General features: G+C 31.7%; 3 protein-coding genes across 5 annotated transcripts; 2 read left to right on the forward strand and 1 right to left on the reverse strand.

The window, feature by feature from the left end:
• The first annotated feature begins 15,117 nt into the window (after positions 1 to 15,117).
• LOC130956241 (rhamnogalacturonan I rhamnosyltransferase 1-like) lies at positions 15,118 to 18,814 on the forward strand. Its single transcript, XM_057883288.1, has 8 exons — positions 15,118 to 16,080; positions 16,168 to 16,235; positions 16,339 to 16,427; positions 16,531 to 16,696; positions 16,796 to 17,085; positions 17,305 to 17,509; positions 17,752 to 17,909; positions 18,343 to 18,814. The coding sequence occupies exons 1-8, from the start codon at positions 15,729 to 15,731 to the stop codon at positions 18,590 to 18,592; spliced, it is 1,578 nt and encodes a 525-aa protein (XP_057739271.1). The 5' UTR covers positions 15,118 to 15,728; the 3' UTR covers positions 18,593 to 18,814.
• A 6,765-nt stretch (positions 18,815 to 25,579) lies between these two features.
• On the reverse strand, positions 25,580 to 30,604 carry LOC130956479 (calcium/calmodulin-regulated receptor-like kinase 2). Of its 3 annotated transcripts, none has more exons than XM_057883530.1 (8): positions 30,325 to 30,604; positions 29,171 to 29,535; positions 28,675 to 28,828; positions 28,168 to 28,294; positions 27,094 to 27,176; positions 26,945 to 27,016; positions 26,511 to 26,714; positions 25,580 to 26,410 (listed from the first exon to the last, which is right to left on the reverse strand). In XM_057883530.1, exons 2-8 carry the CDS (start codon positions 29,494 to 29,496, stop codon positions 26,093 to 26,095), a joined length of 1,284 nt encoding a protein of 427 aa, XP_057739513.1. In that variant the 5' UTR covers positions 29,497 to 29,535; positions 30,325 to 30,604; the 3' UTR covers positions 25,580 to 26,092. The 3 variants fall into 3 exon arrangements, with proteins under 3 accessions (XP_057739513.1, XP_057739514.1, XP_057739512.1); XM_057883531.1 differs by having other exon boundaries at positions 29,171 to 29,557; XM_057883529.1 differs by having other exon boundaries at positions 25,581 to 26,410; positions 29,171 to 29,544.
• A 24,623-nt stretch (positions 30,605 to 55,227) lies between these two features.
• LOC130957691 (GDSL esterase/lipase 7-like) lies at positions 55,228 to 59,165 on the forward strand. The gene is made up of 5 exons (XM_057884535.1): positions 55,228 to 55,471; positions 55,754 to 55,875; positions 56,883 to 57,131; positions 58,130 to 58,379; positions 58,951 to 59,165. The coding sequence occupies exons 1-5, from the start codon at positions 55,228 to 55,230 to the stop codon at positions 59,163 to 59,165; spliced, it is 1,080 nt and encodes a 359-aa protein (XP_057740518.1).
• The last annotated feature ends 3,477 nt before the right edge of the window (positions 59,166 to 62,642 follow it).

Consider the following 62,642-nt stretch of genomic DNA (forward strand, 5'->3'; position numbering starts at 1 on the left):
CCACTCACAAACTGGTCGGCCACCCTCCATGAATTTCTCAAACTCCCCAAGGCAACCACTCACGGCCTCCCCATCGACAGACAACCATAGCTGAAACGCCACATCTTGCAATGTCACTGTGTACTCTCTGAAAGGCATGTGAAATGTGTGCATCTCAGGATGCCACCTCTCAACGAACGCACTGACCAAGGGGCTCATCCAACCAGAACCAGTGTCTGTTTAACCTGACCAAATGGTACAATTCAGCCCTCTCTAAATATGGGATGATCCTTTCATGCATGAACATAACCGTTACTGATAATAGCAGTTTATGACCAACTCCAATCAAGCAGAAACTGCGGCAGGCTACAACAATTTTCATGCTGCCACATTTCAACTTCAACGTAATCTGCGGCTGGTAGAAGCGAATTCTGTGTTTATGTAAACCGCTACTGCCAGTAGCGATTTCTATAAATACATAAAATAATATATTTACGTCTTCATTTTGAAAATAATATATTTACATCATTTTAAAGGTGTAATAATTTATTGCCCTAAAAAATACACAACTAAATATAATTAGGATGCTGAAAATAACCCTATAAGTGCGAATGCATTTCACCTCACCTTAGTACCGAAAGCAAGATATCAATTCTTTAGGTAAATGGTGTGCTCAATTACTAAAATGTTGTTATTCAATCCATCCTTATCAATTTTAATATCAACATATAAACAAGTGGATTATGAATAGCTAAACCCCCAATTATTTCAACTAATAGAGTTTGATCATCATAATTAAGATTTAAGACCTTATCTCAGCTAGTGGTAGTAGTCCACTAGTGGATCACTGTAAAATCTTGTTGGACCATGTATTGATAACTCATTTGATTTTCTTTTTCCGTCAATTTTGTTTTGTTCTGTTTTTATTTATACTTCTTTCATGATAAATCCCATGATTAAAAAAATATAAATTCTTAGAGAGAAAATAAATGTGTTAGACATTAAATTTAAAATGTTACCCCAAATCAGGTCCAAAAAAGTATTAGTCAAATACTTTAATTTTTAATAAATCTTAGTTACTAAATTAACCCCTAACATACAGTTTATTTCATTAGAAAAATTAATTCTTATGTCAACTTTTTGTGTTAGAAACTAATATGTTTAACCAAATTAATCTTATTGTCATTTAAAAATGATATCAAAGTCCTTAAATTTTTTTTTACCATTTTCCTTGTGTATAATGAAGAATTTTGTGTGGAAATTGATTTATCTAATGAAATAAAAAATAAAAAATACTTTAATAATTAAAATTTATTAAAAATTAAAATGTTCGACTAAAAATTTTTTAGAAATTGATTTGGGAATTACTCTTTAATACATATACAGGATTAACATAGTCAAATCAAATTAAATCTAAAGCAACTATTTCAACCAAAGAAAGAAAAAGTGCTACCAAAGAGTGAGCAACTAACATTAAAAGACATAGACTAGTGACTACCTTAATTACAGAATTACTAAGTCAAAGAATTTATAAATTTACAGAAAAACATGAAGAAAGAATAACAACATCAAATTCTATAAGAATATGAAAAAACAATTCAAAACATTTAGGCTGCATTTGTTCGTACGGATGGGATACTGAAACACAAAATCGTATTTGACAGATGAAATATCAATAGAGATTTTATGTTTAAAGATACTAAATTAGTATATTTTGTATTCATCATGACAAGAAAGACATAGAGACACTAACAAAAGACACAACTTATTTTTTAATTTTTTATTATTCTTATTAATTAATTTTTTATAATTATTTTTTATTATTATATTTTTTCTCAAATTTTTTATTAAAAAATAAAATAAATTAAATTTTTATAATTTATTTTATTTTATTATTAAATAGAATATAAAAATACTAAATTTTATATTTTTATTTTTTATGTCTTATTTTTAGTATTTTATTTTATCCTATTTTAAAAAATAAATACAATCTTAAAGATTAAATTAACGATTGTGAACTAATAGGAGAATTCTTGTATGTATTAATAGTATAATACTTAATGTATCCAGAAGTATATACAATTATTTATTTTTATTTCTAATAATTATAAATTATATAAAAAATAAGAAGAAATAATTACCTTTTCTTATTCAAAATGACTGTCTCTAATGACGCATCAAAGTTATCAAAATTAAAGTGTATTTTAAGAATTAAGACTCAATAAACACTTACAAAATACTTGTTATATTATTTATCAAAAGTGCTCTTACAAGTCACAATGAAGAGTTTTTATTTGAATAAATTAAAAATACATTCATTTCCGAAATGCACCCTTGATAAAAATCTTCTAGAAGTACATTTATGCTATTTCACATGGGAGACACAGTGAATAAATTTCAGCTTATTTGTCTAATATTCTAAAAGATCGGGAATTGATTGTCAAAATTTCTTGTTAAAAAGCAATATATCTAATATAAAAATGATCATGAACAAAAATTGAAATTTCATGTGATTTTTATAAGATATTGTTTCAGATATTTACTACCTGTAGTGATTTTTGTTCATATTAAAATTAACATGCGGATACTATAGTCTATGATATAAAAATATAAAAATATAAAAATAGAAAACATACATAGACAAAGAAGCAAACACAAATATTTTGTAGAGTAAATACCTTTTTCGCCTCCTGTCTATTATGAAAATTGACTACACGCCCCCTAACATTTATAAATTATCAAATCAGCCCTTATCCATGAACTCCGTGATACCAATTAGCCCTTGAGTTGGTTTTTCCGTTCAAAGTCGACGGAAAATGCTGAGGTGTAACGTGCAGCCAGTGACGTGGCGTTGGATCACCAAACGTGGATTGCTCTATAGGCATGTGGACAAATAAGCCCCTGCACACTCATCAAAGCGCCGTCGTTTTAAAAAGAAGTCCTTTTGCTCGTTGAAGGTGAAATCTCAGTCTCCCCATTTCTGAACCCTAATTCTAGTGCTTGAAGCATGAGCGATCTAGAGCAATCTTCAACCTCTAACACTCGCCGTGTCTGGAGGAAGAATATGGTGGGTTCGAGTAGCAATGCAAGTGAGGGTAAGAAGGCCAAGTTTCAGCACCCTAAATGCAAGTGTGGCACCTATGCAGTCATGCAACAGTCTGGGACAGCCAAGAACCCCAACAGAATCTTCCTGGGTTGTTCCTACTATGGCGTAAGTGTGCACCTATCTTCAGTTTATGTAATCAACTTCCTACGTTGTTTAACAAGTTGTATTCACTATAATGACGATTGCAGATGGAGCAACGTCACTGCAATTTTTTTGTTTGGCTGGACGAAGTGATTGCTAAACGTTTTGGGCATAAATATGACAATGATGTTCACGGAACAATGATGATGATGGAGAAAAGGTTGGAGCAACTGGAATTCAAGATTGAAGATGAATATGAAGAAAAATAAAAAATGTAGTAATAGCCATGCTGTGTTTGTTATGCTGGCAATGTTAATTGTGTTAACAGCAATTGTGTTTGTAGTGTTTTAGGGTATATTGTGTTGCTTTAAGTGATGCATGGACAAGGTTAAATTTGGGTTAATTTGCTCTGTAATTGTAGATTCTAAATGAATTGAATGTGAATTTTGCTTTGTAATAATGTAAAGGCTGAACCCAAGATAATCTGCACAATGCTGTATAAACTAAAAGCATAATATTTATATTCATACTGCTAAGCACAAAGGCATTTACATATTTAGCCAAAATCATCAGCACAAGTCTGAATTCACAAAACAAAAAATATGTTCCAGTAGTTTAAAGTGTAATACTCCTTAAAACTTAAAATCCAAAAAACTTTACACCAAAATATTCATAACTATAACTACGATTATGTCATTTCTAAAGTCTTGGTGGCCTAAACCCATATGTTGGCTTGAAGTTGTGGGGTGCAGTTAGGCCTGGAGTGGGGATAAACATGAGGGGAGTTGTGGCAGTCCCTAAGTCAGTTGCTCCTTCAGTTGGCAGTTGTTGCTGAGTTGATGGATGTGAGATTGGGGTTGTTGCTTGCTGTAGAGGTGGCTGAACTGTTGGGGCTGTGGCCTGTTGTTGAGAATGGTGCACTGGCTGAACTGTTGGGGCTGTGGCCTGCTGTTGAGGGTGGTGCACTGTAGGTGTTGGAGGTCTAGTTATAGCTTGCTTGGGTCTGAAATTTGGCCTGTGGTTGAGTGTAGTTGGGGTAGCAGGATTTGAGGGCTCAGTGTTGTAGTCCACACCCTAAACCACATGAAAACAATTCATATGATTGTATATGCTCTTGGGCCAATTAATTTTATAGTTACAGGGCATGAATATATAAAATAACATTACCTCTACTGGTGGTTGGGCAGAGGGTGAAGATTAAGTGTCAACTCTTGTCTCTTGTTGGACTGAATGAGTGTTAGGTCTTTGGAACTTTTTTCTTTTGCCTTTTTGCTTTACCCTATGAAAGACACATAAGAAGCAAAGTTAGCACAGCCATGATAGGAAAAAAAAAACTTAAATTTAGGATCTCAGACAAAAAATTACCACTAGATCAATAGAGGTGGCAGTAACATTTTGGGGAATATTGCTTCCAACTCCTTTCTCGGCCTGTGGAAACCCAAAAATAATATCTCAACTATTATACTGCTCAATTGAATAGAGAAAATTACAACTACTACAATGGAGAAGAAAAATATGTAGAACTACTTTAACCTGTGCTTCTTGCTGATCTGGAGGTGGCTGTGATGATTGTTTTCCAGTTTGTTGTTGTTTTGCCTTCTTTCGTTTTGGCTGCCAATTCGGATTTGCTGGAGGGCCTTTGCAAGTCATGTGGTAGTGTCCCTTTTGCCCACATTTACTGCACGTGACTTGGAATGACTTCCTCACCTTGTGACCTTGCTGCTGCATTTGTGACTCAACCACCACATCAACAGCCCTTTTTTTGGTTGGTCTCCCAGGGGGTCTCCTAATGATTGGTGCCTCTGGACGCAGCTGACAAACCCCAATTTGACGGTTTGTTTTGTGTTGAATTTAGAGTATTTTGATAACCTTTTGTCACATTTAGCCTATGAATTAGCATGATTTTGTTATCTCTCCCGTATTTGTGCTTAAGTGTAAAAACATGCTTTTTAAGCCTTATTTTGATGAATTCTAGTTTCTCTTTGATTCCATAAGATGCCTTGATGTGTTTGCTAGTAATCTCAGGTTGAAATAGGCTAGGCATGGATCAAAGGAAGCAAGGAAGAAAGCATGCAAGTGGAGAGAAGCACAAAAAGCCAAAGAATTGATCTAGGCCATGCACGCGCACGCGCACAAGGCGCTCGCGCGCACATTGCGAAACAGGCCAAGGATGCGCACGCGTACTGTGCGCGCACGCGTCGATGACGGCACATGACCTCACTAATGCAACATGTGCCTGGCGATTTGAGAGGGTTTCTGAACCCATTTTTGGCGCCAATTGCTAAGGAAAAGGAATAAAAGGATGAAGGATTAAGGGGAAGGCACCACTTTAATCATGATTCATCACTTGAGTCATGAGGGGGGGGAACATTAGGATTAGTTTAGAGTTAGTTTCTAGAGAGAGAAGCTCTCACTTCTCTCTAGAATTAGGATTAGGATTAGGTTTAGTTCTTAGATTTAGATTTAGATTCATCTTCTTCTACTTCTATCTTCTCAATTCCTTGTTGTTACATTCATTCTTCTTCCATTCTTTTATTGCAATTTCCTTTATGTTGTTCTTATATTTTGTTGTAGATCTAGTATTGTTCCTTCTACTTTCTTCCAACTCAATAAAAGGTAATTCATAATAAATGTGTTTCTTTTGATTGTTGTTGTTAATTCCTTTCAATAAATGTTGTTAGATTCTATTCTTGTTGTCAATTTGCTTTGCTTTTCTTTTGTGCCTTCCAAGTGTTTGATGAAATGCTTGGTTGGATTTTAGTGTAGGTTTTGTTCCTCTTGGCCTAGGTAGAGTAATTAGTGACTCTTGAGTTATCTAATTCCTTTGTTGATTGATAATTAGAAGTTGCTAATTGATTTGAATGCCTCTAAAGCTAGTCTTTCCTTTAGGAGTTGATTAGGACTTGAGGAATCAAATTGATTCATCCACTTGACTTTCCTCCATGGTTAGAGGTTAACTAAGTGGGAGCAATACACAATTCTCATCATAATTGAGAAGGATAACTAAGATAGAACTTCTAGTTCTCATATCTTGCCAAGAGTTTTATTAGTTGTTAGTTTATTTTCTTTGCCATTTATATTTCTTGTCTAAAATCTCAAAAACCCCAAAACAACTCACAACCAATAACAAGACACTTTATTGTAAATCCTAGGGAGAACGACCCGAGGTTTAAATACTTCGGTTTATAGATTTTAGGGGTTTGTACTTGTGACAAACAAATTTTTGTATGAGAGGATTATTGTTGGTTTAGAGACTATACTTCAACGAGAATTCATTTGTGAATTCTAAACCGTCAAAAATCTAATCATCAAAATGGCGCCATTGCCGGGGAATTGCAATGGTGTTATGTTATTGGTTATTGTATATATGTGAATATTGTGAATAACTTACTTTTTAGATTGCTTGTTAGTTTTTGCTAGTCTTAGTATTTTGTTTCATTATTTCTTATTAGTTTTTTTGTTTCTTATTTTCTCTTGCTACCATGAATTCTCATTTTGGCTATGAGTGTGATTACAACTATGTTGTAGGTAATGAGAACTTCAATGAGAATGTGTATCAAGGATGGGACAATCAAAGGTGGGAGGAGCCATATGCATATGATCAATCTTCTTGGCAACAACCTCCACCAATGAACTATGAAGAAGAGTCATTCCATGATGCATACCAATCAAATGGCTATGGTGAATCTCCTTGTGACTTTCAAGAACCACCACCATATGCCTATGAACCATATCCTCAATATAACTCTCAACCATACTCACAAGCCTATTTTCACCAACCACCTTCATATGACCCTAATCCATATCCATCCTACCAATAACCATATGAGCCATATGAACCACACATAGAGCCACCATCATTCCAACATCAATATTTTCAAGAGCCACCCCCTCCATATTATTACCAAGATGAACCACCTCCAATATATGAAAATTTTCAACCACAAGATGAATTCTACCTTCCACCACAACCTCACATGGAAGAATATTCATGTCCATCGATCCAAGAGCTACATGATCATAATCATATTATCCAAGAGGAACAAGAGTCAAGGGATCATCTCAAGAAAGTATTGGATCAATTTCAAGCAACCATGGAGTGTGTTGTGCAACAAGTGGAAAGAATGGAAAACATTGAACCACCACAACTCTACCAAGAAGAACCACCTTCCTACTATGAACCATTCCCCCAAAATGATGAATCCTTCCAACCACCCCAATCTCTAATGGATGAAACCCTTGGTGTTCTTGTTCAAGGGCAAGAAGAGATGCAAAGGGATGTGCAAAATTTCATGGCCGCCTTGGATGCGGTAACAAATCAATTAGCCTCCCAATGCTTGAACACTCAAGGAACTCCCACGGCTACATGTGGAGAATCAAATGAAGAACATAGCATGAAGGAGATATTGGAAACTCCGGTGGGAAATGAGGAAAGTTGCTTTGTATTGGAACAATTGGAGGAAGCTTTAATCGTTGAAGACAAGGAAGAAGTGGTAGAAGACTTAGGAGATGCGGAGCCTCCATGGGAACATAGAGTTGAAGAAAACCCCTCCAAGATGATTGAAATTGATGCTAGGGAGGAAAGTGCACACCTTCCAAGGCATACTCCATATGAAGACTTGGATGGGATAGAGCAAGGATTGAGTTCCCTTGGTGATGAAGATCAAGCATCAAGTCTTAGTGGTGAAGAATCCTTTGAGCATGAAGAACCTTCTCCCGTTGGATTTGAAAGCGTTGAGGAGGTAAATTTTTCTCACCCTCCCTATTATGATTTGAGTAAAGGAAAATGTTTAGATAAAATTGTTGAACAAAGGATTGAGATCAAGAGATCTTGTGAAGAGGTGGAAGTCCCTAGAAATGGAAGAACGAGGGTTGGTTATGCTTTGTCAAGATCTTTGGAAGCATCTTTGCCTAGGTTGCCATCTACACCTTCATTTGAGTGGGTGAAATTCATTTCTATTAGTTTTATTATCCCTCTTGAATATGGTTTGCTTGAAACAGATGGTCAACTTAGGGAAGTTTGCGGGATGAAGCGTAAGCGGAAAAAGTTTTGTGGTGGGCGTTGCAAATCAAAGCTCATTATGGTTGATGCATCAAACATGAGATATAAAGGATGGAGTAGTGCTCAAATAGATGGGTCTAGAAGGATTGTTGGGCACTTTATAGAGAATTCACCTTACTCACCACCCGGTTGGACTAATAATGATGATCAACCTCAAGACGGGTGTGAAAACAAAGTGTGGGACCCCGAATCACAAGAAGAGGATCAACTTTGGGAGCCCCAAGCTTGTGAAGAACTCCATCAACACTTGGCTCAATCCATGAGAAATCTTGGGGCACAATGGAGAACCAAGTATTGGTGGGAGTTCCAAGATGAATACAAGCACAAGCCACCTTGATAAGAAGCTCCCCATAAATCCAACTTAAGGACAATAAATAAAAGTGCTTGGTGGGAGACACCCCACCATGGTAAACTCTTTCCATACTCTTTTAGTTTGTTAATAAGTGAATTGAGTTGCCATTATAGGTAGATTCTCATTTTCATTTTTATCTTTTGTAAATATTGGTAGAATTAGTTTAATTTCTTGTTTTTATTGTTTTATCAAGTTTAGTTAGTAGTATAGTATGTTGAATAAGGTTCTAGGGCGTTTTGGTAGCTGTTTGGAGGATTGAAAGGCTTGGATTGGTGTAAGAACTTAGAAAAATATTTTTTGAAAAACAGAACACCATCCACGCGTGCGCGCACATGACGCGTACGCGCACCGGAGCATTTTTCGACCACCCACGCGGAAGCGCACTGTACGCGTACGCGTGGATGCAAAAATTTGACCCCAACAAAAAACCCGAGAGTTAGGCCTGCACTGTGCGAACATTGGGCCTAAGGCACAAGTCTATGCACGCGTGCGCGCACCTGGCGCGTACGCGCACATGATCTTAAATTGGCAAAGGCACGCGCACGCACACTGTGCGCGCGCACGTCGATTGCACGATCCACACTCCTGGTACTTTTACCCGAGAGTTGTGCCAGACTTGGGCCGACATTATGCCTCCGGCCTAACCCGATGCACGCGTGCGCGCACCTGGCGCGTACGCGCCCTTCAACCAATATGCACATCGACGCATAAGCACGCATGACACGCACGCGTCGGTAAAAAAAAAAAGAGTTTTTTTTTTCTCATCTTCCATTTTCTTTTGTTCACTGCATTCGCATACTTCTACTCTTTCCATTTTCATTTTGTTTCTATAGCATGTTTTCAGTTTTTTTTTCTAAGTGTCATTTCAATAATGGTGTTGGATTCTTACACTCAATTGTTGAGAAATTCTTACATTATTTTGGAGCTTCTTGACTTGTTTGATATTGTTGGGTGATGAAACTTTTAAATCAATGCTTCATCTTGAATGACTCTTGTGTCTTTGTGCATTGATATGACCTCATATTGTCTTTCATGACCCACTTCTTCTCATTTGAACTTGATGCTCAATACACTCTTCATGCTTTAACTTTACTCTTGCATCGAGCTTAATGATATGCCCTAGCTTACATTGTTTTCTCACTTACATGCCTAGCTAACATGTAGTAGGGAATCATACTCTTATTTGGCATTAGCCCCCGCCTATGTTCTAATTGCCTTGATTTCTTTGTTATCGGCTTAATTTTCTTTCTTTCTTTCCTTTTGGGTTGGCCACAAATACGGAGGAAAAAGGAAAAGCTCTTAAATGGGGCAACAAACAAGTCATCCGCACAACCTTTTGAAGGAGCTCATCAATTATAGCAACCCATCCACAGTGCTCTTCTTTGCATGCACCGAGGACGGTGCAATCTTCAAGTGTGGGGAGGGCACCGGTAGCATTATTTGGGAACCGGTGAACTTTTCGGCCTAGTTATCTTATTTTGCACATCTTTGTATATATTTTGATGCACTTCTAGTTTGCTTTGGATACTTTTATTGCTTATTTTGGATTTTAGATATTTTGATGCTTTTGGATATTTTTAGATGTTTTGGATGATAGATTCCGTACTTTTAGTTGGATTCTTCTTTATACATTTTGTTTATCTTTGTTTTTTAGTTTGTAGTTGTGATTAGAAATCATACTTTGGATTGCAAATATTTAGTCACACTTTTTGCATAATATATTGGTTTTAAGTGAAAAAGGGAAGGGTAAACTAAGAGAATCTTTGAATTTTTCAATCACAACAATGCTTAGTCAAACATTGAGATTTTTCAAGAAGTTTAAATATAGGGCATTAACCCAATTGATTGAAAGAGAATTTTTGAAACTTGCTTGAATTTCATACCTTGTGAAGCATGTATTGAATTGAGAACACAAGCTTGTGAGACTTGAGCCTATTGATGTGGTTACATTTTATAACCACTTATTTTTCATTCTTATGTGAAATTGTTCTCTTTTTATGATTGTGATCCTTGATTTGCTTGATTCTATATATCCATTTATTTCTTGTATTTATGCATTTATATGATTGAGGCCATTATTGCATTAGCCACTTACCCAAATAGCCAACCTTCTACTCCCCATTGTAGCCAATTTTAAGCCTATGTTTAACCAACTCATTCTCAATTTAGCTCATTACAAGCCCAAGGCGGAAGACCAATGAAAAGTCCTTGTTTGGATCTTTGATTAGCCTAGGCTAGTGAGAGTGTTTATTATTCAAGTTGGTGAGGCTTGGGAACATTGGATGGGATAAAAGGGGTAGTACACTTTCATGTTTAGGAATTGGGTACATATTCATGTATTGATTAAATGTATAGACCTTATGCATTGATGTTCTTGTACATAGTTTGAAAAAAAAATGATGAAAAGAAAAGGAAATAAAAGTGAAAGAAAGAAAAAAAAAAGAGAAAAGAAAAAAAAAATATTGTATATAGAAAAAAAGAAAGAAAATAATAAAAAGGGGACAAAATGCCCCAAAGTGAAGTCAATAAAAAGGAATCAATGCATAGGTGTTATGAATCAAATAAGTATGCATGAGTATGTAAGAAAAAGTGAAGAATGGGTGGTTAGAATAGTTTGAATTTGTATAGGTCATTATGTAGGTTAGTGGGAAAGTCTATGCTAATCAAAGATTCAAATCTTAGTCCACTTAACCATAAATGATCCTACCTTGACCCTAACCCCATTACAACCTAAATGAAAGACCTCATGATGAATGTATGCATGCATTGAATAAGTGTTGATTGTTAGAAGAAAATCAAATTTTGGAAAACATGGTTAGAAGAGAATTGAGTGAATTAACCCTTAAACACTTGAGTGAATAGAGCGGATACACATCTGGTGAGGGTTCAAAAGTTCAATCACATGTGTTCACCTATATTATCTATATTCTTGCAAGTTTGAACTCTTTATGACAATTCAATACAATTGTGGTTTGGACTTAGTTCCTATATGCCTAGCTCTTGTGCTCATGCATGTCTCTTGGGAATTGATTTGTTTGAACTAAGCATTTCCAATTGCTTTAGATAGTTGCCTTTAGATAGGACTCATATAGTTTAGTTGCATTTAATAAATGTCATAACCCTTAGTTCCTTCTTATTTTAGCATGAGGACATGCTAAGGTTTAAGTGTGGGGAGGTTGACAAACCCCAATTTGACGGTTTGTTTTGTGTTGAATTTAGAGTATTTTGATAACCTTTTGTCACATTTAGCCTATGAATTAGCATGGTTTTGTTATCTCTCCCGTATTTGTGCTTAAGTGTAAAAACATGCTTTTTAAGCCTTATTTTGATGAATTCTAGTTTCTCTTTGATTCCATAAGATGCCTTGATGTGTTTGTTAGTAATCTCAGGTTGAAATAGGCTAGGCATGGATCAAAGGAAGCAAGGAAGAAAGCATGCAAGTGGAGAGAAGCACAAAAAGCCAAAGAATTGATCTAGGCCATGCACGCGCACGCGCACAAGGCGCTCGCGCGCACATTGCGAAACAGGCCAAGGACGCGCACGCGTACCGTGCGCGCACGCGTCGATGACGGCACATGACCTCACTAATGCAACACGTGCCTGGCGATTTGAGAGGGTTTCTGAACCCATTTTTGGCGCCAATTGCTAAGGAAAAGGAATAAAAGGATGAAGGATTAAGGGGAAGGCACCACTTTAATCATGATTCATCACTTGAGTCATGAGGGGGGGAACATTAGGATTAGTTTAGAGTTAGTTTCTAGAGAGAGAAGCTCTCACTTCTCTCTAGAATTAGGATTAGAATTAGGTTTAGTTCTTAGATTTAGATTTAGATTCATCTTCTTCTACTTCTATCTTCTCAATTCCTTGTTGTTACATTCATTCTTCTTCCATTCTTTTATTGCAATTTCCTTTATGTTGTTCTTATATTTTGTTGTAGATCTAGTATTGTTCCTTCTACTTTCTTCCAATTCAATAAAAGGTAATTCATAATAAATGTGTTTCTTTTGATTGTTGTTGTTAATTCCTTTCAATAAATATTGTTAGATTCTATTCTTGTTGTCAATTTGCTTTGCTTTTCTTTTGTGCCTTCCAAGTGTTTGATGAAATGCTTGGTTGGATTTTAGTGTAGGTTTTGTTCCTCTTGGCCTAGGTAGAGTAATTAGTGACTCTTGAGTTATCTAATTCCTTTGTTGATTGATAATTAGAAGTTGCTAATTGATTTGAATGCCTCTAAAGCTAGTCTTTCCTTTAGGAGTTGATTAGGACTTGAGGAATCAAATTGATTCATCCACTTGACTTTCCTCCATGGTTAGAGGTTAACTAAGTGGGAGCAATACACAATTCTCATCATAATTGAGAAGGATAACTAAGATAGAACTTCTAGTTCTCATATCTTGCCAAGAGTTTTATTAGTTGTTAGTTTATTTTCTTTGCCATTTATATTTCTTGTCTAAAATCTCAAAAACCCCAAAACAACTCACAACCAATAACAAGACACTTTATTGTAAATCCTAGGGAGAACGACCCGAGGTTTAAATACTTCCGTTTATAGATTTTAGGGGTTTGTACTTGTGACAAACAAATTTTTGTATGAGAGGATTATTGTTGGTTTAGAGACTATACTTCAACGAGAATTCATTTGTGAATTCTAAACCGTCAAAAATCTAATCATCAAAAGCCTGTTTGTTTCTTCCCAAAACTCCTCAGAATTCACAGGTTTAATAAAGTCCCCATAAGTAGCCTGAACAGCTTCCATTGTGAGCTATTTATGTGCAAAATCCTCTGGCCTCAGTCCTTGTTTCCTTAACCTTGAGATAGCAGCCACCGTATGCTTGCATGGCAGCCCTGGTAGGATAAATACATGAATGACTTATATCTATTTCAATATTTACTTAAAGCATTGCCAAGAAATGAGTTGATGAATAAACCTGTTAGTTGCCAAACGTTGCAAGCACATGTTTGTCTTTGCAAATTAACAGCCACTCTGGTCTGTAACCTCTGGACTTCAAACAATACCCTTGCCTCATCCCTAGCCCACTCTGCTGTCCACTTATTGCTCTCAGGAATGATGTACTCATCCAGCCTTAGTTGTTGAACTGGAGCCAATTTACCCTTGCATTTGCTTCAACGAGTAAAAGGACTTCTTTTTAAAACGACGTCGCTTTGCTGAGTGTGCAGGGGCTTATTTGTCCACATGCCTACAGAGCAATCCACGTTTGATGATCCAACGCCACGTCACTGGCTGCACGTTACACCTCAGCGTTTTCTGTCGACTTTGAACGGAGAAACCAACTCAAGGGCTAATTGGTATCACGGAGTTCATGGATAAGGGCCGATTTGATAATTTATAAAGGTTAGGGGGCGTGTAGTCAATTCTCAAAATGGACAGGGGCCGGAAAGGGTATTTACTCTATTTTGTATTTCTACTTTAAAAATATATAAGATTCGTATCTTTGCAATCTATGAAGAACGACACGGACACAGGATATGATATAACATAAGATAAATTGACATACAAATTTTAAAATTTTATAAGACATAAAAATATACATATATATAAAATATAAAATATTTTTTAAATAAATCGTAATGATATTTTGATATTTTATTAATATTAAAAAATAAATTAATTTTTTAATTATTTTTAATGTCTTATTTTAATTGTATTTAAAATATTGTTTATTTAATAAATAATAATATATAATATTTTTAAATTTATTTTAAGAATACATGTTAAGAATAAGACTGAACACACGCTAAACACGTGATTGTATTTAATTATGTCCAAACATATCCTGAGAAAAATTCTTTATTTTTTGTTAAGACATAGTAAAACATAATAAAGATATATGTCGGATAAATGTCAATAAATATTATATCCAAAATGTATCTAACACTTAAACACAGTAACTCAGCAAAATATCTATACTTCCTACTTCATAATATGCAACTAAACCAATTTCTCTATCCCCTATCTCTATAATTTTGTTTCATAATCAGCATTCAAACGTAACTTAAAATTAACCAATTTGAATTAATTACTTAATTTAGTGGTTAGTTTATTGATAAAAAAATTAATTTTTAATTTAATATAATAATTTTTATGTAAAGTTAATAGTTAATAAAAAGTTAAATAATAATTTAGTCAAATTATAATTATTCTTGTCTATCAATTTTACATAAAAATAAGTGTAGGTGAATTTTTATCTTATTAAAATAAGAAATAATATGAAAATAAAAAAATATTTAAAAAGCCAAGGGTAAATAAAATAAAATAGTAAAATGGAGTAGAAATTCAATAAATAAAAATAAAGTTGGGTTTGTTACACTGTTGTTACAGTTAAAAAGTGGGTCCTGTGGACCCATCTTTGTCACTCACTCACTCTCTCTTAAGAAAGGAAAAAAAAAAAATTGCAGCCTTTGCTACCGCCTTGATTATATACCCTTTTCATTTTTTCTTATTATTTTCTTTTCATTTTCTTACATATATATATATTAACTCTCTCTTTCTTTCTTTCTGCTTCTATTCTCTATTCTCACCATTGCCGCCGTCAACAACCTTCTCCGGCAACTCTCACCGGGATCTCATCGGAAAATTCTCACCGGAGAAAAACAAAAAAACACTTCCCACCGCCATTGCTGTTGCTGTTTCAAGCAGAATTTGCTAACAAACACTACGTTTCTTGTTTCCTTTCTCTCTAATTGAGTTCAACACAATGCCATTGAAAACTCTTGAGAGTTAGTCTCAATCTCCAATTCTCCATGCTTATGCAGTTGCATTGCTCCTTCACTGCAACTAATGAAAGCTACATTGCCAACATAGTTTAGCGTTTCACGAGCATTGAAAACTTCATCTAGTGTTTTTATGGTTCCAAGGTGTTACCTGCATATGTGAATTTCATGATATGATAGGAGGTCAAAGATTTTTTTTTAATTAGCATTTATTTTTTCTATGTTGTAAGATCCAAACTTTCCTCAGTATTGGTTTTGGTGTTTATTCTGGGAATTTATTATGCATCACTAAGTCCAAGGTTCTTATTTATTATATATAAATAGTATATTAGTATAGTATTTCATAATTCATAGTTCTAATTTCTTAAGGCTTTGATTGAATTGAAGAGTTAATTAACCAATTAGAGAGAATTTGAATGATGCTGAGGTGGGGAAAGGAGCATGATCATGAGAGTGAGGAAATGGAGGTGATAGGGTTCAATGTTTTGGGTTCTGGAGATGAAGGTGTAATCAAATCCAATAATAATAAGAGGTTGGTTATAAGGTCTAGTAGGATTAAGGTGTGGATGGCTCGTGCCATAACCACTGTGTTAATTTGGACCAGTGTGGTTCAGATTATGTCAATTGGTGAATTATGGGGTCCAAGATTCTTGAAGGGTATGCCTTATTATTGTTTCAATCACCATCCTTCAGATTCATCTTCTCAGGCCATAGTAGAAAAGCCTTTTGTTCTTCCACATAATAGGGCTATTGTTCTCCCACCCAAAAGTAAGTTCTTCAACTTTGTCATATGATGGTTATTGGTATTAACAATTTTCTTAATTTACTAATTGGTTGGTACATTGTTGATATCAGGGATTTATAAGAACAATGGTTATCTTGTGGTTTCTTGCAATGGAGGGCTCAATCAAATGAGAGCAGCAGTGAGTAATGCCAATGTTAAATTACATTAACATTTGTTGGAAATTATTGATTTATTATTAGTATTATATTAAAAGAGTTTGGTTATATATCTTTCTTGTGCAGATATGTGACATGGTTGCTATTGCTAGACATTTGAATGCAACTCTTATAGTTCCAGAACTGGATAAAACATCTTTCTGGGCTGATCCAAGGTTTGCACATTTATCATTCTTACAAAAGAAAAAAAATTTTATTTTATTTTATGTTATTAATTATTGAAGTTTCATCATCAACTCTGTTCCCTTGATGTGGCAGTGAGTTCCAAGACATATTTGATGTAGATAATTTCATTGCATCATTGAGAGATGAGGTTAGAATATTGAAGCAACTACCACCTAGACTCGAGAGAAGGGTAAAATTGGGATTATTTCATTCATTGCCACCAGTCAGTTGGTCTGGTATATCTTACTATGAAAAACAGGTATTCACATGGTTCACATGATTTTTCTTTTTTAAATTTAATTTATTTTTCTCATTCATCAGTTAATTCAACCAATTCTCCTAATTGCTTTGATCACAGATCCTTCCTCTCTTGAGGAACCACAAGGTTTTGCACCTAAATCGGACCGATGCCCGGCTCGCGAATAATGGACTACCACCAGAGATTCAGAGGCTTCGTTGCAGGGTAAATTTCCAGGCATTGAGGTTTACTTCCCAGATAGAGGAACTTGGTAGAAGAATTGTTAGCATTTTGAGGTCAAGAGGGCCATTTCTTGTGCTTCATCTTAGATATGAGATGGACATGTTAGCCTTTTCTGGATGCACTCATGGATGTGACTCCAAAGAGGTGGAGGAACTCACAAGAATGAGGTAATCTCAAATCTCACTCTCCGTTCTATACTGATAGTCGTTTTGATAACTTTTGATATATTCATAAATTACTATATCTAAAAGAGTCAAAACGACTATCACTACAGAACGAAAATGATGTATAAATGTGGCAAAGGATCTATTTTCCATTTTTTGTTGGAATCATTGAATGTTTTTTTTTTTTTTGTTTCTTCTAATGCAAAATTGTTTTGTTATTAGATATGCTTATCCATGGTGGAAGGAAAAAGTGATTAATTCTGAGCTTAAGAGACAAGATGGTTTATGCCCTTTGACACCAGAGGAAATAGCTCTGATATTGACAGCACTAGGCATAGATCAAACTTATCAAGTTTATATTGCTGCTGGAGAAATATATGGTGGAAGGAGAAGGATGCAAAATTTGCTTTCAGCTTTTCCTAATGTGGTAAGTACAAAGAACCAAAATGAAATCAATGGACAAGGTTGTTTTCAAGATTTTAAAATAACAACTTCATGTGTTTTGTAATTCAAAAAGAGTGACAGATTAGTCTTTTCTAAAGATAAATTTGTTACTTTCAAATATTGAGAAACTGGTTTATTTCTTATGATTTTGGTCAAATGGTCATTTTGTATATTCATATGTAAATTTGTGATTTATATATTTGTGTTGAAATGCAAAACAAACAGGTAAGGAAGGAAACTCTGTTGGAACCTTCAGATTTGATGTATTTCCAAAACCACTCATCACAAATGGCTGCATTGGATTATCTTGTGTCACTGGAGAGTGACATATTTATTCCAACATATGATGGTAACATGGCTAAAGTTGTTGAAGGCCATAGAAGGTATTATTAATTTATTATTATCATTATTATTATTATATATTATTATTCACCACATCAATGTTTGGATTTCATTTGTCTCTAAAACTATATAAATGATCTTAATTATTCTTAAGTGTGACAGCAAGGTTTTCACTTTTGAAGAATCTTATTAGATATTATATATAAATGGAATTCATGATTGAACAGCTTAACAAGTAATCAAGCATTTCAATTTTTGTGTATTATTGCAGTATTATGATGAGTGCATTTTACTAATGAAATAAACATAATACAACTACTCTCTAATAAACTCTTGTCCAGTGCTTTTGTTTTTTTATAATTTTTCATATTAGTGTCAAAATAATTATATTTTGTTGGAACCATGATGGCACATATTATAATATTTAAAACTTTTATAATAATATATTATTTTACTTGGTGCTTTTAATTTCAGATTCCTAGGTTTCAAAAAGACTATACAACTAGATAGGAAGATTTTGGTGCGGCTGATAGATCAATACAACAATGGCTCATTAAGCTGGGATGAATTTTCAGATGTTGTTAAGAAAGTTCATGCTAATAGAATGGGAAGCCAGAAAAGAAGAGTTGTAATCCCAGAAAGACCAAAAGAAGAAGATTATTTTTATTCTAATCCTCAGGAATGTTTACAATTGCAAGATGAACCACTGATGAGAAGCACATGATTATTGCCACTTGATTTTTGTTCATAGTCCTCCAACTAAATGAAAATTGCAAATTTGTACCATGTTATGTTATTCAAGGTGGCTTATTGGCTATGCTTTTCACAAGAATCATGAAGATAAATAATTACATAAGTTTCAACATTTTGAGGGACAGGTTCTTGTGTAAAGCAATAGCAAAGTGTTGTTGAGTCTTATACACTGTACAAATTAAATGAGCAAAAAGATAGAGTAATTTTTGTTTATTTTATTTTAAAGAAAAAATTTTCCTCCTAATTTCATAGAATGTATTTTCATGGGTTATTTCCAATAGAATTTACACACAAACAAAAACAAAAACAAAAAAGGCTTTATTTTAATTATTTTTGTTAGATGATGTACCAACTTATTACTTTATCTTGGTTAAATGAATAAATATTTTGTATTAATTTTTAATTTTATCATTTTTAACATAATCCAAATAATGAGTACTAGATCTTATAAGTTGATGTAATATTAGGTCAAAGAAAAAATGCAAACACCAAGCTTCTAACCTTCTTGTGTATTAAGGATTTTTTTTTTCTTGATTGCACACGGTATCTTCCAATCCGACAGGCAAAGGATCAATTCGTCGCGGATCGAAACTTTATTTAAAGGTCTGCCGCTGGCTAATGGGTTACTGCATACACAAGGCGGGGTTCAAACCTCTAATACTTGTTTAAGCGGACAAGTGAGCTGACTACTCGACTAACCCAAATTGTTTATGCATTAAGGAATTGTAATTGCATATTAATGCTACTTAGTTTCCTTTGATAATGTTTGCGGACCAAATTAAGAATAAGTGGGAAGACTAAAAAAAAAAGTGTACTAGTTGGAATGGTTATTGGAGGACCAAGGGTCATGAAATCATGATTAGCATAGTAGTGTTTTTTTATGGACCAATGTAGGAAAAAACAACTTCATTATTTGTGGTTTTGGAAGGACTAGAATCACTAACTCAAAGCAAATCTTAATTGAGAATCTTGGTGGTGTTGGTGGAGTAGTGCCAAAAACATCATATGCTAGAGCTAAATCTCTATTTGAATGTGTCATATGCCATGTTCCACTTTCTTCCTCTCTAAGTGCTATGTTGTTGTTGGTTGACTTTTACATTATTCCATAGACTTATTTTTGTGCAGCTCCCAAGACCATTGTCTCTCCTTGTCATCCTTTATTTATTTTTTATTTTACAATTAATATTTGTGTGTTATTATTAATTAATGTAAATAATATAATAAGGAAAATTCTTATGTATTCTTAGATTAAACTTAACATATATTCTAAAAAAAATTATAATTACTCCTTTTTATTCATAATAGTTAAAAATCATAATTAAAAAAGAATATTACTATTAAAACACATTAAATTTGTTATATACAAATGTTTCTCATCATATAATAATCAAAAGTCCAATCTGTGTATTCACCAATGTTTATGATCCCCAAAAGATTGCTTACATTTTAGTTTAAGGAATTAATTAAGGACAAATTCATGTGTTTAATTTAATTATCACAGATCCCCGCATATAAACAAACAAATTAAAAATGAAGGGTAGAATTGGAGTTAGCGACCCAAGATGGGTTACCATTTTCTATCATAAGGAGTCACCTTCTAAGAATTTACATTTTATGAGTGCATCAAATCAAATAATTAAATATTTGATAATTTTAATTGGCCCCTCGTGTGGTCCTCTATATTATAATTATAATTATTTCTTTTTTTTTGTAGCAGGTCCAACTCACGTACCCTGATCAATGATGATAACAATAATAACAATACATAGCAAGATGTCATTGAACATATAGTACAATAAGAAACAGCTATGAGAGACTGCAATCTTTGATAAGATTTCTTCCTTTTAATAGCGTGGGATCTGAATTTAGTATTTGTCCAATTGTCCTAAAGGACCAGCACAACCTCTGTGAAGTTTAGGTTTATGATATTTATTTTTTCAAATATATAATATTAAATTTAATTTGTGTTAGGTATAAAACTACTTATATTTATCTAAATTTGATGAGTCAACTGACTTCACTTGTATATTATTTAAAATATTAGGGTGAAATGTACTTTAACCTTCCTGGTCTGTCTTTTTGCACTTAATGTGCTGACCATCTGTTTAGTTAACCACATTATTATATTTGGTTTAAGGATTTTATTACACGCTAAGCTTTTTTTATTTTTTAAAAAATATATTTTGTTTTTAAAAACAATTGTTGTGCTAATTATTAGATATATGAGTTTTTGGGATAAGTAATTTTACGATATAATATCTAATTTTTTATGATAAAAATTTTAAAATTTGATCTTTGTTAATTTTCGGAAAAAGAATAATTTTAATATATATATATATAACATTTATACAAATTAAAAAAAGTGAGAAAATAACAAATCGATTCCTAATTTTTTGGTCCACAGACATTTAAATCCTTGAAGATTTAAAAATACATTTAAGTCTTTGACTTCTTTAAAATCTGGATATATCGATTCCTGAGTCTAATTAGTCCAATTTTAAAAACTCTCACACGTGTGTATCCGTAGTATCAACTAGGTTAGTATAGAAATCATATTTGATTTTTTCGTTGAATTTGACAGATCCAAGTGAACATGAGAAATTAATATGTCTAAATTTTAAAAAGTCAAAATTTAAATGTATTTTTAAATTATCAAAGAATTAAATGTCTGCGACTCAAAAAGTTAAAGTATGTCCTTTTTTAAAAAAGAGCCTTTGTGAAAGAAAATATTATGTGTATAATTTATTCATGTTGTTTTCACGCATTTTAATTTTCTAACAAAAAATAATTTAACTTTTCATTAATACAAAAAATTAGTCATGCTTTTATTTATATTTGGATTATAAATATAAACCTAATTTAATTATATTATCTATATGTCAGATTATATCAATTATAAAATCTCATTTTTCATATATGAAGTCTCTAATAATAATCTCTCAAGTTAACGTGTTTCTTGTTTAACTAATAAGTGACAAATAACTATTTTTATTGCAAAATGGCATTTGAAGTTGCCAATAATGAATTTGCTTGAAATCCGAAGTGCCATAAAATGATAAAATTTTAGATAATTTCATTTATCAAATGAAAGAAATATATAGGTATTTATATATGGGACAAATAAAAAAAATAGAGAACTTTTAACGCTCTATTATAGTGATAACATTATATAATAATTTAATAATAAGAGAGATAAAAAAAAATAAAATACTTATCAATTAGGGAGCGTGAATTTGTTGAATTGTTGAAACTCTTTCAGCAACTTCAAAGACGATGCCATTATCTCTTCCACACTAGTTGATACATTATCAAAGATGAATATATTCCTAATCTTTCATAAGGAGCAGTTCAAAATTACCATCATCATTCTCTGAGAGGAGCTATTGGGTTAGATACGCAAGACTCTCATTCTCAAGTTGTACTCAACATAAAAATCAGAATCTTCGGTGCTCCTTCTAGTAGCTGGTAAGCCTATTTTTTATCAAATTTCCTTTGATTTTACATAAGGAAAGATGCAATGATTGATTGTTTCTGAAAATTGTAGGTATTTTCGGCAGATAGGTTGAATCGATGGGATGCGATGATGAAGCTTTTGCAGCACTGGAAGCTTTTCATGGAAGTCCCTCAAGAGAAAAATCTTAATCTTCCCTGAGATTTTCAACTTCCACAGTTCTCGCCATAAATTTCGTTGTCTCATAATTTCTGGACAAAATTCAATGAGAGGATGCGAGAACCCATAAGCCACACGGTACCCAGTACTCACTTCATACAAATCACTTTTATTAAGAGTCCAATAAATTTTATCTTTTCCACCCCCAATTGTTGTTGCTAGTACACGCTAACTAGTGTCCTCAGAAAAAATACTTCTAATTAGAGTTTGATTCCACTTACCATTAGAAAGTATTAAGTTTTTGACCATTAATAGTGGTTGATTTTGTAGATTGGAAGTTTCAGATGAAAAAATAACATAAGGATGTGGAGGAGTAAGCCAAGGATCACTGAAGATTTGGAAACTGAATCCATCACCAACTCGCCAAATCAGCCCATTTTCAACAACCTTACGCCTTTCCAATATGTTACGCCACCCCATGAAGTTACTGTTCCGATCTCTGCATTCATTATAGAACTGTATCGAAAATATTTACCTTTGAAGAGTCTAGATAGGAGTGATTGTGGTTGAGAGATAATTTTCTAACATTGTTTTGCTAATAGTGTCAAATTCTAATCTCCTAGGTCCTTAAAACCTAGTCCACCTTCCAATTTCGGTCTTGTCATAATATCCCAACTAACTCATGCTATTTTTCTTTCTGTACCTTTTTTATCCCACCAAAATTGGGAGAGTATGTTGTGAATCTCCCTAATTAAAGTGTCAGGAAGACGGAAATATGATAATGAATAAATTGGGATAGCTTCCTCAATAACTTTGATTAGAACATACCTGCCTGCAGAGGAGAGAAGTTTTCTTTTCCACCCTTGAACTCGCTTCCTCACCTTGTCCTTGATTTCTCCGAAGGTAGCCTTTTTTATTTTTGGACTGTAGATAGAAGACTCAAATATTTATCCTGTGCAACAATATGATCAATTTTCAATTTTCGAGCCAGTAGTAATCGAGCAACGGGAGGAGTATTATTACTAAATAATAGAGCTAATTTATGCAAATTAACTTTTTGGCTACTGAACCCCTCGTATGACTGAAGAAGATTGAGAATATTTTCACAACTGTTTTCTAACGCTTTGCAAAAAAGGATTGAGTCATCTGCAAACAATAAATGATTAACAGTAGGATATCTTCGGTTAATATGAATACCTTCAATGAGACCGTTTTACTTTGCATTGTTTAGCAAAAAGGATAATTCTTTTGGACAGAAAAAAAAGGTATGGAGATAAAGGGTCTCCTTGACGGATACCTCTATTTGGTTTAAAAAAACCAAAAGGTTGACCTTCAACAACGACAGAATAAAAAACTGTAGTCACCATCTCCTGTATCCAAACAATCCACCTAGATTCAAATCCCAACTTATCTAAAATGAACCAAAGAAAATGCCACTCAACATGATCATAGGCTTTGCTTATTTCCAATTTAACAGCCATTTCACTCGATAGGCCCCTCTTCTTTGTCTTTAGATACATTCATAAGCGACTAGGACATTGTCTGAAATTAATCTACCCTTAATGAAGGCACTTTGATTAGAGCTGATCAGCGAAATCATAAATTTCTGTAGCCAATGGACTAGTACTTTAGAAATAATCTTATACACAACTGAGGAAAGGCTGATGGGTCTAACCTGTGTCATATCTTTTGCATCAGAAATCTTAAGAATGAGATAAATTTGTGTATAATTGAAGTTCTTTAATAATCTACCACTAACAAAAAAACTGCAGACAACCTTAAAAATATCCTCCCCTACTAAATTCCAATAAAATTAAAAAAATTTAACTATAAATCTATCATCATCAAAAATATTTCTAAAAGTGAATATTAAAGACCGCACGTTTCACCTCATCAAAACTTACCGGTCTCATGTATATTACTAGCGTGTATCTCATGTTTTTTATTAAGTAAACTGTAACATAGTTGATAGCATTTTGAAAAAGTAATGTAATTGCTCTTACCAAAATGTCTTTTCATCAATTACATAAAAATCATGTTTATAATAAAATTATATATGAAATTTTCAAAATTAAAGTATTAAAAATTGAATTCGGTTTATAATAAATCTATATTATATTTTGTTTTCGTTTTGTTGTAATTTTTTCTCAATAATATTATATAGGGTTTATGTTTTATTATATCTTAATATTTATTTATTTAATTATGTATTAAGAATTTTAAAACTATAATTAGTTTTTAATTTAATATATAAATATTAAATAATTACACTCTTGCAAAACATCATTTGGTCAACCTGTACCCAACCTTTTAATTAAAAAAAATCAAAATACGGTAATTGTATAACTCAAACTCTTACCAAAAAATTAATGCACAATTAGTTGAAATATAGAAGTATTAATATTTAGCATTTTTGTTTTTGATGGGCCAAACCTAAGCCCAAAAATGGAAGGTGCTGTGTTAGAGCAAATTAGATTATCTTAACAGTTAACTGAAGTACAATCTATGCAAAAAGAGAATTAAGCCCAACTGCATGGCTGCATGCACACTTCAAGAAATGGGAATCAGGTGGAAAAGAAAATGTTTATTTTAGAATGTAGATAAGATATTCTTTGAAACAGGGTTACCATAACCATTACTGGTTAGAGGGTTTATCCTCATTGTAACTAGCTGAACAAAATGAACTTAAATCTTGTTTTTACACTCAAAATTAAGGGAGTAGTTGCAGCTTATCTCAAAATGTTAGCACTCACATGCCCTTTTAATATTCCGATTTCCAATTCTCATAACAAATTGTGTATTCAAAAACTCAGCACTGATTGTGTTGAATCTTTCGAGAAAATCTTCAAAAACTAATCATATGTCTGTGTGCGTATTTTTACGGATGCCCATGGGGATTGTATCTTATCTCATGAGAATGTTTTTTTTTTTTATGTGAGAGATTAAATTAAAGTAAACGGTTGAGATTAAATTCATCAACATCTTAAAAATCTATATCCTGTTAAAGCAATTTGTCCTTAATTCTACATTGCTTTTATGAGTGCTTTCATTCCTGTATCTCCTTGGGTTAGTTCCTCTTTTAACACCATGTATGTCGTTTTAATTGTCGAACTGATTAGTGCTTGCTTTTACTTTCAATGTTTTTGTTCCAGACCTCTTGAACAACACAACAAAATTGTAACATGTCAGTTGAAAAGTAGAATTATTTGCTGACACTTTAATTAGAGAGAGGAATAATTACAGAACCATAACTTTAGTCTGAATTATAAGGACTCACTTTGAATTAAAATGACGGACAAGGAATAACAAATGCAATTTCTAATTAGACATTTTTTCTTTTGTCAAATGGATTAGACAGTCTGCAATAATAGGTATAATTACATCACAAAGTCACCCACACTACATACTCAAATATCCACAATTTTAAAGGTTCCTATTCACCATTTGGCTTTGTCAAAGTTCAAACTCGAGGGCAGTATTTTTTCCGAGTGCAGCATTTTAGAAAGCATGGTAATGTGCCATCTCAACTAGACCACAACTGCAATTAACCGTTAAACAAGGATTTCCTCACAAAGGAAATAAATTAGAAGACCATTGTCAAATTACGGAGGAGTGGGGAAGGAAGAAGGTTGTAACACGGAGGAGCAATCATAGTGGCAGGAAAACCAGGTAGCGGGTGGTGAGTGGATTGGTGTTCAGATATATAACAATGGTTAATTTGGCCCTCTTCTCATTTAAATCAGCCAAGAATGCACCACAATTAGCCTTAAACTTTTGATTATACTTTGATTCTTTTTTTAACTCCATATTTTTGCATATACTAGTTGTTACATTAAATTAGTTGTTCCACAAAGGTCTTTTTCATCCAGTTTCTCCTATGCTAATGGTGGTTCTGGGGGTTATTCTACTCAACTCAAGTTGTTGATCTTCCAATCTACTAACGGCTCTCGAAAAGTTGTTGCTGGCAAATGACATGGAAGCTTCCATCATATGGCGCAGCCGCCTTTGCTTTATCCTCGATATGCCCTGTGAAACCTCGCTTATCGAAGGGCGTTTCTTAGGTGATTTATGCAAGCATTTGTGCGCAATCTTAGCAAGCTGCCTCACTTCTCCAAGGTTGCATTTTCCAACGAGTTGCTTGTCAAGAATTTCATCTACACCATTGTGATCCATAGCAGCCTTGCAATAAAAGAAAACTTAGCAAATCAGAAAGAAATCTCTAACATCTAGGAGGGATAATAACAAGAATGATACCGTGATTCATGATGAAGTATCTTACAAGGTTAATGTACTCCATCAAGTTTTGATGTGGGTGGATGGCAGTGATGAGCTCAAATATTATGACACCGAAACTGTAGATGTCACTCTTCATTGTTAACTTGCTTGTCGAAATATATGCGGGGTCCATGTAACCATAAGTACCTTTCAGACCAGAATTCCGGCCATCAAATACCTCTTCCTTTGACAGCCCGAAGTCAGCAACCTATACAGACAAATTTTGACGATAATTGATAAGACAAAAAATAAGACAATGAATATAGAAATCTCAAGTCTCACTATTTTCTGGACAAGACAAGAAATATTGTTTCATTGTAATGTAACAAAGATTTGCTGCATAAATTCCAACGTCAATGTTATGATCCAATTACTAATTCCAAACGGGAAATTAGCTTCACAATCTGTATTAAAATGCACTTGCTAGAACAAAATTACCTTAGCTCTCATTGAGTGATCTAGTAATATGTTGGCAGACTTCAAGTCACGATGTATGACAGGTGGAACTGCCTGTTACATCCATGTTTATATTAGCCAAATTCATCTTCAAGGAATATAAGAGAGCACTTATCAGTAATCGTACGTACCCCTTCGTGAAGGTACTCTATTCCATGTGAAATATCAAGAGCAACTTGTAGCCGATCATCCCAACTCAATTGTTTTTCTTCACCTAGGTGCATTTGCAGACTATTGTTAGATAATATAATGACTGTGTGGTAACTAAACAAAGTATAATCTGCTTGCTAATTTGATAACATAAACATGCTACCATCAATATAGGCTAATTTGAATCAGAACACATTGCAGTTTTCTGCCAAACCATAATTGTATTTAAAGCATTTATATTCAAATTTCTTGTACTAATTTCATCTATAGACTATAATCTTTCTAGATCTTTCTCTACCTCAACTTATTTGATTATACTCCATCTGGTCCACTTCTCCTTACTAGGGCCTCTATATAGATCTTCTTCACACTTGCAGATGCCCAACTCACCTAAGAGGAGATTCCCCTAACTTCTCAACAATGAGTACAATCCCAACTTCCTTTCTAATACACTCATTCCTAATCCTATCTCGGTTTCTAGTGTGTACACACATCCAACAAAATATCCCACAGTAACATTTAGGCTATGTTTGGATTGATGAAATCTTAAGGAGTTGAGTGGAACAGGGTTTAAGGGAGTAGAAGCTCAATGACACAGTTATTATTTTGTTCCATTGTTTGGATAAACGGTCACTGTATGAAGAAAATAGGATGTTTCAATAGAATAGCATAGAATCTAGTACATCACAAATAAGTCCACTCATTAAATCAAACAATCGAAGCCCATTAGAATCCCTCAGGCTCTATTTCGCTCCAGCTTAAATCACCAAACCAAACTCTCAACAACGGAGATGTCACGTCAAAAATGCTTTTAACATAATAATAGGAAAGATCATCCTCTATCAATATAAAAAATTAGCTAAACTTTCATCACTTATGAATTGATAAACAAGTATGTTATCAAGAAAGACTACAATGATGGTGTGGCTACTAAACAAATGAAAAAAGTAAATTTGGCTATTTATTTGATGACAACGACATGATCATGAAACTGTCCACATAGGCTGTCACATTAAAATATCTCAAGGTCATATAAAAAAAGACCATCCTCTTACCATATAAAAGATTAGCTAAACTTCCATTACTCATGAACTGATAGACAAGTATGCGCTGTCCTTTATCTACACAATATCCAATCAAATTCACAAGATTTCGATGATGCAGTCTTCCAAGCAGAAGCACCTGAACCAACAACCTTGTATAATTCATATATGTTCCAACAACTTTAGATGGTTACTGACATTAGACTTACAATATTCCGTTGGGTTGCTTAGTTTAGAACTAATGTCTCCAATTATTTAAAGCACATTTTAACTGTTGAAGTAAGTGATCTTTCGCTTCTAAATTATATATATATATATATATATATATATATATATATATATATATGTCTTGCAAAATACAGGAACTCATTTCCTTTCAAACCATTAACATAAATACAGTCAACAGTAATCCTTATCCATAGCATTAGCTTATAAATCAACAGGTATTTTATTTATTTATTGCCTTTTCTTTTTCCCCTGAATTCTGAAACCTATCTTAAAATGGTTATTGGCTTATACCTCTGTTTGGAATTCTTTCTCCCCTTGTTTGGAATTAGGCGCAAGAACCTTCACAGCTACCACCTCCCCTGTAGCCATTGTGGCTTTATAAACTGTGCCAAATGATCCTTGCCCCAAGGAAGTTGTGAAATTTTGTGTTGCCTTTTGAATTTCTCTGTAACATGTGATGGCTCAGTTACACCATTATAAATTTGTAATGCCTCTCTAATAGCATTTCATTTTCATATATGAATGCATGACCATGTCCTACTTTGTCCTTTGCTTTTTACTATTGAACAAATGATACTATGTAAATAAGAATTTGCAGGGACATTATCTAACATATAAAGTAACTTTATTATCAATGGACCAAAAAAATTTCCCAATTCTACAAGCTAATCATCAACACATTTTGATGTTAATAGTTATATGTTTGTGACCTAGTAGTATTAATCAATAGAAATATTTGACAAAAAAAAACAGGTAAACCTCATGCTCAATAGAGAAATAAACACACCTATACGAGTACTTTAAAATGCCTGATGCTGAAGCAAAACGATCTTTGCTTTGATTACTCCACCAGCTGAAATGAGAATTTTTCTGTACATTATCATATCTTGAAGGAGCTATGGAACTAGTTATAGAAGCACTGATGTCAGTGCTTGTTCCCAATCCATTTGTTCGTATTGGAAGAGTTGTTACACTATTCTCATTTGCAGATCGTCCAGTATTCGCACGTTTCTTGTACCACCTTATGCCAAAAAATATGGCACAAGATATCAGAATTCCAAGGGCCAAACCAACAGAGACACCAAGAATTACTAAATCAGCTTGACGAACCATTCTTTGATCCCTCTTCAAACAATGACATCATCTTGCAGACTGCAAGTACTACAGAGGTTCACTGTCAAAACATTTATGTTAACTAAACACCTCATCTAGCTAAACCTGACATCAATCGAACTCTCAATACAGTGAGTAATACAATTTCTTTTTCTTCCCTCCCTTCCCATCTAAGATCCCAACTCACAAATACGGGGAGGTGCAGTCATGAAGAAAACAAAATGCCTACTTGTAGAAAAGGATCCGCATTAATGCATCAATGATCAAAATAATTATAAATACACTATGTTGATAAGATTTGCTAGTTTAAAACAGGTAACACATATAGATAAGTGTTATAACCTCACAACAATAGAAAATTAAAAAAAAAATTAAGAATTAAGTTAAATCTTAGCAAAAGTGCATACCAATTATCAATACTGAAATTCTCGATAAGTAGTGTAAATATTTAAAATGATTACATAAGTAAGGAACAAAACAAACCATAGACATCCTAATTATGACAATAATGACCATTTTTCTTTTAAAATTAAAATTATTGCTTTTAGCGAAACCAAAATGACTGTGCCACATTACTAGTGTTCCTTAAGATAGATCATACATCCTTACTCCTAAAAGATTGCCCAAAGTCAACAAAAACAAGGAACAAAATTACATATGCTTTAATCAATTTTATGATTTAGATTTTAGATAACAGTATTTGATCGTATCAGGTTTTTAAAAGGACGAGAGCAAAAACAAATAAAAGCACTCCAGCATAAATAAACAAATCGCAAAATAAAGAACAATTTGAAACAAGGAGAGCTTGGATGAAAAAAATCCACATACCAAATCAGCAGAAGAGCCTCCTCATAATGCAAAAATCAGAAGCTTAACTCTGTTGTGGTTCAGTGAAGCTTGAAATTGAGGGTGTTAATGGTAATTTGCAATTGTGGATGAGTTTTAGGTCAATAGTCAATGGAGGTTTTTGTACTTGTGCGCGACAAAGATAAGAGAGAGCAAAGTTAGAGTTGAAGAACGAAACTGCAGAGAGAGAGAGAGAGAGAGTAACTGATTTTGATTGAAAGGGTGAATTGGAATGAATGGAAAATAAAGAGAGAATTTGGCGTGTAAGTGCAGTTCCAATAGAAACTGAGTGGGATTTAAGGTTTAAAATACTTGAAGAAAAGTGAACCCCCCAAACAAAAATAAAAGAGAAAATGGTAAATAACAGAGATAAAAGAGATTTACAGACTATAACTCTAATGACATAATCTCCTTATTTTCATTTTAAGATCTCGAATTTGAGTCTATTCTTAACTTTAAAAAAAAAATAAAAATTCAAGTGAAATTGACTTTACACATAAAATTAATACTTAAAAATTATTAAATAAAAATTTAGTCAAATCAATTAAATCATCTAATAATTATTACATATCAATTTCACATGAAATTGATTTCATACGAGTTTCTATAGTAAAAAATAGAGATAAAAGGGCATTCGTCTGGAAATGGGAATGTTTATTAATGAAACACCACATTACCGATACAGGAAATCTTGACCGCATATATTTCCTTAAACTATTCCATTTTGAGCTGCTCAAGAAAATTCTTTTTTTTAAAAAAATATAAAATAAGTTATTAAATTAATTATTATAAATTTTAAAATAAAATATTAAAATTATTAAACATTTTACAGTAGAATAATCAAATTTATCATAACAACATAGTCCAATATTTTTATACAATAACTAATATTTTGTATCTGTATAACATTATTGCATAAAATTTACTAATGTAACTAATTTCGTGATGAAATTTTGTACTTGGTATACATGAGCTTTTAAATGCAAATCTCAATATTGTCCTGTAACTGAAAAAATCAAAAGAAGAACTCCACATGAAAACACAGTTTAATAATAGGGAAAGTTTCTATTTTTCAACAACCATGTTATATCAACATTAAAAGTTGCTAACCAATCATTCACCCAAATATGAATATAATATATATATAATGATTATATTTATAGTCAATTTTATAAGTAATATAATCAATTATGCTTTACATTTATAATCAAAATAAAGTGGGTGCCGTTGGTTTCATTTTAAGATTATTTATTTAAATAAATAAATATTTATTTTTCTTAGTAACCAAGATATATAATAATCATTCTTACTGATTTAATAGTAATTGAAACTGACTTATAAATATTTTTGTACAAACCATCTTTATATTAATTATATTGTACATACAACTTTTTTAGAATTTTTACAACAATGTTGTTAACTTTTCATGATATTCGCTAGCGTATTTTTTTCTAGAAATTATTCTTTCTAAATAATAATAAAAATATTTCGATAATGACATGCTTTGTTGACAAAAGTGTTTGTTAATTGACACAAAAAAAGTGTTTGTTAATTGTCTAGGAGTATATAAAGCATTACTTTTAAAAGTATTATCGTTATAAATTACTGTACTCCTAATTTTTAGTTATATCATTTATGTTTAATTTCTATGTACTAATATATAAAATTAAAAAAAAATTATACATATAAAGTTAGCTACTTGTTATACAATGGTTATTTCTCAATTTTTCTATTATTTAGCTAAAAGTTAATGTAGAAAGCTTTAATTTTATATTGAACGATTAAAAAATTAACTCTATCTCTAAACAATTTATTATATAAATAATCATAAAATTTTTTATTTATAGATAATATCTAAACAAGAGTTTAATTTTGATATACTGACAGAAACATTGTAAAACGTTTTATACAATCATGCAATCACATCCGTTCTTCATGCAATCACATCCACTTTTTTTATGGCCATTCACGCCGTCAATATAAAAGATTGTTATTTTTTCTGATGTGCTATTACGTAATTAAATGCACGTGTAAAACTAGTTTACACTGCTAGTGCATTAAAATTAAATTTTCTAAATAAATAAGAGTTTAATTTTGAGATACAGACAATACAAAATATTTTGGGCAAAACACTAAAATAAGCCAATGGGAAGAAATTTTTACGTAAATCCGCCAAACCAAAATTTAGTTCATGAATCAACCAATGCATGTTTATATGTAGTTCGAATCAATTAGATTCGAACTCAATCTACACATAATTCGAATCATATTGATTCGAATTATACACAAAACTCACACGCACACTAATTCGAATCAACTTGATTCGAATTACACACATAAAATAATTCGAATCAAGTTGATTCGAATTACACCCTGATTTATTAAAAAAATTAATAATTTATTAAAAAATTTATTAAAAAATAATAATTTAAAATTAAAAATATATATTTTATTTCATGCATTAAAAAAATCTAACAAATATTTAATTACGAGACTTTTTTAAATATTAATGAGCTATCAATTCAAATTTCATAAATACTCTTTTGTCCATTTTTAATAGCTCATGAATATTTTTAATAAATTTTTTTAAATTATATGGTGAGATATTACATGATTCGAATTACGCATGTCTGATTCGAATTATACGGTGAGCAATTCGAATTCTATACAATACTCTTCTGCCCATTCTTGATAGCTCATGAATATTTTTTAATAAATTTATTTTAATTATATAAACCACAAAAAAATAATGCAAAATAATTTAAAAATGACTTAAAAATATTAGGAATACTATAAAATTTGTAATGTTATAATGATTTAGGTAAATACATGCATGTACAAATTTTAAATAAAATACTCTAGATAGTCAATATAATTTAAAAATTAAGAAAATATTTATTCCATCCAAAATAATTAAAAAATATATTTTATTCTATATAATAATTTAAAAAATTTTCTTTAATTTCTAAATTATTAATGTCCTAAGTCATTGCAAATTTTTATAGTACTCCTAACATTTTTTAAGCCATTTTTAAATTATTTTGCATAGAATAAAAATTTTTTGTGGTATAATTAAAATAAATTTATTAAAAGTATTCATGAGCTATCAAGAATGGACAGAAGAGTATTGTATAGAATTCGAATTGTTCACCATATAATTCGAATCAACTTTCCATGCGTAATTCGAATCATGTAATATCTCACCATATAATTTAAAAAAATTTATTAAAAAATATTCATGAGCTATTAAAATGGACAAAAGAGTATTGTATGGAATTTGAATTGATAGCTCATTAATATTTAAAAAAAGTCTCGTAATTAATATTTTGTTAGATTTTTTTTAATACATGAAATAAAATATATTTTTTTAATTTTAAATTATTATTTTTAATAAATTTTTTAATAAATTATTAATTTTTTTAATAAATCAGGGTGTAATTCGAATCAACTTGATTCGAATTATTGTATGTGTGTAATTCGAATCAAGTTGATTCGAATTAGTGTGTGTGAGTTTTGTGTATAATTCGAAGCAATATGATTCGAATTATGTGTAGATTGAGTTCGAATCTAATTGATTCGAACTACATATAAACATGCATTGGTTGATTCATGAACTAAATTTTGGTTTGGCGGATTTACGTAAAAATTTCTTTCCCTTGGCTTATTTTAGTGTTTTGCCCAAATATTTTATAGTCGTCCAATCACATCTAATTTTTTAGATAATCATACATATAGTCTATATATATAAAATAATTATTTTTAAAACGTATTATTATAATAATAATACACTTATAAAATACTCACAATATTTTAAAATCAAATTCAACAAATAATTTGAAGCAGCGTTAAGCTGAGGAAGAGGCAGAAATAGAATCAGTGAAAACAAAGATAAAATAAATAAAATCGGACAATTTGACTATTGTTCTACCAATTTTGGAAATTTTGGTGGCATTATTTTTACATACTTTTAGCAATATATATATATATATATATATATATATATATATATATATATATATATATATATATATATATATATATAAGAATAGCTCTAGGGTAAATTTGTTGTAGTACGTAGTGCAACTATTATTTATTTGTATTTTGCTATGATCTCTTTGACCAAACATATATGTTTTTATGTTTTTTATCTTTATATTACTAAGACACAAAATATGGATTTTTTTAAATAAAATAAAAAATTAAATAATTTTTCAAATAAGATATTAAAAAAATTATATTCTAAATAATAAAATTAAAATATTTTATTTGAAAAATTATTTAATTATTTTTATTTTATTTAAGAAAAAAATTCCCACAAAACATACACCCCCTTTAGCACTATTAGCAATATTTAGTTGTTTTGTATTTTTTGAAATATAGCAAAATATATATGGTATATTCTGTAGTGTCTTTGTTTGCGTTTGTGACGCTAAACTTAGTCATTTCCGCCATTTCTTGTTGTTTTGCCTCTTCACGCCTGCATCTCCATGTTGTTTTTGTATATATTTTTTCAAAGATTATGTTATGTGTACATTAAAATTAGTTACTAATACAATATATATTAGACTATAAATATATATTAAAAATAAATTAAATTATATTTATATTTATATAAAAAATATTAGTAATTAATTTTAGTATACAAATAATATTTTTATTTTTTCAAATATATGTATATTTCGTCTTTCTAATATTTGGTGTTTAATATTCAACGCATAGTGGCAGCTCAATTAAGTTTTTAATTTTTGGTATATGTTATATTTTTTAAATATTACTTTCTTCTCATTTTGCACTGACAAGTGTTGAGAAAGAAAAAGAACATGAACCTATAATCATATATATAATGTTGATGAGTCTGTTTTTTTATTGTTTTTATAATACATTCAAAAAAAATCTAAAACAATTCAATTTTTTTTGGGTGTCTTGGTATTTAAATGGTAGAATGCAAGGTATTATAGTGCAAGCATATTCTAGAAAATATATATATATATGCTCCTTATTACTATTTAATAATTCTTAAATTATACAAATAAAAAAGTAAACATCTTGGATTAATAGTTAAATTGATCTCCAAAAAATAATTTGATTGTCATTTTTATCTTTGAATAAATTTTTTAATCAAATTAATTTCCAAAAAATTTAACATCAATCTCGTTTGTCCTTCTATTTTTGGACTAACAATTTTCGTCAACGACAATACACATGAAGCATTAACTGATACGTCTGTTGACAGCTGTTACCCAAATGGAAACTGATAAAATATGTTCACTATATTATGTTAAAATAGTCCTTAGTCCCATTTTATAAACCCTAATCCCCAAAATCTATGAAAATATTAATCCATCTTACTAAGTGGTGTTGCAGTGGTGCAGAGCCATTACCCAGGTTTAGAAGCCACGATGTGGAGCGCTGGTGGAAGACGAAGTGGTGGGTTGTCACCGCAATCATTGGGTAGCTTCGGTTCTAGCTCCTTCATATGAAGAAGAAGGATGAACATGAATAGAACCTATTTTTGTGGGCTGAAAATTATGATTAAGAAATCTGAAAAATTAGATAATTCAGGATGGTTGTTCACACTTGTCTAAGATATCGGGTGAATTTAAATTGGTATGAACTATTTCTTCTTGAATTTCCTTCACCATTAATGTGAAATTCACTTTTTTTGCTTGACATATGCAGAAAGACAACCACTGTAGTTAGAGTAGTTAAAATATTGATTATTTTCATGTTTGTCCTAATAATAGTGTTTATGTTAATGGTTGGAGCACTTTGTATGTTATCTGTGAGAAAATAAAAAAATTATAAAAGTATTAGTGATCTTGTTATTTTGTTGGATCTTGTTAATTGTATTGATGAAATTTAGTAAATGAAATTGGACATTTTTTTTCCATTAACAAAGTAGCAACATGTGTTTTTTGATATTACTTTAACCAATGTTTACACAACTCTAGAAACAAGTAAATAAAAATAAACACTTAATTAATCATAAGATAAATTAAGTCCAATCATATATATTAAAATCGAAGCATTTGCATGTCTATATAAGCATTCTAACATAGTCTTCATAATAATACCAATCATATTAACCAAGTCTTCATAATATCAAGCATAAGTTATCTAATTTTGGACTATACCAAATGATAAATAAGATTTGATGGTTATCAGTGGCTAATAGAATGAGGGTTGAATTTTGGTCCATTTTTCTTTCTCGTGTAAACTAGCTTTCTATTATGTAAATATAGGAGATATTTTGGTTTCGTCTCTTAATTCAGTAGGAGATATTTTTGTTTTGTCTCCTATAGTATAGAATCAAAAATAGATATGAGAGTAGAGATTGACACACAGATATATCCTGATTCAGCTACCTAGTGCAATGTAGCCTACATCTAGTCTCCATTACAACAGTGACAGAATTTCACTATCTTTTCAATAGATTACAATCACCAATTCTTCCTAAAATTCTACCCAATCCTATTTGGGACAAGTCCAGTTTCTAACCCAAACCGAACTTGACTAGGACTCCAACCTAACTTTCAACAGCAAAGTGCTAACCCAACTTGCAAGAGAATCCCCACACGATCATGACACAAAATAGAAAAACATACAAAGAATTTTTGAGATAACTATGACTTTTTCTACAAGTCTAGCTCACTGCCTTTTTTCACTCATTGACTTTTTCTAACCTCACTATGTTTGCTTTTTTCAATGAGACTCAGACAGACTAAACTTAGAAAAAGAAATACAAAATAGTAACCAGGAAGGAGAAGAACTTAGAATAGCTTAGAAAGCTATGAGAATCGAACCAAGTGCTCTATTATACTCTCTTGCTCAATCCTTGGCTGTTCACCCTTATTATAGAAGAGTGAATCCTCCAAGGTTTGAACCAAATTCTACACTTGGGTTGTCTTCTTTCTCCTTCATCAGAATTTGCAGTGGCTTGATCAGTGGAGAGAGAGAAGGCCGAATCTTTGACATGCAACATACCTTTCTCTTTCATCCTTTTTCTTCAAGTTCCTTTGATCTTGACCATGAATCTTTTCTTTGGCTCCAAGTTTGGTTTTGGATAGTGGATTCAGGACAGAGCACCATTGACTTCTTCTTTTCCATGGTTGCTTGATTAGTGCTTGAAGCTCAGCAGATTTCTTCACGGTTTGTTGTTGAAGCACGAACGGGGAAAGTAACTTTTGAAGATGCTCTGTTCGAATGGAATTTGCTTCTTTGTTGTAGTCCTTCTTCTTGCTTGAAATTGGAAACAAGCTTTTGGTTCCTCACCGAGCCCTAGCTTCAAATCTTTCCTCTTTCTTCTTTCTTAGTTCAATAACTTGATGTGATAAGAAAAGAAAAGAAGAGAGAGAAGAGAGAGATTGTGTTCGGTGGAAGTGAAACAAAATTCAATTAAATTTTAAGTTGATTACCCGGTTAGATACTAGGTTGAAGAGAAATGAGTTTGGATGTCACCACCGAATTGGGCTTGAATTTCTATTTGGGCTAAGTTGATTTCCTTCTTCCCTATGGTTCAGCTTGTCCCATCCTTCATAGATCAAAATTTGAGTGACTGGAGTGATATGGTTGAAATATGTGTTGGCCAATATGTTTATCTTTGTGGGCTTGATCTTCTGTTTCTTGAGCCGGCTTTGATTAAATTATTTTTCTGCAGACTTAAACAAAAATATCACACAACCAATTGATAAAAACCAATAATGTTTGATAATCACTTTAATCAAGTTTTAGTTTTTCAAACTCAACAATCTCTCCCTTGATGACAAACATTATTAAAATAAAGAATTAAAAGAGATTGAGAGTAAGAAACTTCCCTTTGATAATTTATTTAATATGAAGCATCTCCTTTTCTTTGATCACTAAACTCCCCCTGAATATTTGCTTTTATCAACCTGTGAAAACAATTTCCAAAAAGCCAAAAGATTTGCAAACATTTCTAAAACATTACATCCTGTAAGGCTTTTTCAAAAGATCATCAATCAGCTTAGGCAGCCATGAGACAAAAACATGAATTTTCATAAGTTCAAAACAGAGGCAAACATTTTATCAGCCCATTTTGCAGTTCATTTTTCTTTGTTCCTTTTCTCATGTTCAAAACATTCAAAACAGAGGCATCTATTTTCACAGCCCATTTTTTAGCTCATTTTCTCCCTCCCCCCTCTTTTGTCATCAAGGAGGGAACCTGCAAAAAATTGTCACTAAGCAATCCAAAACAGCAAGTTAAACAAGCAGATTACTAACAAAGTTAATAAACTAATTCTATTACAGTCATCTAGAAAATAGTATTTAAAGTAGTATCCAAAGTACCAAGAAACACAGTGCCATCAAATAGAGTTCATAATTCATAATCAACAAAATGTCAAACTTCCAAGGGCAACATGGGACACAATTAAGTATCAGATTCCTCTTTTTTAGTCTCCAAGATGTCTTCTTCTTTTTCGGACATTACCTGGTCCTCATCAAGTGAATCAACGTGCTTCAAAAGGACTTTAATTCTGTCATGAGATTTCATCAAAGATTTCTCAGTTTGAATTGCAATCTTCCGGGTTTGCTTGCTTGATTGGACCATCTGTTTGGTCATATATACAAACTCTTGAAGGACATCTTTGGCTACCCCAGTAATTAAGTACTTGTGGGAGTCAGAAGTGTCAGCCACTAAAAGTGAGGGAAGACTTTCATCTTCACTTTCATCCAAGACTGGATCCTTAGTTGTCTTGGTGCCCTTTCTTTTGGCTTGTTTCATTGCACCACCGCCCTTTAGAGATGAAACTTTATTTTTGACAGACTCGTTACTAAGACCAATTGAAAAATATTCAAAGATGCAAGTCAAAAACATCCCATAAGAAAGAGAAATATTTTTCTCACTTCTAACACAGTCTAGCATATGATCGATCATGAGGTAGGCAAATAAAATAGGAGTAAGATTCAGAATGACATATAACACCAAAATCACATATGGTAAATCGCTGGTATGATCCACTTTGGGAAAGAATTATGTGAGTGATGATTCGGTGTAGTTGGGTTCTAACAGGACCTAGAGCCTTATGGCTGGAAATCATACCATCCATAAGTGAAAAAATTTCACAAATGCTAGCCAAGGCATCCTGATGAGAGATACCTAGATGGTCATCCCATTTTTCAGACATGTATGTTCTCACTCTGATGTCTTTATAACCGAGGGCATCACTAATGGTCTCCTTATTCAAAACAATTTGACAACCCTTTACATAAGAGTGGATTTCTCCCTTATGAAAGAGCAAGTTAGCATAAAATTCTCTGACCAAATTCGGATATACTGATTTTCGAATCTTGAAAAAGTTTTCCCATTTCAAAAGATCAAAGTTAACTTTAAAATCAATTTCTTTTTCAGTCAGAGCCTCAAGGTCAACAACAAAGGTAGAACAGAAAAAACATTTTAAAAGCACTTGTTTGTGAAATTCATAATCCATACAGGAAGAAAAGTGAAGAGGATCATAGTGAGAATGAGAAGGTTTACCAAATTTGATTTTGTAGTCAAGGGAGTCAATGTTAGGAGGTTCCCTGCTAGGTTTGAGAACTGGCCTTCTAGAGGCTTTTGAAGGGCGGCTAGAAGGGGCAAATCGTCCTGAAGGATGAGGTATAGAGCGAGGAGGTGGAGATGGTGCATGATCTTCTTTATGCATGGGACCCTTTCCTTTTCCTCCCTTTGCTCAATATGACTCGGCCCCCTTTTGTGCTGAGGAAGCCTTAGGATGAATGGTCTTTCTTGCCATGGATTTCGTCTGTTGAGGTGATTGAGATGAAGATGAGTGAGAATGAATGTGTATGTAAGTGTATGATTGAGGTTACTGTGAGTGAGAAGGGTTGCGAGGAGGTATATAGGTGCCAATGTCTCTTCTAGTAGCAACCTTCTTTCTCATAATGAAGAAGAGAAGAGTGAGTAGAGGGAAGAGAGAATGGCGTAGTGGAGTAGTGAAAAGAGAGAGATTTTCTTAATTAATAAACCATCTTTAATGCACAATGAAAACTTATCTTAAAAACATAAATGTATTCAATAAAATGGGTTTTAAAGAGAATTTTAAATTAAAAAAATTATGTAGTTTTTGAAATAACATAACAAGATGAATTTGAAAGATAACTGAAAGATATGACTTGAAATAGAGAAGAAAGAGAAAGAGAAACAAAATTTTAATTTTTAATGATCAAGGTAAGTATGAGGCCTATTTCATTTAACAAAGTTTATCTCACTTAGGCCCAACGGTGATGAAAAATCACTGGAGACCACTTTGAGTTTTACTTCAAGCTCATATCTCAGAAGATTTCTGGGCCTTGTTCAAGCCTTATAGAGGAGTTCATCATTTGCCCAATTTTGTTTTCCTGTGACCTGTGAGACAAAAACAACTAGAAAAATATTAGACACAGTTATTCCATAGATTTGATATCAATCATTCCCAGGGCAGTTCTTAGTTTACATAACCTATCTTCACACAAAAGTTTTGTGAAGATGTCAGCCAATTGATCCTCCGATTTTACAAATTGAATATCAATAATTTTTTTGTGCACATGTTTTTTTATAGAATAAAATCTAACATCAATGTGCTTAGTTCTTAAGTGCAACACAGAATTTTTAGAGATATTTATGGCACTCATGTTGTCACAAAGTAAAGGAATACTATTAATTTTTAGTTTATAATCGGAAAGCTGAGTTTTGAGCCAAATTAATTGTGAATAGCATGAGGAGGTTGATATGTATTCGGCTTCAACAGTGGATAAAGCAACAATAGCTTATTTTTTACTTGACCAAACATTTAAGGATTGACCAAGAAAATAACACATCCCCAAAGTGCTTCTTTTATCCACACGGTCACCCGTAAAATATGCATCACAGCACCCAACTACACAAAAATTATTAGTTCTAGGATACCATAAACTAAGGTAAGATGTGCCTTTTATGTATCTAATTATCCATTTTACAGCTGAAACATGTGATTCCTTAGGGTGAGATTGAAAACGAGAACACACACCCACACTTTGTACAATATCTGGCTTAGAGGATGTTAGATACATAAGTGATCCAATCATACCTCTATACCGAGTCTCATCAATATTTTTTCCATTTTCATCATTGTCAATTTTAATATTAGGATGCATTGGTGTACTCATGGGCTTGGAAATTCCTAAATCAAATTTCTTTACCTATTCATTAGCATATTTACCTTGGTGCACAAAAATGGCACTAGGAGTTTGTTTGATTTGCAAACCAAGGAAGAATGTGAGTTCTCCCATCATGCTCATATCAAACTCACTAGTCATTAGTTTTTCAAATTCTTTATATAAGGATTCATTTGTCGATCCGAACACAATATCATCCACATACACTTGAACAAGTATGAAATGATCATTAGATTATTTTATGAAGAGAGTAGTATCTGTAGTATCCCTTTGAAAATCATTGGTTGGAGCACTTTGTATGTTATCTGTGAGAAAATAAAAGAGTTATAAAAGTATTAATGATCTTGTTATTTTGTTGGATCTTGTCAAGAGTATTGATGAAATTTAGTAAATGAAGTTGGACATTTTTTTCTTTCCATTAACAAAGTAGCAACCTGTATGTTTTGACATTACTTTAACCAATGTTTACACAACTCTAGAAACAAGTAAATAAAAATAAACACTTAATTACTCATAAGATAAATTAAGTCCAATCATATATATTAAAATTGAAGCATTTGCATGTCTATTAAGCATGCTAACATAGTCTTCATAATAATACCAATCATATTAACCAAGTCTTCATAATATCAAGCATAAGTTACCTAATTTTGGACTATACCAAATGATAAACAAGGTTTGATGGTTATCAGTGGCTAAAAGAAAGGGAGACGTTGAATCTTGGCCCATTTTTCTTTCTCGTGTAAACTAGCTTTCTGTTATGTAAATAAAGGAGATATTTCGGTTTCGCCTCTTAACTTGGTAGGAGATACTTTTTTTTTTGTCTCCTATAGTACAGAATCAAAAATAGATATGAGAGTAGAGATTGACACACAGATATATCCTGGTTCAGCTACCTAGTGCAATGTAGCCTACATGCAGTCTCTATTACAACAATGACATAATTTCACTATCTTTTCAATATATTACAATCACCAATTCTCCTTAGGATTCTACCCAATCCTATCTAGGACAAGTCCAATTTCTAACCTAAACCAAACTTGACTAGGACTCCAACCTAGCTTTCAACAGCAAAGTACTAACCCAACTTGTAAGGGAATTCCCACAGGATCATTACACAAAATAGATAAACATACAAAGAACTTTTGAGATAACTATGGCTTTTTCTCTAAGTCTAGCTCACTATCTTTTTTCACTCATTGGCTTTTTCTTACAAATCTCACTATGTTTGCCTTTTTCAATGAAACTCAGACAGACTAAACTTAGAAAAAGAAATACAAAATAGTAACCATGAAGGAGAAAAATTTAGAACAGCTTAGGAAGCTATGAGAATCGAACCAAGTGCTCTATTCTACTCTCTTGCTCAACCCTTAGTTGTTCACCCTTGTTATAGAAGAGTGAAGCCTCTAAGGTTTGAACCAAGTTCTACACTTGGGTTGTCTTCTTCCTCCTTCATCAGAACTTGCAGCGGCTTGGTCAATAGAGAAAGAGAGAGATAAGGCCAAATCTTTGACATGCAACATATCTTTCTCTTTCATCTTTTTTATTCAAGTTCCTTTGATCTTGACCGTGAATCTTTTCTTTGGCTCCAAGTCTGGTTTTGGACCATGGATTGAAAGCAGAAGCACCATTGACTTCTTCTTTTCCATGGTTGCTTGATTTGTGCTTGAAGCTCAGCAGATTTCTTCACGGTTTGTTGTTGAAGCATGAATGGGGAAAGTAACTTTTGAAGATGCTCTATTCGAATGGGATTTACTTCTTTGTTGTAGCCCTTCTTCTTACTTGAAATTGAAAATAAGCTTTTGGTTCGTCGCTAAGCCCTAGCTTCAGATATTTTCTCTTTCTTCTTTCTTGGTTCAATTGAATTTTGAGTTGATTACTCAGTTAGATACTAGGTTGAAGAGAGATGGATTTGGATGTCACCACAAAATTGGGCTTGGATCTCTATTTGGGCTAAGTTGATTTCCTTCTTCCTTATGGTTCATCTTGTCCCATCCTTCATGGATCAAGATTTGAGTGAATGGAGTGATATGGTTGAAATATGTATTGGCCAATATGTTTGTATTTGTGGGCTTCATCTTCTACTTCTTGGGCCGGATTTGATTAAATTATTTTCTGCACACTTAAACAAAAACATCACACAACCAATTGATAAAACCAATAATGTTTGATCATCACTGTAATCAAGTTTTAGTTTTCCAAACTCAACAAGGTTGTACAAAATACTTAGTAATATATCTATAATGTATAAAGATTCTAATTCTTAGCCCTTTACAAAATACATAAGTCAGCCCCTAATACCCAACACATATCACACATCTTTGTCTTTCTTCCTCGGGCGTTTGAACTCCAGAGTTGGCATAAAAAGGATTAAGCTAGCTAGTTTCTTCGCAGTAGTAGAATTGGTACTCTTGATTGTTTCGGCCAAAACTGGAATTGTTGCAACTGCATCCAATTGTGGTTAAGTTGGGATTGTTGCTTTTCCTTTAGCAACGTGAAACTTTAGAGGCCTTGATCTTACTTTATCCTATATTTTATGCTTGATTCATGTCTTCTGAGTGCTAGGACCCACAATCAGATGCACCATCAGACTCTACATTACTTTCTGATCCTGAAAAATTGATAACAAAGGCATTTACTAATCAAATTCATAAATAAATTTTTACATAATGCCATAAACAATATAAAAAATTCATTGCATATCACCTAAATTTGATACACCTAAATTCGATATCTCATCATCTTCAATATCCTCATAACTAGAGTCATCGTTATCAATTGTCTTATCAGTGGTTTTGCTAGATGCAGGTCTAAACCTCTCTTTGATTTTAGATTTATTTAAACCTAAATTCTTGGTAGCAACAACCCCACAGTCACTATCATTAGAACTCTCATATCCATTTTCCAAGATCTTTATAGGCTTATAGAAACTATCTTTAATACTCTCGTATGAATCATGAGAGTCATTGTCCTCCTAAAGTGGAGCTAAATAACAACTCTACCAATCTTTGTCACATTGGTGCCTTTCACTGGTTCTTGTTTTTGTCTCCAACAACATACTTCTTAAAAGACTGAGCAATGGGCAATCGAACAAGTTTGGGTTGCTGGGAAGAAGCCTTCAAGTGTTGGCTATGAATGTTGGAGGGTTGGAAATGAGATTTTAAGGATTGGCTGTGAGTCTTGGGTGGTTGGAAATGGGCTTTCAAGGGTTAGCTAGAAGACTTTGATGGCTGAGATAAGGAATTCAGGGGCTAGTTGTGAATAATTAATTGTGTTTCAGGCTATAATTTGGACTGAGAAATGAGCTGTGATTTTGGTTGTGATTTGGGCTGACACATGGGCTATGATTTAGGCTGGGACATTGGTTGTGATGGTGTATTGTTGGGCCTAGACATAGGTTGTGGTTTGAGATGGGACAGTTGATGTGATTTGGGTCTTAAACAGTATCTCTTATTCAATCGGGGGTATTTGAGGCCTAGGTTTTACAGGTGCTGTTAGTCTCTAATATAGCTAACTCATCATTATCCTCATTCATACACTCCAACATGTGTGGCTCTGAGACTCTATACACAAAGTAAATGTTGATTGAATTGTGATTCCTTCTACAATCCTTCACCATTTACAATAAATTAGCATATACTTCTTCTAATTTCCTTAACCCAACTTCAAGTGACATTTTGGGTACTTTCCAGCAACAACTATTCACCTATGAATATCCTAATTCCTTATAATATTCTTATATGAAAAAAACATCTAGAGTATCTCCTTTAACTCCCGTTAACCCCTCTGTATTGTCTGGTTCATACATTTTTTATCCATTTTTATCATTCTTAAACTTTTCACCATGATAAAAAACAAATGTCATTGGATGATTTTTTATCTACAAATTTAAAATAGCAACAGTAAATCACACAATGCACTCTATTTTCTATTATTTTTATTTTTGTATAAAATTTATTTATGTTTCAACAATAAAACTCCAATCACTACTTTAGTCTAAAAAGAACACCATATTACCAAACCTTACCTATTACATGAACTAAACAAAACAAAAAATTTCATCTATCCACACACATTGCATTAAGTCATATGAAAACAGAGCATCCAAATTTTTTAACATTCAAAATGTGTGAACCATTGCAAAACTTTAGCAGCAACTACCCCCAGCACAAAAATTCTAACCTAAAATCAATCAACATTCAAAATCAATGAATATCATACCACACATTCATACCAAAAGAAAAAAAGGGAGAAAGAACTAGCGGTGCAAGGGTTCTTACCTTTCACCCAAGACGGCATCTACCACCGCAGAAGAATGGTGGTCTTCAGACTGCGACGAGAAGGAGCAGTCGCACTACGAACGGTGTCGTCAATTATTGCTTCCATGGCCAATCAGAGTAGCTTTGTCTTCTCACTCTGTTTTGGGTGACTTCTGTTAGTTTTGGGTGAAAAGGAAAAAAGTTGTAGTGAAAAAGAGAAGAGTGGTAGATTAATGGAAGAGTTACTTCAGTAATAGAGTATTTGTACAAAACGGCGAAATTTTGGTCACTGTTGAGTTGTCAGTTAATGCCGACGTGGACATCCAGTGACGAAAACTGTTAGCCCAGAAATGGAATGACAAACGAAATTGATATTAAATCTTTTGGAGACTAATTTGATTAAAAAAACTTATTCGAAAAATCTTTTGGTGACTGGAAAGAAAACAAATTACAACCAAGAAAGAAAAAACAAACAAGAAACTGCTTAGGAAAGGCAGTCCCGCTGAATACTACTCTTAAACTCCTTCCAAGGCAACGGAAGCTCCACTTGGGGAGAAAGGATCCTCATTGTAGTCTTTGCCATGATACCTTCTACTGTGTTTGTATCTCTCAAGATCAATTAGAGATCAGCACGTTATTTCTTAGACATGATATCTCGGATTTTCAACACCAAAGAATCAATTAAACCAGAGTAATCCTGTAAATTATTGACAATAATAAAGGCCTCCACAGTCTGTCTCACATATAATATCTCTTTGTCTCTCAGGTTTCAGGCTAAAATAAAGCCTCTCCAAATAGTAAACAACTCTCCTTGCAGGATACTATGACTCTCAATTGTTCTCAGACAGCCTCGTTGCCACCTTTCCTTCCAATCTCTGCTAACACAGACAAAACTAACCCGAGCACCATTGCCAGGATAGCTAGCATCACAATTAATCTTAAAGGTACCCACCAAGGGGGAAATTCAAGAGCCACTAATGGTGGAGGGGATAGACACTCGTTGCAACTCAAAAATATTTCGGAGCTCCTTTTCCAAGGACAAAGCCATACCAATCACCTTATCCGTGGTCCAAGGCTCGTGGGGATGAAAGATCTCGTTATTCTTCGAACGCCAAATCCACCAGAGACCAGAAAAGAATCTAAAGGAGCGCTATTCGCTATTATATAAGAACCAACTCATCAAATCCAGTGGTTGACCGGAGATCACCAAAGCTTGCCAAACTAGCTGGAATTTTGGACAATCTCGAATGCAATGTAAAACCAATTCTAGACCTGAGAAACATCGTGGATAGTTATCCGTGTGCAAAATATCCCTTCTAAAATGAAATGCAGCAGTAGGAAGAGCCTCACGAAGACATTGCCAGGCCAAGAATTTGTACTTTTCTGAAATATGTTGATGCCAAAGCCAAAGCCAATTTCCCATATCCTCCCAACTAAACATCTTTTTACTGAGCCATAAAAAACCACTACTAGCGTCATAAACCTTTGATGCCGCACCAATCCAACACCAACCGACCTCTGTACAAGCTTGAACATTTGGGTTGTAAGAGTTAATGTTGCTCTGTAGAGACTGATTCAGAAGAGAATAGATATTCTCAAGATTCCACTGTCCAGATGACCAAATGTCTAAGATCCGGAGATCTGAATCAGAAATGTGAATATAGTCCATCTCATGACACAGTCGCCTCTCTCTTCTCCATTTAAAAAACTAAAAGTTCTGTTCCAAATCTCCAATGCACCAAATAAAACCTTCTTTTAAGATATCCCAAACTCGACATATACTCTTCCAAACATAAGATCCCCTGCCTCGAGACCGACTGAAGCAATCATCCTTAGAGGAATGGTATTTTTCCATCAATAGTTGAACCCATAGTTTGTCAGGATGGTGAACAAGTTATCAAACTAGCTTCCCAAGAAGAGCAATATTAGCACAAAAGGATCTCTAATTTTCAGACCCCAAAACTTCTTAGGGGTGACCAACACCTTCCAGTTAACTAGATTCAGGCCTCTACCATCAGTTTGACCCTTCCTTAGAAAATTCTACATCATGGATTCTATCTTATAGTTACCCCTTTAGGGAAGAGAGATACATACATGCAGTAAGTAGGAATCGCAGTCACTATCGAATTGAGCAAACAGAGTCTGCCCGCCTTATTAAGCAATCTCCCTTTTCAGTTGGCTAGTGACGATTGGATTTTTGATGGTTTAGAATTTCTCAAATAAAATCTCGTTGTAAAGTATAGTTTCTAAACCAAGCAATAATCCTTTCATACAAAAATTTGTTTGTCACAAGTAACAAACCCCTAAAATTAATAACCGAAGTATTCAAACCTCGGGTCGTTCTCCCTAGGAATTACAATAAAGTGTCTTGTTATTGGTTAGAAATGTATTTTGGGGTTTTGGATAAGAAGCATGAAAGTAAATGGTAAGAAAGTAAACTAATGGCTAAAAAGGTCTTGGCAAGGGTTGGTGGTCAAGGATCTCTATCCTAATCACTAACCACAATATGAGAATTGGCAAGGATTAATCTCATTAAATCATCCTCTAACTAGTAGTAAAGGAAAGTCAAATGAGCTATATCAATCCTAGTCCATAAGTCCTAACTCTCCACTAATTCAATTAGTGAGAACTAGAGTCAATGGCTCCCAATCCATCAATTACTTGGATATTAGTAACTCAAGAGGTCCTAAGTTACCTTTCCAAGCCAAGAGTATAAAATTCTACTCTAAAATCCAACCAAGCATTTCATCAAACACTTGGAAGGCATAAAAGGAAAGGATGGTAAAATTGCAAGAAAAGTAAATCTACACTACTCAATTGCAAAGAATTAAACAACAACAAATCAAATGAACACAATTATTATGAATTACCTCTAATTGAATTGAAAGAGAATATGAGGAACAAAAGTAGATCCACAACAAAGCATAAGAACAACATAAAGGAAATTACAACAAAAGAATAGAGGAAGATGAATGTAACAACAAAGAATTGAAAGGTAGAAGTAGAAGAAAGCAAAGATTAAAACCTAGATCTAAGAACTAATCCTAATCCTAATCCTAATTCTAGAGAGAAGTGAGAGCTTCTCTCTCTAGAAACTAACTCTAACTACTAAACTAAACTAATGGTAACTAACTTCTAAAGTATGTGAAGTATGAAAGTATCTTGATTCCCCTTCAATCCTTGGCTTAAATAGCATCAGAAATGAGTTGGATTGGGCCCACAAGGCTTCTAAAATCGCTGGCCACATGTTGCTTTAAGTGAACTAGGTGGCAGCAACGGCGCGTGCACGTACTTTGCGCGTGCGCGCCACCATACGTGTAGCAACTATGGCAAATCTTATATCGTTTCGAAGCCCCGGATGTTACCTTTCTAACCCAACTGGAACCGCATCATTTGGACCTCTGTAGCTCAAGTTATGGTCGTTTAAGTGCGAAGAGGTCGGCTTGACAGCTTTCCGGTTCTTTCATTTCTTCATGAGTTCTCCAACTTTTCATGCTTCTTTCTTCATTCCCTTGATCCAATCTTTGCCTTCTAAATCTGAAATCACTTAGCAAACATATCAAGGCATCTAATGGAATCAAGGTGAATTAAATTTATTCATTTTAAGACCTAAAAAGCATGTTTTCACATCTAAGCACAAATAAGGGAGAATATACAAAACCATGCTATTTCATTGAATAAATGTGGATAAAAGGTGATAAAATCCCCTAAATTCAATACAAGATAAACCGTCAAAATGGGGTTTGTTAGCTAGCCTTCCCCGAATCTTGTCCAGAACATTGTTGAAAGTTGCGCGTGTCACCCGAGAGTGATTAAGGTTCACCCCTAAATACTTGCCTAATAAGTTCTAGACGAATCTAATAGAGGACACTCCGGTAAAAATCTCTTTTTTCTTGTCGCTGAAACTTTCTTGGAGCATAACGCTTTAGATTTCTCCACATTAACTTTCATCCCAAAAACTTTGCAGAAATTTTAAGTTTTCCAAAATTACCATTACAATTTGACTATTAACCCACACATCTTAACATAAACATAAAAAATAATTTTTTTATTTTATTTTTTCATTATAACTTTCTAATGAATAATTCTTTTAGAAATAATTCGAAGTAGAAAACGAAAACAAATAAATAGTAGACTTTAATTTTCTCATTCAATCCGTTGCTTATTGGTGTTTTAATTTTAGTATGAGTGAGAAGATTAATTCAAATTTGTAAATAAATACCTATGCAAACAAGTACTCTAATTAGTCCTTTTATAATCCAATAATGCTATATGAATATATAATCGTTTTTTTTTACAACTATTATATAACCAATGCTATATGAAAACTTTTTAAATATTAATTTTTCAATAATGATCGTTCAAATGAAAAGGACCGTTCATTATTATTGTTTATAATCTGTATAGATAGATGCATGTATGCATAGATTAGTAGAAATCAAGAACACAGCTATACCAACTCGAATAATATAATATCATAAGAATGATTATAATAATTAAGTTGGGATGATTGAGTGATCAGCTCATTCGTCCGCTTAAATAAGTGTCAAAAATTCGAATCTCTCCTTATGTATGCAATAGCCCATTGGCCAACGACAAACTCTTAAATAGAACTGTTTGGTTGGGGGATATACCGCATGAAAAACCATAAAAAAAATATGTAAACATTTTTTTTGTCATAAAATCATTTTTTTAAAATTTAACTTAATTGAAGGACACATAAATAGTTATAATATATCTGCAATAGTGAAATTTGAATATAATCAAATCTGTAAATAATTCTTTTTACGTCATTAAATAAGACGTTAGTAAGATTAAAAATAATAATTGCAAAAAAACCTAAAATGTGCCCAATAATATTGGCACAAGTAATAAAGGTTCTAAATATATTTTTAAAAACATATAATTAATTTTAAAAATTACTTCTTAAAAAAATTAAATACATAAATATAATTGGACGAGACTAAAATATTTTAAATCGTGCATATATCAAAATTAAATGACTATATATGTGTGCAGAAATATTATGAGTAAGGATGGCGTAAAAGTTTTGAAGGCATATTGTTTTATGTGCATTGCTTGTTCTTGGTTTTCCCTCTTGCCACTTTTTGTATTCTGCAAAACTCCATAACTTGAGGTTCAATAAATTACAGTAAAAGTGACATTATTCTCTGTATATATATGTTTTTGGACATGTCTCTTCTAAGTTGCAATGAAAACTTAGGTAAAAATCCTGCAATTCTGATGAAAACACTCTTCTCTAACTTCCCTTTAAAGTGAGAATGGCGAATAAAATTCTCAAACTCATCAAATGCCTGCGAAGAAATTAATTAATCATGAGGAGCTGAAACTTAGCCTTTCAATATGTCTTAATTAGCCAATTTGGCTTGTCCCTTCCAACTCACCCACATGGTGGTTGTTTTTTTTTTTTTAAGAAATTCTTGATCATCAGTATTTTTTAGTAATTTTGGTCAGAATTTGACGGACCAATACTAATTTGTTTTTAACAAATAAATTTATTAATTTAGGTCAATAAATTTTAAAAAATATAGAAGTAAATTGTATTAATTTATGTGTGCAAACTTTAATAAATATAGATATAAATATGGGTGATAATGGGTAGGGTAGGGTATGGTTTGGATCCAACTCTAATCCTATTCGCGGGTTGAGATTTTTATATAAACTCAATCCTATCCTATTCGCAGGTTGAAAATATCTCGATGCTAACCCTACTTGCTCTTAATCCGCAGATGCCCGATCCTACCTGCGGGTTACAAAAACTATACAACATTATTATATAACTTGATGATAATTTAAAATAGAATTAATTTTTATGTTAAAAAATATTAAATTATCAATTAATGATTTTCTTTTAGTGGCTAAGAATCTTTTGCATTTAGTAAGACGTCTTTAGTTCAACATTCACTTAAAATATATATTTATATAAGTATATAATATATACATATATATATATATATAGAGTGCGGGTTGGTCAGATAGGGTTGAAGTTCAACCCGTACCCTACCTGACCTGCACGAAAACCCTACCCGCATCCTACCTTACCTGCTATGGATCAGGTTGAAAACTCATCCGATCGGATAGGGTTGGGTTGGATACTCGTTGGTAAGGTATATATTGCCACCCCTAAATACAAATTATGTGTTTTTTATATGTAAATTCTTGTTAATATGAATATAAATTATTATTGACAAAATATTAATCTAAAATAATAATATTTAGTGGTGAGGTAGTATTTTTTTTTTTAATGCATGGTTATTGTACTACAAGAAACACGCGAATAACCTAAAGCCAAATCGACCAAATTGGTTTTGAAACATTTCATTATTTAAAAAAATATATGAAAAATAATTAAGACAAATTTCGATGTTTGTTAGATCTCTTTTTTATTTTTTTAAAAGAGTTCGATCATCCATACAACAAATAATTGCACATAATTCATTTGTTGTAAAAATCATTAAATTTTAATGATAAAAATAACTTATTTTTTAATTTCATTTATAGAAAACTTTATCAAAATTTCTATCTAATAATATTTAGCTATTTTTTTTTAACTAATACTATATATCATTTTTTCAAGAAAGTTAAATAATATTAATTAAATTTTTATTAATAATCCTGTTAAATGAACGTGAGATAATAAGTATAAGAAATAAATAGTTTTTTGGTGACTATAAGAAATAAATCATTTAAGAAGGGTACTTTTTTACGATAAATTTAATAATGTATCTGAAATTAGGGGTTCATTTGTTTTAAAAAAATATTATTTATTTTTATTTTCAATTTTTTTAGGATTTAAAAAATAAACAATAATATATAGAATTATATTTTTTCTTTTACAAAATTTTAAGAAAATTATTGAAAATAGGAAAAATTTAAAATTATTCTCAAATTTTAAAATTATAGAATATAGTTTTTTCGAAATTTAAATAGATATTTTAAAATAGAAAGAGTATAGTATGTTAAATTAAAATTTTCTTTAAAGCAAGGAAAACATAGATATATATTTTATTATACTGTGAACTATACTAAAGAGTATTCGAAAAAAAAAAACTAGACAAAAGAATAGATTAAAAAATATTCTAAGCCCCTACAATCTACAATATTAAATAATACGGTACGGTCTATTTACAAAAAGGAATTTCTTGAATTTGAACTTCCAACAAGCTGATCACTCATCATCTGATAAAATTTATCCATCCAATTTTCACTTAGCTAATTCTCCCTCCACATATCTGAGACTAATTTATCTAAATTAGTCTTTAAAATTTTTAAATTAAATATTTTAATTTTTTAAATTTTAAAATACATAAAATAATTTTTAATATTTATTTTTATCAAATAATATAATTTTTTAACTTAATGTATTATTAGTTACTAACAATAATTCTGATATAAAACATTAATTTATACATATAATCATTAAATGTCTATATATATAGATTGAACAAATTATTTTTCAGAATAAAATATAAAATAATTTTTAAAAATTTAAAAATCTAAAAATAGTCTCTCAAAAATTTTAAAATAATTTTTTTAAATATTTTTAATTTTTTTAAAATCAACATCTTATAATGATTTTATTAACCAGAACAATAAAATACTCCTGAAAGATATATAATAAATAAAGAATACAAATAACAATAAAAATATATACTAAAAGATAATTTTATTTATTAATAATAATAAACTATGATAGCTACATCAAAGTGATGTAAGAACAATAATAATAACTAAATTTAATAAGTCATTACATTATGAAGCTAAATTTATTATTTATGTACCTAAATCTTTAAGATATTAACACTAAATAGATTTAAAAAATATTTTTTAAGTTATTAAATAATCTATTTTTTAGCATAAATAATCTTATTTGTAAACCTATTTTATTTAATATTACAACCAATAAATTTTAAATTTTTTTCAAAAACATAAATAGAATACTTGAATTTGTTAAAAACGTTCTTTTTTTCAAGTGTTGCAAAATATTAGAAGTTTTATATTAAAATTTTGTAAATGATTTATATTATTGACCTTGTAGTTGATTAAAGCTTGTAAATTTAATCTCGTAAATAACTTAGTTCTCAATGCATACAAGTTTTAAAATGTTATCTTTATAAGTATTTATATAAATATTTTTAATTATTTTTGTGAAAAAAAATTATTTTAATATCTTAAAACAATTTAGCTCATTCCTTTTTTATCATTAAGGAATATAATGGTCTTGGTAATTCAGTATCCATAAATTAAACTAAATTAAATTAATATATTACATAATAAAAGATACATATGGATTCATTTTCAAAATTTAACTTGATTATCCATTGAAATTACTGATTTGAAATTTTTAAAAAATTTAAAAATTTATTTTAAGATTTTTTAAATTTTTCGGTGATTATTTTATATTTCACTTAAAGACTAATTTATTCTATATTCACATACATACACTTAATGATTATGTGTATAAATTAACGTTTTACGTCCATAATTATTGTTAATAATGATTAATGGATCAAATCAGATGAAAATTATATTATCTAATAGCAATAATTATTAATAACTGTTTTATATATTTTAAAATTTAAAGTACTAGAGAGTATCAAATTTTAAAAACACCAAAAATTAATTTTGATAATTACTCTCAAAGAAAAAATCATCATACTACTAATAATGTATTAAACGGTGCCAAATCTTGTGGTTTGGTATATATATATATAGATATGAGCATATGATCATTTACATATGCATTTAATCTATCCATGGCTCATGATTCGATCATATGAAGAGCATCCCCCGTTGAGAGGCCCCCCTTATTTTCCACGTGGTTGGTCTAAATCTATTCAACAACAATAACAACAAAGGCTTGTCTCATTAGATGAGATCGGTTACATGAATCAAACGACATTATTATATTCTGTCATGTATCATATTTACAAAGAGACTGTTTACATATAGATCTAGTTTAACCACCTCATGGATGGTCTTCTTAAGTCTTTCTCTGTCTTTCGTTCCTTGTCCATCTTCCATTTCATCAACTCTCCTGATTGTGTGTTCTAACGATTTTCTTCTCACATGTCCAAATCACCTGAGACGTGATTCAACTATCTTTTTTACAATGGGTACTATTTTAACTCTTTTCCTTATATTTTCGTTTCTTATTTTATCCAATCGCATATGACCACTCATCTATTCAATATACAAAAATATTATGTGTATACTAAAATCGGTCATCAAAATTAATTATAATATATTTTTGTATAAATGTTAATTTAATTATTTTAAAATATATTTTATATTTTAATATATATTTTATAATAATAACTGATTTTAGTATACATGTAGGATAATAGTTCAAAATAATGATATAGATATACGTTTCTTTCTTCATCACACTTTTCCTTAGCTTCTCTATATATATATGCATGGAAATTCTAGTTGTTTTTTGCAATGAGAAATAATGAATATTATTATGAGCTTGTTGTTGTTCATTTTTCTGTATTTAATTTCCCCAAAAATAATATGCGGTAGCATAGTACCCCTTGCACCTGCATTGTATTTATTTGGAGACTCCTTATTGGATAGTGGCAATAACAATTTTCTTCCAACTATTGCAAAAGCAAATTATTTGCCTTATGGTTCTAATTTTGCTATTGGTCCTACCGGAAGATTCACTAATGGAAGAACTGTTGCAGATTTTATAGGTGTTTTTTTTAGCACAATATTAAACAAATTAATTTCCGATAAATTAAAATGACAAATTATTTTATTATTTTGTTGTGAAATATTTTTTTATCTGGTGACTGATTGTTTTATTAAACAAACATATAAATAATACACACAAATATGTGGTTACTAATTTGATAATTAATTTTTTTTTTCATAAAACATTTTGGACATTCATATTATTAAAAAAAAAAAAGAGAATGAAAATAAAGAGTTTGTATTTTGTTAATTTGAGTTTTTTTTTTTATGATGATGATCAGCTGAATATCTTGGATTGCCATATCCTCCACCATACTTGAGCTTAAAAGGTCGAATATCATTATCTGGAATCAATTATGCATCCGGTTCTTGTGGAATTCTGCCAGAGACTGGTAATATACTTGTAAGTATATGCGACTGAATCTGATATTCCTTCTATTTTTGATTTTATATCTGTCACCATATAATTTTTACATATTTAATCACATGCTTGTTAATTCTCTTTTCATCCTACTCTATATTAGTTATATTTAACTATGTTAAGTAGTGTATATCAAAATCAATTACTAATATAAAATATATGTTAGAATATAAAATATATATTAAAAATGAGTTAAATAATATAAATATTTATACATAAATACATAAATATAGCATGACTGATTTTTGAGTTATATAATATGTTTATGTTAATCGAGAATATTGTTCATATGGCCAAACATGAATTCATAAGTGGAACAGCAACCGTGATACTATATAGCTAATTAATAATTTAAAAATGAAATGACTATGATTGATAATTTAATATAAGGGTTAAATGTTTATATATATATTAGTTAGAATAATATTGAGTTATATATTAAAATCTTTCAATTTTACAATTATGAATTAATCAAGTGATTCTAAAAAATTTATATTATGTGTGATGATTTTATAATTTAAATTTTATTATAATTTATATTTTATATATTTAATTTATTCTTTTGATTTTATGTAAAAATATCAAATTTTCAGACATTATTATATTGTCATTATCCAATGTCATAATTAGTTTATATTGGTGACATATTAAGGTAGTTATGGCAAAACTTATTATTACTAGTTTTAGAGATATATAACTATTCACGTATTTTATTTTATCAGTTTAATCTTTTTAGAAATGGCATTATGTCAAAATTTTAATGAGTGAAAGATTTAGAATTCGATCTTCATTATTAAGCTTTAAAAAAAAGAATTTTAGTATAAGATAAAAATAAAAAAAATTATAAAAAATTCACACAAATCTAAATATATAACCATTTATTAATCTTTATTTTCTATTCATTTAAATTTTTGGAAGAAGTGATATTACGACACTAGTTCTTGGTTATTACTAATCAGAAATGCTATATACACTGCCTGATTTTGTAGGGAAAATGTATAACTTTGAGTGAACAAATAAACTTATTTGAAAGGACAGTTGAGACAAATTTGGGTGAGAAGCTAAAAAACAGAAATGAGGTATCTGATTATTTATCAAAGTCTATATACTTAGTTGCTGTGGGGAGCAATGACTATATCAACAACTACCTTGCAACCAAGTATTATGACACTAGCAAGCTCTACCAGCCTCACATCTTTGCTCAACTCCTCATTCACAAACTCTCCGAACAATTTCAGGTCACTAACGTGTATTTGGTTTGCATTTTTATTTTCCGTTTTTATTTTTAATATTTTTTATTTTTTTAATTTTATGAAAAGAATAAAAGAAATAAAAAAAATAAAATTTTATTTTTTATTTTTATCTTCTGTTTTTACTTTTTTTTTTCAAAATTTAGAAAACAAAAAATATTAAAAATAAGAATAGAAAATGAAAATACAAACTAAATGTATCCAATTTATAAGATTTTGTTTAAAATATTCTTTTAAAATATAAATAAAAGAAGTAGAAATAAAAGAATAAAAATAATTAGATCAGATAAAATGTTGTGGACCAATTTCTTTTCTCCATTATCCTAAAATGATTATTGATGTCTCTCAAAGAATGAATAATTGGAGGTTGTTTCATTATTTTTGTTTTGTTAGGAGTTGTGTAGTCTTCTTTTAGAGGAATGGACAATGATCAAATTAGATATGAAAGAAGAATTGATTACCTTTTAAAATTTTAGTATATTAAAATTTTCTACATCATTTTTACTTTACTTTGTGTTTATGATGATATTGGTTATTAAGAATATTTTCAAGACAATATATACGTACTTTTTTCAACTATATTAGGTTTATACTAAAATTAGTTATCAGAATAGAATACATATTAAAATACAAAATACACATTAAAAATAAGTTAAACTATACATATATTTATATATAAATACATGATTGCTAATTTTAATGACTAATTTTAGTGTATAAATAAATAGTATTTTTGTATTTTTTTTTATTGGTTCTCCGTAAAAGTAATTTCTTCCTAATTTTTCACAACTCTTTAATAATAAAATGTGGACTTTGTAAAGGTTACTTTATTGGAAAATCTTAAGTTTAAAAAAATATATATATTATATGAATGTAGTAAAACTTCAAAATTTGAACTTTTCCAAATAGATTTTCTATATTAATATAATTAATTAAGATCTTTGTTGGTTAGCAAATCCCTGAAAATGTTAAGTATGTATATGTAGAGATTGTACAAGTTGGGAGCTAGGAAGATAGTGATGTTTGGAATTGGACCAATAGGGTGCACCCCACCAATCTCAAAAACACAATTACACAAAGGTGATTGCTTGGAGGAAACAAACCAAATTGTGTCATACTTCAATGAGAGGCTTCCTTCATTGCTAAGCAATCTCACATTCACTCTTCCACACTCCTCCTTTGTTCTTGGTCATGCCTATTCCATACTTGATGCATTCACAAATCCTTCCACTTATGGTAAATCAAGCACATTATTCTTGTCATTATGCAAAGAATTTAGTGTTTAACGTTTATAATTTTAATATTATCTATTCATATTATATATATATATGTGTATGTGTCAGGTCCTATATATTTAATTTCATATATATGCCATTTGAAAACAATTTACCTTAATTATCACCTCAAATTTGTTTTGATGCACAACATTGGTTAAATAACTAAAAGTGCTAGCACAATTATTAATGTCAAATTTTTTTAAAATTCATCCGTATAGTACTTGATCAACAAAATTAATATTACATGATAAAAAATTATTATTTTTGAATAATACTTTATTAAATTTAAATACTAAATTTTAAAGTCTAATAAAGCATTTTCTTCTTAATATTTTCTATTACAAATTCAGAAAAAAAAAACCATGAAACAAAAATCATATAAATGTTGCATATTTAATTTTGTGATTCTATTATAAAAATAAATTATGTTTTCCAGAATAATAAAAAAATATTTTGATAGAATCATTTAAATAAATAGAACCTTCTTTTAAGAAAGTAATCCAAATTAAACTAGTAGCACTATGTTGCAGGTCTAACGGATGCAAAAAGTCCATGTTGCAATGCTTTGGAAAATGGAACTGCAGCTTGTATCCCATTGACAAAACCCTGCATGAACCCATTTGAACATTTCTTTTGGGATGGTTATCATCTTACAGAGGCAATGTATTCTTATATAGCTTCTGCATGTCTAAATGGTAATAAGGTCTGTACACCACTCAATATTCAAGAGCTTGTCAAATTGTAACTTAATTGAGAGAGATATCATGTACTTTAATTTCTCTTATCCTTAATAATGTTTAATTTTTATGATATAAATTAAATAAATATTTAATTATTCTATGTTAGGCTCTGTATATATTATTAAATTTATAATTAATAAGTCTTTATCTTTGAAATGTATGTAGTTATATCCTACATTATATATTATTAAATGTTCAACCATACAAAAAATATTAAAAAATATATTTTATATTATACTTTTTTTTTATAGTTCCAACTTTCAAGCAGTCACTATCCTTTAATAGTGAGTATTAGAGAATATTTTTTAATGAGTAATACCTCAAATAGGTCCCTAAAGATTTGCCTGTACAACAGATTTGTCCCCCAGAAAGATTAACTAAGTTTTCAGTCTCTGAAATTATTAAATACGTGCCATATATGTCCCTGCTCCAGGTTTAGCCGGTTAACTAAACACTCTCTCTCCTACGTGGAGGTGATGAGTGTGACGTGTCAGGTTAAAGGTTTCTAGGACACATTGGTCCCTGCACACGTGGCTAAAACGACGTCGTTTAAGGCCTTTTCAAAACGATGCCGTTTTGAGTGGGACAGATTAGTCCCCAAACTTTATTAAATGAATGTGTTAAAACGGCAGTGCTGTGAATAGGGACAACACGTTGCCGTCTCAAAGGGGATGAACATGAAATTAGGTCTTCATTTTTAACCCCTGTGCCTCCAACCCATGTATGTTAGTATGTGAGAGAGAGTTTTTGGCTTCGAAGAAGATGATGGCAAGTGGAGGCAGCACGTCAGTTGCAAGTCAAAGACGCGGTCGGAGAACTATCGATGATGTCTTCAGTGTTGACAACGGTACGACTAGCGTTCGAAGGGGGCGACTTAGAAGAGGAGAACATCCTAAGTGCAAGTGCAGGACATATACCGTAATATCCAGGTCTCACACAACAGAAAATCCGAATAGGCTGTTCTTTGGCTGTCCTCACTTCAAGGTACTTTAGAGTGGTGGATTTTTGTGGTGTTGTAGTTTTGATAATTGGAGACTAAGACTAATGTGATGATTTATGTTCTATTATTCTGATTGCAGAAAAAGCAAGGCTATTGTGATTTTTTTTTTGTATGGTTTGATGAGATTTTTGGGTATTTGATAGATGATGTAGTTGAAAGCCGTAGATTGGCCTCTGTGGAGACATGCGTGGGTGAAAAATTTGGTGCAGGTTTGGATTATTGCTTGGAGGAGAGAGTGAAACAATTGGAGGAGATGTTAATAAAGAGGAATGAAGATAGTTCGAAAGTCAAGAATGACAGTGTTCTTAGGCTGTTTAGTAGTGTAATAATAGGTGCACTTGTAGTTGTGATCTTATTTTGTATCTATGTGGTGGTTATTTAAGCAATTGGCATTGTATCTTTGTTAAAAAAATATTGTATTTGAATGGCTCATTTTAGTTAAATGAAAATTAGAAGTTTTTTTTTTTTTTTTGAAGAAGAAAGTATTAGATTAAAGCGGGGCTAGCAAGTCCAAATAGGCCAGATTACAAATTTCAAGGGGAGCTTCCTCCACCCATATAGTATCTAAGTTGGATAGGGCTAATTTTGCTAGACTATGAGCAACAAGGTTTCCATTTCTCTTTACATGAAAAATCTGAAAATTTCTAAACCTATTCAAAAGATGATTGCAGTTTGAGAGAATTAAGCCCAAACTATTCCTGTAAGACTGAGCGTTCCTAAGCCCCTTAATAATATTTAAGAGAATATTAGAAGTTGATAATGATGCTAACTTGAAACTAGTCTATATCAAATTCAGAGTATGCAAAGTAATTTGGCAAAGTGGATTAAACCAACAATAATATATGATCTAAACCAGAATATTCAAGTAACATGCATCAAAATATTAAGATAAAGTAGCATCAACATAGAGGATGTACATAAGTTGTATCAAAATGTTAGCAAAATAAAGAAGGTCTATTTCCTTCTACACCATGACTATTTCTCTGAATAGATGCTCCAGCTACCTCTTCTCTTCCAATGGCTGTCCCTTTTGGCTTACTATTGTCCTTGCCAACTGGCCCATTAACAGGCTTACTAACTTTGAATTTCTGATGCAAGGTCTTCATTGGAGATTTCTTCTTCTCATTATTCTTTCCTTTCTTACCAGCTCCAACTGACTTTTTCTCTGAACTTGAATCTGAAAAATTATATTTTGAAGGTGGGGGCTTGTATAATGAATCTTCTGTTGATTCATACCCATCATCTCTATCTGAACTCTCACCATCTGCATCATTGTCAACACCATCATCCTCAGCACTAGTTTCTTGCACATCCACCTCCATCCTCAACACTAACACCATCATCATCATCAATAAACTCTGTATCTTTCATGATTGGATGGTCAAAGTAGATGTAAAATTCATCAGTGTCCTCATTTAGCATTTTATTCTTTTGAAGATCTCTGATCTCTTTGTCTCCATGAATTGAGTGAAGACCAGACTCCATATCAGTAGCAATCGAATCATACCAAAACATTGCCTTATAGTCATGGTAACCCAAGTCCAAAAAAATTTTCTTCACGTCAAAGAAACATATCAGGTCAATGTCCATTGGAGGAAACTTCTTGAGTTCTCTATTGATGTACACAAGTACTCCCTTGTTGTCACTCATAAAGCTTCTACCGTGGTAAAATATGGGTATCACGTCTTCACTCATCTAAGCTAACAAAATAAAAATCTATCACAACTTAAACAAGCAACGAAGACATTACAAGAACATTAAAATAGAATCCAATTTTTTAACACCCACATCGGTAATGTTATTATGAAATGTCACAAACTAAATCACTTTACAACTCTAACTTAATCAACACTAGCAAAACAATATCTTTAATCTACCCTACACATAACATGCATGTTCATCATACATGAATTTTCGCCTTTAAATTAATTCAGAAAAAAATTAGAAGACTTACCTCCAATAATGGCAATATGCACGACACACCACCACCACCATCCAGTCGCTGTCAGCTTCGTCAAACCACTGTTACAGACTATAGTCAATGTTAACGGAGTTGAGGAAGATGAAGGGTTACCTTATAAAATTTGGGTAAGGGTTTGGGGTTTCAGGTCATTTAACAGAACCAAGGGAGAAGGACATGCGTTTTTATCCTAGGTCCCTATTCACAATGCTGCCATTTTAACACATTCATTTGATAAAGTTTGGGGACTAATCTGTCCCACTCAAAACGATGTTGTTTTGAAAAGGTCTTAAACGATGTCATTTTGATCACCTGTGCAGAGACCAACGTGTCCTGAAAATTTTTAATCTAATACGTCACACTCATTACCTCCACGTAGGAGAGAGAGAGTGTTCAGTTAACCGGCTAAATCTAGAGCAGGAACGTATATGGCACATATTTAACAATTTTGGAGACTGGAGACTTAGTTAATTTTTCTGGGGGACAAATCTGTCTTTTGGGCAAATTTTTAGAACCTATTTA

This window comes from Arachis stenosperma, chromosome 10 (assembly GCF_014773155.1).
Source record: "Arachis stenosperma cultivar V10309 chromosome 10, arast.V10309.gnm1.PFL2, whole genome shotgun sequence".
NCBI lineage: Eukaryota > Viridiplantae > Streptophyta > Magnoliopsida > Fabales > Fabaceae > Arachis > Arachis stenosperma.

Coding starts and splice junctions, on each gene's coding strand:
- LOC130956241 (XM_057883288.1), top strand. CDS start 15,729: ATGATGCTGAGGTGGGGAAAGGAGCATGATCATGAGAGTGAGGAAATG. Junction 17,510..17,751: donor TTTCAGCTTTTCCTAATGTG/GTAAGTACAAAG, acceptor CAAAACAAACAG/GTAAGGAAGGAAACTCTGTT. Junction 17,910..18,342: donor GTTGTTGAAGGCCATAGAAG/GTATTATTAATT, acceptor TTTTAATTTCAG/ATTCCTAGGTTTCAAAAAGA.
- LOC130956479 (XM_057883530.1), bottom strand. CDS start 29,496: ATGGTTCGTCAAGCTGATTTAGTAATTCTTGGTGTCTCTGTTGGTTTG. Junction 27,177..28,167: donor TTTAGCTAATCTTTTATATG/GTAAGAGGATGG, acceptor AAATGCACCTAG/GTGAAGAAAAACAATTGAGT. Junction 26,715..26,944: donor ATCACTCAATGAGAGCTAAG/GTAATTTTGTTC, acceptor TTGTCTGTATAG/GTTGCTGACTTCGGGCTGTC.
- LOC130957691 (XM_057884535.1), top strand. CDS start 55,228: ATGAATATTATTATGAGCTTGTTGTTGTTCATTTTTCTGTATTTAATT. Junction 55,472..55,753: donor AACTGTTGCAGATTTTATAG/GTGTTTTTTTTA, acceptor GATGATGATCAG/CTGAATATCTTGGATTGCCA. Junction 58,380..58,950: donor CACAAATCCTTCCACTTATG/GTAAATCAAGCA, acceptor ACTATGTTGCAG/GTCTAACGGATGCAAAAAGT.